We start from the raw sequence: 60,940 nt of genomic DNA on the forward strand, positions 1-60,940 counted from the left end.
CCCCCTAGCAGCAGATTTCTATCACAACCTGCTCTGGTCCCCAAAGCTTCCACCTTCTAAAGAAGGAAACAAATACTTTCCTCTTACAGCTGCACTTGCTTTGTTTCACCAAAACTGGTTTCTGCCAGCTGAAGCTGTAAAAGAATCATGACCTTCAGCAACCTCCCCACCATCACCACGAGTAAAAAGAGCTGATAAACAACCAAGAACTCTGAGTGACCCCGGTTCATCAGACCTCACTGGACCCAGCTGAGGGCTCTTTCCTGCCCAAGGAACAACAGGACTTGGTTTAACCAACCATGTACAGACTAATGGATGCACCTGACTTTGCAGAGCACAAGCTTTCAATCATGAATTAGCAAACATAGCATGACGGCCTCCCTTTCTAGTGCATAAAACCCCCTGACTTACCCTCGGAAAAGTAGTCCCTTGCTGGGTATCCCTCTGCCCAGGAAGTAACTCAGCTCAGTGCTTGCTCTGTTGATGCTTTACTCCTGGCTTTCCATGAATAACGCCAACGGGAGGAGGAAGTGAGCACACCAGCATCTGCTGTCTCTGCCTTCCTCTCCAGCCCTCACTCTCCTCCTCTCAAGAGCTTCTTTTTATGGGGTAGGACTTCCCTTAAGCCCTTGTTCCCAGGGGCACTAAGCCACAGGATCTGGCATTGGTGGCAGATAGGTGCATGAAGAAAAACTCAGTAATAAGGACACTGAATGAAAAGTAGTTTTAAGTTCCTGTTCCATTACCTATATCATGAATGAAAAACTGACCGTTTAGGGGCACCCGGGTGGCTCAGTCGGTTAAGTGTCCAAGTTCAGCTCAGGACATGATCTCACGGTTTGTGAGCCCTGAATCGGGCTCTGGGCTGACAGCTCAGAGCCTGGAGCCTGCTTCGGATTCTGTGTCTCCCTCTCTCTGCCCCTTCTCTGTTCGTGCTCTGTCTCTCTCCCAAAAATAAACATTAAAAAAATATATTAAATGACAGTTTAACTTGGTAGGCGACAGGACAGTCTAGATTTTACTTATTATATTATTTACCAATAATTTTTTAAACCACACTTATAGAGTGCTTGGTTTGTTCCAGATACTTTTTTTTTTTTTTAACGTTTTATTTATTTTTGAGACAGAGAGAGACAGAGCATGAACAGGGGAGGGGCAGAGAGAGAGGAAGACACAGAATCCGAAGCAGGCTCCAGGCTCCGAGCTGTCAGCACAGAGCCCGACGCGGGGCTCGAACTCACGGACCGTGAGATCATGACCGGAGCCGAAGTCGGATGCTTAACTGACTGAGCCACCCAGGCGCCCCTCGGGTACTTTTCTAAGACTTTGGTTCTCATTCTTGCATGTCCCTATGTGGTAGCTACTATCATAATTCTCATCCTCATTTTATAGTTGAGGGAACTGAAGCACCAGTCAGTGAAATAACCTTGCCCAAGTTTACAAGGTTGAGATGCCTTGAGATCCGAGTCTGGGTCCTGTGAAACTCACACACGACTGCCATAGTACCGCCACTGGGTGTCAGCACACCAGAGCGAAGGAGCAGCAGTCTTTTAGGGGAAGTAAGGAAACAGCATTGACTGAGGGCCTTCTCAGTCTAGAAAACACTTATGCAGACATTTCCTAATTTAATCTGAGAGATGAATAAACTTTTTAGAGAACAGAGTATGCAATATTTAGTTAATGGAGTGACTGATTTGCATCAGAGGCGCTTTTGTCCATATTTTTTCAATTGAAAAAATAACACTAGACTTGGAAGTTAAGAGGCTCAGTCCCCAGATTCTTTGTTAACAAAGGGCTCTTTCCAGCTATACGCACCTTATCACACAATGAAACCATTATTAGAAGCACTTCAGGGATGAATGTGCTCTGGATGCTCTCTCCTTCTGCAAAAATCAGCCAGAGACAAGCATTTGCTATAAAATGATCTGGTTTAATCGCTATCAACATCAGAACTGTACTGCATTAGAGTACAAAACCTGTATGTACAATTATACATACAAAAAACGTTCTTTGTGAGGAGCAATTTTCAGCAAATCTGACAAACAGCAAGAGTCATTCCTATTTTGGGTTTGAAAAGAGAACTGGAAGCTTCCAAGATGTTCCCCGCCTCCCTCTGGCTCCCATGACCCTGCGAACATCAATCCGCAGAGGCCCGAGGTAGGAAGGGCGGGGTTAACACTATCAGGCACGCATTCTCCTCTCTCAGGGAAGGGGTGCATTTTTAGGAAACATCCCCCATCATTTATTATACTGATGTTCCATCCATCTGCATCACTAGGTTCAGCGGTTACCATGACAATATGATGCCTATAGCAATCTAACTTGATAGCCAGATGCCAGAATGTGAAAAAATAGGACCAGCTAAGAAAGTGAGAGAAATATAATTAATCTGAAGCACATAAAAATGTGCACAAAACTAGGACCAAGAGGGAAACTGCTGAAATGTCACTGTGGAGGGAATTATGACAGGAAGCAATAATCAAGTTTCAGTATAAAAGCTCTGCTAACTAGAGGCACGAATTGGTCCATAACTAAGACTGAGGAACCAAAGTTAGTTGTGAATATTGTTCTGAGAGCCTCCCCCAAATAATTTCCTGTCTCAGAGCCCAGTGGGTTCTCATTGATTCCAGCCAAGGGGTTCTTAAGCTTGACTTTCCTGAAGATCTGAAGCCACCATCTTGAATCTCCCCCATGGCATTCTGCTCACCTCCGGTCTGCTATTCTACCCGACTACTCTCCATCATTCTGAAGCCAATGTTAAGACACTGGACTGAGCTCTGTCCTAGAAGACCCTGTCCTCTTGCCTTCTTCGTGACAGGGGAGGCAACAGGCCAGCACAACCCTCTTGGGGACCCCAATATGGCAGAGGGGCTGGAGATCAAGGAAGGAGACCAGCTTGGAACGGGTGTGGTTTTCATCACGGCTGGGTTGGATAGCGGCGCTGGGCTAGGCGATTCGGCCGGTTCAAGCTAGTAGCCATGGACAGCTGGAAAAGAATAAACGTCACATGAGATTATAGCCCCAAGCAGGACTCCATCCAGGGCTGGCTAGCAGGACTGAGCTAGAGGATCCTGAACACGCGAGCTGTATGTGGCTTCCTTTTGTGATAATCTAATTAGTTACTTTCACCCAATACCTCTTGGATGTGGCAGAAGAAATTCAATTTTATGAAGGGGGGAGGCCAACTCGGCACATTAGAGGATGGGTCTGCCCCAGGTCCCTGAAGAGCAGGAAGTTTAGCTTCTCTCAAAGGTTGCAATGATCCCCTCACCCCCCGGTTGGAGTAATGGTATTTCCATACCACTGGTACCAACACCAATGTGTCTCTCAAAGTCTCAAGACCTGTGAAAGGTCAAGAGTCGTATTACTAATAATGACACTGATTGACCATTTTCTGTGTGCGGTCCTTCACATGCATGCTCCCATTTAATCCCCACACCTACCCTGCAAGGTAGCTACTACCAACCCCACTTTATAGATGCAGAAACTGAGGCTTACAGAGGGCAAGTAAGGCATTGCTCAAGAACTCACACATGGTAAGTGGCAAACTAGGATTATAAACCTGGATCACCTTCATCCAAAATTTGTGCTCCTAACCCGTCTCCTTCGGAGCTTCCTTACCTGGGGGACCTGAGATGGGTTGTAGAGAGGAACACCTCCTTTCAAGGGGGGTGGGGGGAGCAGAACACCAGGGTTGTAGAAAAACTCAGAGGAAACACCCTGTGATAGAAATCAATAGAAAATCCTGTCAATCACCATTTCTGATTCCAGAAAATCAAGGGCTTCCCTGCACATCAACTTTGGTCAAGAGATGCAGATAGAAAGGGATTCTTGCTAGAACTCAGGTAATTCAAGCAAACAGCCATCACCCACATGGGCACAGCCAACCCTGGATGTAATGTCATATTCTCTGAGAGGCCTAAAATACTACAAGAGTGCTCTAACCCAACCACAGGAAATAAAAATGTTTTCCTGGCAATTAGCATGAAATTTGTACCGTGTGCAAGATTTATCAAGGATTTACAGCCCTCATTAAAAAAAAAAAAAAAAAAAGCAGGGGGTGGGGGAGCACCTGGGTGGCTCAGTCAGTTAACCATCCAACTTCAGCTCAGGTCATGATCTTGTGGTTCGTGGGTTTGAGCCCCGCATCGGGCTCTGTGCTGACAGCTCAGAGCCTGGATCCTGCTTTGGATTCTGTGTCTCCCTCTTTCTCTTCCCCTCCCTTGCTCATGTTCAGCCTCTCTCTCTCTCTCTCTCTCAAAAATAAACATTAAAAAAAAAAGAATTGTGTAGAGCCCTTGCCAAAGACACTAATGAGCTCTGGGGAAGGGAAAGAGGCAGTTCTCTAGATCTCACCTGAGGAAGTTGATATGGGAAGTTGATATTGTGTCCCCTTGAAACTTCGTGTGTTGAAATTCTAAGCCTCCCAGTACTTCAGAATGTATTTGGAAGCACTGTCTTTTTTTTTTTTTTTTTTTAGGTTTATTTGTTTACTTTGAGAGAGACAGAGTCCAAGTGCAGGAGGGGCAGAGAGAGAAAATCCCAAGCAGACTCCACGTGTCAACACAGAGCCCCCAACAAGGGGCTCAAACCCACAAAACTATGAGATCGTGACCTGAGCCGAAATCAAGAATCAGACGCTTAGCTGACTGAGCTACCCAGATGCCCCTGAGGTAGTGTCTTTAAAGAGGTGATTAAGGGAGTGCCTGGCTGGCTCAGATGGTAGATTATCTGACTCTTGATCTTGGGGTTGTGGGTTCAAGCCCCACCATGGGTGTAGAGATTATTTAAAAATAAAACCTTTAAAGGGGACCTGGGTGGCTCATTGGTTAAGCGTCTAACCTTCAGGTCATGATCTCATGGCTCGCGAGTTCGAGCCTTGCATCAGGCTCTGTGCTGACAGCTCAGAGCCTGGAGCCTGTTTCTGATTCTGTGTCTCCCTCTCTCTCTGCCCCTCCCCCACTCACACTCTGTCTCTCTCTCTCTCTCAAAAATAAATAAACATTAACTTTTTTTTTTTTAATAAATAAAACCTTTAAAGGGGCACCTGGGTGGCTCAGTCGGTTAAGTGTCTGCCTTCAGCTCAGGTCATGATCTCACAGTTCATGGGTTCGTGGGTTCGCGGAGCCTGCTAAGGATTCTGTGTGTCTGCCTCGCTCTCTGCCCCTCCCCCACTCATGCTCTGTGTCTGTCTCAAAAATAAAGAAACATTAAAAAAATTCTAATAAAACCTTTAAAAAATTAAAAATAAAATTAAAAAATAGGTGATTAAGGTAAGATGAGGTCATTAGGGTGGGCCCTGAGTCAGTATGACGGGTGTCCTTATAAGAAGGGAAAATCTGGACACCAACACACACAGAAGAGCCACCATGTGACACCACTGCCATCTAACAAGCTGACGAAAGAGGTCTCCGGAGAAACCACCTCTGCCCACACCTCCATCTCAGACTTGCAGCCTCCAGAACCGTGAGGAAGTAACTGTTTAAGCTGCTCAGTCCGGGACATTTGTTACGGTGGCCCTAGCAAACTGGTGCAGAAGCTCTCTCTGATTCCCCGAGTCAGACCCTCACACGATGGCGCCTCCAGCCCACCCCGAGTGTGCAGTCCTCACACAGGCATCTGGTGGGGCCCCAGGCTCCGGCCCCAAGACGGCTCACCTCAGGCCCAGACAAGCCTCCACTGCCTGTGCCCTCGGCCGCTCCCTCACCGGACGCGGGTCCTTGCACTCCGCCCTCGCCTAGAAGACAACGAGTGGGGGCTGTGTCCACTGCCCAGGGCTGAGGAGTCCCACTCCCAGAGGCACCCCCAATGGCCAAGGAGCGCAGAGAGCCCACAGACAGCCCAGAGGGCATGCGGTTGGCGGTACCTGTGGCCCCAGAGAAGGGGCCTCCTGGCAGAGACTGGGGCTCTGGGAGAGATGTCAGTGAGAGGCCGGGCCCGGCCTGAGGGGGAGAAGATTCTCCGGAGGTCTCCTGCTTAGTGGAGAAAGAAAGGCAGTGTTGGTGATGCCAGTGGTTAACAAATTCATGCCGGCGGCTGTATCCCCGCCATGCCCTCAACAGCGGCCTCAACCTGTGACCTGTGGCCGGGCACTCACCCCAAAACTCCACTTTCTTCCTGCCACTGCTCTGCTCAATGATCGGACAACCGCTGGCCCCCTAAAGTTAATATTCTTCGTCCTAATTTTTAAGACCCTTCATCATCTGCCTTTGCCAATTGCCAGATGAGACCTCCGGGCCTCAGAGGTTCTGAGGAAACTTCCTCCAAAGGGCGGAAGCGTCCCTGCCCTCACACCCTCATGCTCACCTCAGAGTCGGGACTGTCGGACGAGTCTTCTCCAGAAGGGGATGCGTCGCTTCTGGGCTTCGAGCGAAACCAGCTGAACCAGCCAAACCCTGAGCTCTGGAAGGGAAGGGGGGAGATTTAAGGCCTGTGGTGCGCTCCTCCGGCCGAATAGATTAGCCGACCCCAGTCTGATGGTGGGTTGTCAGAGGCCCGGCCAAAGCCCAGATTCCCAACCCTGCCCCCCAGTTGGGGGTGGGGGGAATGATGGCAACAGAACAAGACTGCCACCTTTGTGTTCTCTTTCGCATCTCCTAGCTTTTCCATCTGTGCTGGATTTGGGGAGGATTTTTTATCTGCCTCATCGGAGGATTCCTCCTCATCCTCCTTGACTGAAACGGTGGAACTCTCAGAAACGTTTCGTGATCTGGGAATCAGCGGCACCTAGAATTAAAGAAGATAAGAACTAATATTTTCATAGCACTTGACAGGCTACAAAGGCAAATCACCAGCCCCGCTCAGTACATCAGCAGGCAGGCCTTCCAGGATCACACCTGACTGATGAGGACACACAGGGCTGAGAAATGGTTTGCGGAAGGTCTTAGGACAAGGCCAGAGCCCAATCCCAGTCCCCGTGGTATCCCTAACTGGATGGGCTTTTGGCTGCCATGCTACCTCCCCACATCAGATTTCCACAACGATGCCGAGGCCTGGAGCAGAAGATATGGAATGCTACCGCTGGAGATGAAGAGAACAGGAAACCCCCTGTGGGGACCCACACACCCAAGAGGACAGAGACTAATACACTGGCCCTAACTCATCCTAGAGCTCATTCCTGGCAGACTTGCTCAAGATCAACCGTGAACAAATGCACCAGAGGGCAGCAAAATGTGTCCATGGGCCTTTCTATTTGTGTGCATGGTAAAATATACATAGCATGAAGTTTACCAATTTAAGTATTTTTAAGCATACAATTCAGTGACGTTAGTACATTCACAATGTTGGCTAACCACCACCAATATCCATTTCCAGAACATCGGATCAACCTCAACAGAAACTCCGTGCCCATTAAACACTCCTCACTCTCTCCTCCCCCAATCCGCTAATAGCCTCTACTCTTTTTGTCCATTAATTTGCTTGTTCTAAGTACCTCATATAAGTAGAACCATATAATGTTTGTCCCTTTGTGTTATGTTTCCATTTCGTATTCAAAAAAAGGCATAACTGGTACAACCTTTGGAAAATGCTTTGGCAAATCTAGAAAAAGCTTCTTTTTTTAATTCTGAACATAGAATTTACTGTGTAGTAAATACTGTTTCTAAGCACTTTACATACAGTGATTCATTTAATCCTTACAATTGTCCCACGAGGTGGGTACTATTGTTATCATCCCATTTATATAGGAGAAAACTAAGACACAGAAAGATTAAGCAACCTAAGGCCACAGAGCTAGCAATTGGCAAAGCAAGGATTCCAACCTAAGCAGCCTCTCCTTCTAGAAATTTCTCCTGACTGAATAATTCAAGAAATAGACCAGGCTTACATGTCCATCACTAGAATGTCCACCGCTGTGTTTTATATGTGAAGGGAAGGGAAGGGAAGGCAATATGCAGTGAGAGAGAGAGGAGGAAAGAAAGAAAAGGAAGAGACACACACTTGAAATGTTTAACAATGCGGGAGTGGTGAGCAAAACTTGGGGCTCCTTCCTGTGGCCTACAAAGCCCTGTTGGTCTGGCCTCTATTGCCCTGGCCTTACTTCTCAGCCCCTTGCTCCCCACTGTCTACACACAGTGAGTCCCTTGCTCCTTCCTTCACCCACCAAGTGAGTCCCATTTGACTTGCTACTCCCTCTGCCTTGAAGGATCATTCCCTAGACACCTCCCTGGCTCAGGTCGGCCCCCCATTCTGACCTGTGCTCCAGGCCTCCCCAGAGGTATGCTTACTGACACCCCATCTCAGATAAAATCCATTATGCATACAGCGTTCATCTGCAGTCACCTCCACTAAACTGAAAGTAGGATTTATCTGGTTCCCCGCGTCTCCCCAACCCTGTGATAGTGCTACAGATACGACAGGATCTCGGGATTTGTGAATGAAGGAACCAATGAATGATGGTGCTTTCATACAATGGACTTTATCATACCAATATTAGAAATCATTTATGGGTGCTTGAGTTGGTTAAGCATCCGACTCTTGATTTCGGCTCAGGTTATGATCTCATGAACCGTGAGTTCAAGCCCTGCCTCAGGCTCTCTGCTGACATTGTGGAGCCTGCTTGAGATTCTCTCTCCCTCTCTCTCAATCCCTCCCTCACTCATACTTTCCCTCTCTCTCAAAATAAATAAACAAATAAAACTTTAAAAATCATTTATGAATGACATGGAAAACCTCATTTTACAGTATTAAATAACAAATAGGAAATAAAACTTCATATACACATTTAAGAACACATGAGCGATATTTGGTTATTTATATGATACTTTCTCTTTACTTTTCAAGTTTTCTGTAACAATAATGTACTACTTTTTCAGTCAGAAAAAAAAAAGTAAAGCATAAAAGTTTTTAAGTCCTGTGGCCAAGTACCTACTTGAGACATTTTTAGGTATAACCACTACATATATGCTCAAATGTATACAATGTAAGCCTCCAACCAGGCAAAGCTGAAGAACATCTTAAGTTTGGGACCAGCAATGGCCATCGTTGGGGGAAGGGCACATTCGACAGCTAGACAGAATGGTCAATTAGACATGGCCACCTCCAAAACCTCCCAGCCTGAGGAGAAAAGACACAGCTGACAAAGGTCCCTCTTGGGGAAAAAAGCAAGGTAAACATTACAATAAAGAAATAAACATCAGGGCGCCTGGGTGGCTCAGTCGGTTGAGCGTCCGACTTCGGCTCAGGTCATGATCTCACAGTCTGTGAGTTCGAGCCCCGCGTCGGACTCTGTGCTGACAGCTCGGAGCCTGGAGCCTGCTTCGGATTCTGTGTCTCCCTCTCTCTCTGCCCCTAACCTGCCCCACTCGCATTCTGTCTCTGTCCCTCTCAAAAATAAATAAACATTAAAAAAAAAAATTTAAAGAAATAAGCATCAGAGTCTCCCATGACAGGGCAGGGCGTGGTGAGTGAGGTGTCAGAGGTGTCAGGACAGTGAGGGAGGTGTCAGAGATCTCAGAGGCCAAAACTAAACTCAGCCCTGCCACCCCTCCCCCCATGGACACCGGTTGGCAGGATTGAACAGAAACAAGAACACGGCCCTCCTTCCCACCACTAGGATTTGGTATAGCAAGAAACAAGTTGCATTGTGGAAGGGAGAGCTGGGGCCAGGCAGAAGAAGGAGTTTGCACATGGCTAAGAAATCTGGGCAAATGGAAAAAACCTGAAGCATTAGAAGCATTAGAGGAGGTAGCCGTCAGCATCTGCTGTGCTTTGTCCTCTCACCTGGGGTTTGGAAACAGCCTTTTGACCATCCGGATGCTGGAAACTTCCTTCAGATACTATACTCTCTGTTATGGCACAAAACACAAACACAGTGATGTGAACTTGTGCTTTTCCCATCTAATCTGAAGAAGGAACGTGGCTACTGTCGGCTTTTCTAACTGCAAAGCAGCTGGAGGTCCCAGCCTATCCAGTCCAAACCAATTGGATCGCGTAAATGTGAATCCACGGGCACAACCCTCTTCCAGCTGCCCCAGGACATGCTGGTCACCTGACCTCTACCCTGAACCAAGGCTGTTCCTTAGGAATCCTGGAAACCTGGGTCACGTGGAGCTAGCTCACAGGGTTCCTCCCTGACCTTCCCCTCCATTTGAGTCTCCTGTTTTGGACAGGACCTTATCTTAGAAGGTCTACGATGTAATCCCCCTGTCTGGCTGCCAGCATTCGCTTGGTGACTCAGCACTGCTCATCACACTTGGGTGCAAGTGGCATTTTCCTCCCTTCTCCACCCTGCAGCCTCTCTCCTAGGAACTCTGCATCCAAGAGGAGGGCAGGAGTGACCGCTGTGAGCCTCACTATGATTGTCCAGTAGAGAGGCAGGCTGCAATGGAAGGGCAAGCCCTCGGAGGCACGCAGAGTCCCAGCCCCAGGGCTACCACAGAGCAGGCCCTCAGTCAGGTGCACACCCACCATTCAGGGCTTGATCAGCTCTGACCCCACCTCTGACCCCGCCCACCTCCATCATCTGCTTCCTCCCCTTCAACACTCCTCACCCCAGCCTAGTCGGCAGGTCTTACCAGGAGGTGGATATATCTGCTGGGTTTCTTCCCAGGCTTCTCCTCCAGGAGGGCCTGTCACGGCCATACAGCCACCAGTCCCTGGCAGACAGACCTCAGGAACCGAGTAAAGAGGCACGGGGACCCCCATCTGCCCCACACCTCCTCCTGCTGGACAGGAACTGGGCTGGTGGGGAATGGGGTGTTGTGAGCTGGGCTGGCCTGGCCCCATCTGCTCCGGTGTTGGCCACAAGGCTCTGCGGTCCCCAAGGGCTTCTGAGTGGCTCTGACGTCCTAAAAGATCATGGTAGAAAGTGTTTCCTGAGGACATAGGGCAAAGAAGAAGGACTGAGACCTGCAATGTGACATTAGCGTGGACCCATCACACCAGGGTCATTCCTGCCATGTCCTCTTTGGAAAGCAGTCACAAGGACAGGCCGCTTGATGTGGCTGCCATTAATGTGATGACGAATACAACACAGCAGTGATTGTAACACCTGTCACTGCTTGTGACTTAGAGTTTACAAAATTATTTCCCTCACTGCCTTGTATGATCTCTGAGCCTTGAACCAGCACATCAGGAGGATAGAAATTACCTTCCTTGTTTCACTCCACACTTTTTTATTTGGGGTAAACGTTCTCCTTTAAGGATTTCCTAATGGACTTGGGTGTTTGAAGCTTAGAAATTTTCCATTAAAACCCAAATCAGAACCACAGAAATGAACCAGAGCATCGGCCCCGGAAGCGAGTGTGGTGGGATTCCTTCTGGCTCTCCCACTTTGCTAATGAGATGGGCTGTGGTGTGGATGACTGGCTGATGGTCACTGGGCCAGTGGGGCTGCTGACCCACATGCTCAACTGGGTGACAAGGGACAGGGCTGCTTGCCGGTGGAAGCAGCATTCAAGAAGCCCTGGCCTGGTTCCCCTCCAGGCCTCTGCCTGGAAGGTGCTGGAAAACAGCAGCAAAGCTGAGAAACAGAAAGCAGGGCCCGCTTTCCTTGCCTTCCCCCAGCTCATCCTCCGTGAGGAAGATGCCCGCGAGTGGGAAACGGCTGGAAATCAAGAGATGACACCCTGTCCTGACCCCACCACAGGGCGGAGGGGTGTGGTCACTTGGGGAAAGGGCCCAGAGCTAATTGGGGGTAATAATGCTGGCTGGAACCAGCACTCAGGGGCATCCTGAGGGGAAAGGAGGCATGTGCTGGCAACATTTTGAAACATTTGTCACATGTCTATAGCAATTGGTAGCTCAAAAATCAAAACTGATAGCTCAAAAAAATCTTCCTATGTTTCCAACACCTACATGAAACACAGACAATCCACCCTCTCTGGCCTCAAGAAACACATCAGCTGGGGAGAAGGTACGGAGGCAGGTGAAACAATGAGATCACGATACAACATGGTGAGTATTAAAACCTGAATGTGAGGCAGAAACTCTAAACATGTGGGAACTTAGAAGTGTCAGGATGGCTGTGGCCAGACAGAGCTGTGGGGACAAGGTCAGATTTGTACAGGCAAGGAAGTACCCCCCAGGAAGGGCCAGGCGAATATTTTCTAAGTTCTGTTATCTCTACGATCAGGCCCAGAGAGTCAGCCATTTGCACTCAGGTCATCAGCATGGGTACCTGTTGGTCCTCCGACTCCAGAAGCATCTGAGTGAGCAGGACAAAGATCCCCAGTGTCTCCTGTGACCTTCTGCTATTAAACACAAAGTAACATCTTTTTAAACTACACAAAGAAAAGCAAGAACAGGGAACAATGGTTTAAAATTAAGTCAAGGGGCTCCTGGGTAGCTCAGTCCGTTAAACGTCCAACTTTGGCTCAGGTTTGTGAGTTTGAGCCCTGCATTGGGCTCCGTGCTGACAGCACAGAGACTGGAGCCTGTTTCAAATACTGTGTCTCCCTCTCTCTCTCTCTGCCCCTCCCCTGCTCACTCTCTGTCTCTCAAAAATAAATAAACATTTAAAAAATTTTTTTAAATAAAAAAATAAAAATTAAGTCAAAAAGAAACTTCAGAGGGAGTGACGAGGTATGAGAATCTGGACTGGATGCTGAGGGCTGGTGGGGGAGGGGCAAGGGCAAGGCCTCAGCCCTGCATCTCTCCTGGGTGTGCTCAGAGCAGGCAGGGACCAGGAGACCAGCATCTCCCAGCGTCTCCCCAAAGAAGGGGCAACTGGAAGGGCCCCAGGGCCCCGTGCGTGCAGCCCATGGGAGTCAGGGCCGTGTGTGCCTTGAAAAATCCACCCTCTCCCGTCGTTATAGAGATTGGAAGAAAGAAAATGGAGGCAGGCCTGTTCGAATTACTGGTACAATTACTACCAGCAGCTTCTGCAGTTGTCAGAACAAAAAGGAAAGGTCCGGAAATCTTTTAAGCAATTGCCCTACATTACATGAAAGTGACACGAGTCCACTGTGATCCATTGTTCCTAACAGAGAGATGAAAGCTTTAATGCTCATAAATGTAGCTTCTAGGACCAAAGACAAAGGTGATTGGCAAGAGGGCCCCAGGGCCTCACAGGCAAACCCAGGAGACCATCTCTGCCCGAGGGACAGGCAACAGCTGGGGGGCTGAGCGCCACCCCCTCCCGGGTCAACCTGTGTCTCGCGGATGGGGGACTTCATGGCCCTCCGTGGGATCGGGGACTTGCCAAGGTCAGTGCTCTGTTCCAGGGGAACGGAGAGAGAAACAGAGGTCTCACCACCATCCCGGCTCCAACCCCGCTCACCGCCAGCTCCTTGAGCCGCCTCCGAAGCTGCACCAGCCAGTCTGGCTCCAGGTCCCGGTCTCTGCGTCTGTCTACAACCAAGGGATCTGACAGCTTCAGTTTCTCCGCTAGCTGTGCCCGGTTCCCAACCGGGTCAGGGGCGAAGGTAAGAGAGGGGAAAGCAGACATAGATGATGGGGAAAGAGGCAACAGGGGAATAGGAGAAAGACAGTCTTATCTCCCTTGCAAATTAGATTACCAAGAATAATTGATTAGCAAATCCAGCAGATACCTTCCTGAAACTGCAACATAAATACACAATTAACCCATCTTGGTGTTAGATATGCAATAAAATATAAGAAGAAACTGTTACCCAGCTTTGTGTCTCTGCAAAGTTGTCTCCTCTAGTACTGCTTCTCAAGTACTGCACTTGGGTGCTCCCAGGAATCACCTGGACTGTTGCTAAAATGCTAATTCCAATCCCAGAATTCCATGGGGCGGGGACAGCCCCTCCATTCTGAGTCCCTGAGCCCCCTGCATTTTTCAGGGGCAGGGGGCTCAGCACCACAGATTTTGCTGGCTGCTGAATCCAACAGTTGGACCTTGTCTAAAGCAAAGCAAAAATTGACAACAGGCTGTCTTTTTACTCTCCAGCTAATGGATTTTTCTTCAATTAATTGGCACTATTTGCCCGATCATTTTCTTCCCCTGGAACTAAACGTTGATATGTTATGTTGTCGTTTTTAAACGTACCCCACATGTGATAAAGTATTCCATGCATTTAAAAGCATTTTAATAAGGCTCATTTCCTGTTTTAATCACTAAAATATATACTCTAAGTCCAGCATTTATAATTAGAACGGCTGACCGGAACATGTGGTTTTACTGTCCCAGAAAAGCGGATGCAAGAATAAATTCCTGGCACAGCACACGCCTGCTTTCCAGCCCCCCCCCCCCCCCAATCCCAACAACCCCCGCCCACTGCCTGCTTCTTTGTGTGGTGTCAGGACTCTGCTTATCATGCCTGGGCATGCGTACGTGGTCAAAGACAGCCATGGGCTCCAATTTTCCAGCATGTTCAAAGGAGATGGGCTGTGGAGTCTAAGCTGCTTTAACAATAGCTTTCTCTGAACACTGAAGATAAAACACCTGCAGAGAACCCTTTGAGAAACTCACCTTGATGAGTTCCACTAATAGCACAGGGTGATCGCTCTCTCCTTGGCTAAGGAGGGCCGTGCCAATGGCTTCGCAGTAATGCAAGGCCAGGGACGCAAGGCCATAATCTGCCAGACGGGAAGCATAAAGGAGCTTATACACCTGTGGAGAGGAACGGGGCCAGTGACTAGTCCATCCGGGCAGGATAGAAGGAGAGACATGTAGATAAGTCAGCTGACTGCCAGCTTCAGCTAACTCTGCCATCCAAAATATCAAGGAGGGCCTCGTGCCATTTGGTTTACTCGGTCTGCGTAGGGGCACAGTTGCAAATCCAGCCTGCAGGTCACACATCGCTGAGAAAGGGATGGGAGTCACATCAGTTCAGTCTCTGGAGACCGAGTCACTACAGGAATGCACCAGACTAGTTACTTCTGATAAACAAGCCCACGTAATCTGGAAAGCCTGGCATTTGTGGAGCATAGGACCAGGCACCGGGGGAGACATAGGAAAGAAGAAGAAATGACTCTGATGCAGGCAGACAGCTATTTACAGAAGCATGAGGGGCACAGCAAGGTAGAGCCATGAGGGTTTGGAAATCAGGCAGGCCCAACTTCAAATCCCAGCTCTACACTGGGTATGCCACATTGCGCCTGTTACCACACCTCCCTGTGCCTCAGTTTCCTCACTACAGCATGGGGATAATACTGTTCACCCCTTGGTTGTTGTAAAGATTAAATGAGACAATCCATGTAAAGTTCTTAGAACAAATGGCAGGCAAGAGATAGGAGCCCACAGCATGTGACTCCTCTCTTCAGTTTCCCGTTTGGCAAAAGGGAGTCATGCCCAACTCGCGGGGTTAGAAATAATACTCAAAGCACAATAGCGCCCTGCTGGCACATAGAACACACTCGCTAAAGCTGACTTCCTTCCTGTCTGCCCAAAGGTGACCGAAAGGTGGGATGACCAAAGAAGAGAGAGAGAGAAGAGAGACCTGTTCCCAAAGGAGCTCATCTGCTCGGCTTTGCTGGGGAGGGAGAGTCTTCGGTAAAACTATGAAGGAAGCTACTATACACGAAGGCCGTCATTTTCGAGCATTTTTGTGCTTTTTGTGTTGTGGGCTGTGAGTGTGCGTGCGCGTGTTGTGTTGCCAGGCTCACTCTCCACACGGGCGCTGAAGGAGTCCTGATGAATTGGAGGTGTAACATCAGGTCATCAAGCAGAGAAGCTGAGAGAAGAGTAGAACCTGCAGGGCCCGCGCCCCCCCTCCCCCGCACAGCGGAAGCCCCGAGGGGAAGACAGAAGGGTGAGGGCAGGGACGGAGTGGGAAGGAACTTGCGCAGCCAGGAGACTCAAAGAGATGGAAGAAGCACGTCGGAAGGAGGGAGCAGGCTGGGCAAACCCCCCTGGGCTGGGCCTTCCCGCCCCCCCCCCCCCCCCCCCCCCCCCCCCCCCCCCCCCCCCGACAGGCCGCATGGCCAGAGGGGAGGAGGAGAAGGGAGAGCTGTTTGCGGAGAGCGGCACTTGCTGCGGAGCAGGTGCGACAGGTCGGGGGCCAATTTCCATTTGTTTGGGGGCAAGGCAGGAGCCTCCAGCAACAGGGGCTGCTGCATTGATTTGCTTTCGTATCTTGAAATGCAGACTTTTAGGGGACCTAGAAAGAAATCCTAACTCTTCCCACGCTCAGGCTAACGAGGAAAAGTGCTGTAGATGACTTCGCCCAGCTACCCTGTGCCAAATAGCAACTCTGGAAACCCAGCTGCTCGCGGCCATGTGACGCAGCTAAGGCGGTGCCCTCGGGTGGGTTCAGTTACCTGGAAAGAAGGGATGAAGGATTTGGGGCGGCCCAGCATCTGACAATACTCGAAGATTTCCGTCCTCTGGATAGCCTCAGTTGTTGCAAATTTCAAAAACTCTTGACTACAGCCAGGGAATAACAATAAAAGAAATTGAGGGGGGATTGGGAGGAACTTAAATCCTAGTAGACAAGCACCAGCTGCATCCGAACAAGGTAGATAGAGTTCCTGCCCTGGGCTGATCCCTGGGGTGACTCCAAGATGGGAAAGAGACTGGGGGCCTCCGGAGTGAATGTTTTGCCTCCTCTTTCTCCTCCTTGGGGCTGGGGAAGGAACAGAGCAGAGCCCTGCACCAGAAGTGCAGAAAGGGGGGTCCTCCACCTTCTTTGCTGGAGGGTCACCTAAGGCAAACTGACCTTCCTCCTCCTCAGAAGGGCACTAGGCGCTGCTCTTTAACATGCTGAGAGCTCACCTTAGTGCCCTGAAGGCCTAGAACGTGCATCTATGCAAGGCCACTCCTGGCCCCAACAAAACAGCATAAGAGGGTGCTCTCGAGAGCACCCAGAAAAGAAGGCATGGCCAAGAATGGGGACAACAGCTGAGCCAAAAATCAAAGGACAGTCCCTATGCTGGCTGTTCATTCAGCCAATGAGGCAATGAGGAAGTGGGCTGGCCAAATGTGATCCCAGGGGCTACCAGACCCCTCCACGGGCCCTGACGGCTTGGCGTGCTGTGTGAAATCTCGATCACCACAGGTTATCTCCAGAAATGTCCTTGTACCATATAAACATAGGAGGGAGACGAATTAACCCGTGCACATGTACTGTCACATTTGGCACAGGTGGTCTTCTCTGACAAGCCCACTATATGCTGTCAGAGACCACAACCCAGAGAGAGCTGGCCACGGCTGTACATTTCCACAGAGGTAGGCAGTTTTGCACAACAGCTGAAAGGACTTCACAGCCTCACAGCCTGAATTCCAAGTCCCACGTGACTGCACACTAGCTGTGCTATCTTAGATAAGTTATTTAACCTCTCTGTGCCTTGGTTTCCCTCCTCTATAAAGTTAAGATTAAACATATACTTTATTCATAGGATAAATTTGTACTGATTAAAGGAAATAGTGCAAATAAAATGACTGGGGGGGGGGGGGGGGGCGGGGAAGAGAGATCCAGAACATGGAGAACTGCTAAGAAGCAAACCGATCTTTTTTGTCCATTTACTCATTGTCTACAGTCTACAGGCTTATTAAGATCCTTCCGTGTGAAGGGGAGTCTGGGAGGCTCAGCTGGTTAAGCGTCCAACTCTTACTTCAGCTCAGGTCATGATCTCGCAGTTCCGTGAGTTCGAGCCTTGCGTCGGGCTCTGCGTTGATGGTGCGGAGCCTGCTTGAGACGCTCCCTTTCTCTCTGCCCCTCCCCCACTCGCACTCTCTCTCAAAATAAATAAATAAACTTAAAAAAAAAAGATCCTTCTGTGTGAAAACGCTAACGTTATGGCCAACAAAGAATAAGTAACAGGCTGGACTTTGAGTAGTTTGTGCACCGTCAGTGTAGGGGTGTAAGGAGTAAACATAAACTTCTTGCAATTTCCAATTCTGCCCAGGGCTGACTCTGAGACAAGCCCAGGGCTGCCTAATACAGAACCTCAAGCCACCCCGATCGATCGCACTGACAGTTCTTAAGAGATAATGTCTGGTCATGGAGCCAGGGCGCCACCAAGTGGTCAGAAGGGGGCAATACACCTCAAAGACCCACACGCAGTTTTGGGGAGCAGGGCTGGGGCCTGAGGCCCCTGGAGGTGTGATGCGGCTCCCACCGGGCACACCTCCCTGCCCAGATCTGTGCAGAACAGCCCCAGAGGAGGGGAGCAGCAGTAGGTGAAATGCATACAAGAAAATGGAAAGTAGAGCCATGAGACCCAACAAGGCCTCCCTCAAACAATTCCCTGGAAACCGTCCTTCCCGTTCCCTTTCCCCGAGGAGACCCTACCTGTGGCTACTGCCAAGCAAGGCCAGATGATCTGTCTTCACGGTGTAGTGGCCGAAGGGCACGTGAGCCACGAGGTAGCAGAAGTGGGCTGCTTCCACCAGCCCCTTCCCAGCTGCAGGAGGAGGAGAGCAAGGCCCAGTCACGGAACATGACTGTGTGGGGACCCACCATCCGGGCGGGTGGGAGAGAGATGGCAGAGGGGGCTCGGGGTCCGAGGGGAGAATCCTGGGGGGAGGGAAGGCCAGAGTCTCTGGCCCCAAACCCCACTGTCCCCTCCCACCAGCATTTTTGGCTTCGGACATTACATTTCAATTCTTTTCAGCCAGAATACATCACTGATTCGTGTTTTCATAGTATATTCGTGATTAGGAATTTTCTAAGCATTTTAAGTCCTTCCTGAGGGTGAAAAGAGAGCAGATGCCTACACCTGAGCAAAGAAGTAGCTGTTTTTAAATTAGACTCCTTGGGGGCACTAATGCTTCCTCTGCTAAAATCAAACAACAGAAAACTTTTCGCAGGGCTCATAAAAACTACCAATAATGACCAGCCTGTTCCCATTTTCAGAATGTTCTCCCATACATTTTCCATTACCTCAAAATTGAATTAATTCAAGTAGGTGACGTACCCAGCACAGGGCCAGGTGCCCAGGAAGGACTAAACAAAACCCGCCTCCCTTTCTAACCATCGGCCGCTGACCCACCTGCCGTCTGACTTGGTGCTACCTTGCACATCGCTCTTTTCCGTTTAACAGAGCAATATTTCACAAAGTTAACAAAGAGTATCATGATTTCTAGGCATTCAGCCCCTTGACCAAATTTGAGAACCTCCGGCCTGGAACATTCTGTAACCCCTAAGTGTTTATAAGGCACACGTTCACTGAGAGATAATAAAGGTAAAGCCTACGCAATTACTCAGGGTAGTTCAGGCAAAAATAGAAGTTCCTCTCTGGCTGAGCTGGGTCGCCGTGCGGCTAACCGTAACAAGAGGCGAGGTTCCCTGTGTGTTAGCTCCATCCTGGGGGGAATCTGACCAGGGATAGAAAACCAGCTGCTGAGGGGAGCCTCCGCAGCAGCCCAGCCCGAGTCTCAGGGGTCTGGACTGCATCGCAGCAGAAAATCTGGGAAACGGAGAGACAAGAATGACACTCCTTTCTCTGGAGTTTCCGACCCCCAAACACTGAGGCCCCTGGGTCAGAGGAAAGCCTGAGGCACAGACGCAGGCCCTGCACAGAACCTAAAAGCCTGAGGATAGACGTGTAAAGTGGCCTGGACACAGCCTAGAGGAGAGGAGGGGGCAGGGCTGGCTTCTGCTTACCCAGAGTGTCCCCCATGGTGACAATTGTGCGCTGATGGAGCTCCAGGTCCCCACTCTGATTTGACAGAATCACGGCCAAGTGAGGCCTCCAGTCTCCCCACTGCTTGTCCCCACAGCACTGGAAGGCAGCAGACAAAATGGAAGATTTACTGGCTGAAGGATCACGGGCCACAACGTGGATGAAGAACGTTGTTGTCTGTCTCCTGGTTTCGAGGAGTTCGGGGAAGGCCGGCTTCCGCCACCTGCATTGCTGCCAGTCACTGATTTCCAGATCTCCTTTTAAAAAGCAAGACTTGGGGCTCCTGGGTGGCTCAGTCGGTTAAGCATCTGACTCCTGACTTCAGCTCAGGTCATGATCTCACGGTTCATGCGTTCAAGCCCTGCTTGGGTTCTGCACTCACAGTGCAGAGCCTGCTTGGGATTCTCTCTCCCTCTCTCTCTCTCTGCCCCTCCTCTGCTCTCCCTCTCTCAAAATAAATAAATAAGTAAACTTAAAACAAACAAACAAACAAAAAGACAAGACTGCTGGAAGGATGGGCAGGCAGACAGACACGGACGCATACATGCATTCGTAGGAACCTCAGGCTATAGGTAAATAAAATGACATTTTTGATCACTTACTGATTTTCAAATTTCTTCGTGGTACCCCTGACCCCAACAGCTAGGGACAAATCCAGAAAAAGAAAACAAAACAAACCCTGATGTTTCAGTGGGAGAAGGAAGACCAAACATCCTTGGTTCATATGCAGGATCCACATCAGCCTGTTAGAAGTCAGGGCAACCCTAGGCCCCTTAATACCTTACCAAATGGCTTGTGTTTTCTGGTTTTACAAAGGCCTTTCACACACATGACCTCAGTTAATTTTCACAGCCCTATTAAGTCGAATTCCTACGGCTGGAGAAAAGCAGGCCAAGTGGCCCAGCCCCGCACCCAGTCCCCGTTCATCTTGCTCCCAGCTGAGGGCTCTGCCCGCTCCCTCTGGTGACAATGCAAGGGCAGCAGAGCTCCACCAGGGGGCAGCAGGGTGCACACAGAACCCTGGAAGTGGGGAAATGCCCCACACAAATGGTGGGGCTTGGGCTTCCCTTCTCCGGAATGAAGGGGAATTTTAGGACAGGAAATATCTATAAAGAAGCAATAGAACATCACAGAAACAACCCAGGCCCTGGATTCAACTGGCATCCCGCCTTTTTACTAGTTGTGTGACTTTGAGCACATTTCTCAAAACCTTTTTTCCTCATCTCTTAAGTGGAGATCATAATATGAGTTATATTCTACATAACAGTTATTGTTGATAATGAAATAAGATAGCTAGGTAAAGCACATAGCATAGTGCTTTGCACTTAGTTTGCCCTTTATAAATTATACATAGGTGCATATACACAGATGTACACACACACACACACACACACACACACACACACACACACACACGGAAGCCCAGCAAAAGGAAGGAGGTGATTTGTAGACCAGTCCATCTTCCAGTTTGTTATTGGAATGGGTAGAGCAAGAGATCGATAGTGATAGCTAAGATTTGGAAGTCAAAACAATCCCTAATTATTTGGTCTTTGTAATTATCCCCAGGAACAAAAGATGCTTTATCCAACTCCATTTTATAGTTACTCTTTGTTTATCTGGGCAATGCAGTGTAAATGAGGGTGATGATGATGATAAATCACAAGAAGAGCAGTTCTTACTGCACTCTGACCGTGAACCATACCCGCTGCTAAGCGTTTCTCCTAGAACGGTCACACGCATTGGGTACTATTATTATCCCCTCATAAGCCAGGCCCTTTCTCGCTCTAACGAAAGGAACGCGCAAAAGAAAAATCCTTGCTGAAAAGAACAAACATTTAGAAGTCATTCTTCTATCTCTTCCCTAGGTGATTTGAAAAAAATCACTGTAAAGCAGACGTATGGAGAGAAAGAGTGTGCAAGAGAGAGCATACACCTGACTAACTTCAACGGGTCAAGCATGGTCGTTGATCTGCTCAGATATTCTCTCTCCTTTACTCTTCACAGTAACTCTCTTGGTTAGGCATCAAAATGCCCACAAAGAGGAAAACCTGAGGCTCTGAGATTAGGTAACAAAGCCAAGCTCACAGAGCAGCAAGGAGCAGGCTCTGGTTAAACTTGTGATAGAAGCCTACATCTGGGTTTTCCGGCCGCCGTGTCTTTTCCACTCATTCCAAGTAACTAACAGCCAGCCTTTTCCTGGGTGCCAGATGCTAGGTCACTCTCAAACACTGAGATCAAATACCGCCTTGGCACATCACTTCCTGCTCCTCAGTTTTCTCACCTAAACACAGGGAACATTTAGTTAACTCTACCACTGCAGTGAGACCCAGTGGACCATATGTTGATTACATAATTTCCTGCATTTAGTGCTTTGTGACATGATGCACCGTCATGGCGGTGCATGGCATTCCGCTGAACTGTGAGCACTCCATGTTCCAGTATAGCCAGTGGGTTTGATGATGGGGCATGAAAGTCATCATCTCTCTTTTCCTTTCTAGGAATCGTCCCCAAGCAATAAGAAGAACAGAAAAGCAAAAATGTGAAGTCCATTTTCATTAAAACTGGGTGACAGCAAAAACCCAAACTTCAAAATATAAGAAAAGGCTGCCAAAGGTAGTGGAAATTGAACAGAGTGCAGGAGGGAGCAGAGAGAGAATTCCAGAAGGAGAGGATCCCACAGCCATCTCTGCCGACTTAGGAGAAGGAAAGGCTACACAGATACCCACAGAAAACCCCAGGTCGTGTGGGAAATGCCAGATAGCTTGCAATGTGGCCCTGGCCCCTCCCCAGCACAAACCTACCAGAAACTACTGGCCCAGGGAAGACTCAACTCCTGTCAAGGAACAAGCACAAAATCTGTACAAATACACTGTAAAGATAGAAGAAAGGAAGTAATATGAAAAACTAATGGAAGGTAGAAAGAACATTCACTGGAAAAATGTTACCACAAAACAAAGAGATATCACCAAACATTTCATCATGAATTTAAGTAAAATCATGAAACAATTTCTTCTATGAAGCAAGGGCATTATCACTAATGCTAAGTGATAAAAGCTCAGGAAGAAGACAACAACAGGAAGAGGCCAATGTGACCTGCAGAGCTCAGGGAAGAAGTGAGAGAAAAATCCGAGAAATCAAGATAAAACTGGCACAAAAATTAAGAGACAGTGTCTCTTTCATCAATATGGAAACACAGGAAGGGACACATAGGATGGCAATGAGAAGAGCAAAAAAAAAAAAAAAAAAAAAGAAGAAGAAGTGGAAGAAGAAAAAGAAGAAAAGGAAGGAAGGATGGAAAGAAAGAAAGAAATTTTAATTAAAGAGAATATAATCTGTACATGTATACGTAAATAGTTCATATCTATATGAAATGTGCACATATGGAATTCCTGAAAAAAAATAATAATAATGGAACAAAACAAATATCGAAGGATATAACGCAAGAAAACTTCCTTGAACGGTAAAATATGAATGCACGTATTAAAACAGTATGCTGTGTCCCAAGGAAAAAAAAAAAAAACTGCCCTGACAGCACCAATACATCCTGGTAAAGTTACTAGATTTCAAAGGTAAAGAAGGATACTTTGGGGAAAAAAGATACTTTCATAGGGAACTGTCAAGCTGGCCTCAGACTTGAGCCATCTCCAACTCTAGACAGCATGTAAGACCAAATATGTCCAACTTTGCAGGATGGATGTGCAGGGGGGGGAAAGAACGGTGGCCTTACTGCAGGAAGCCTGGGGACAGTCTGGCTCTCTCGCTATTCACGCACACTGAGCAGGCAGCTATGGTATTGTGAAAATGACAAGGTTTTTGGAATCAGACAGACGGAGCCAATCCTGGCTCCACTGCTCCTCGCTCAGTGATCTATGGTCATAAGACACCTTTGCACCTTAGTTCCCACCTCTGTAAAACGGGGGTAGGAATTCCTTCCTCTGTGTATTAAATGAAATCATATGAATGAATTGGGCCAGGTGCAATTACCACTTATTTTTAATCTTTAAAGTCATCACCTCGTTCCTGAGCTGTCCCCACCCCACCCCCCAAAACCCTTAGGACACTGGGGTATTGAAGGAGGTCTGTCACAAAGAATACCGTGGCTGCCTGTGGGATCCTCCCCGACATGAACTGGAAGAGGGTCTGCAGTGGGTCATTGGATGCCAGCGTGCTGGTAAAGCTGCAGAGAGAGACTACCGTTAGTGGGGACCAAGCCGAGAGAGGCTTTGACCCATTGCCAGCGGGGCAAACCCCCCGTAGTTCTCTATTTGACTTCAGCAGCTTCTTTCGGAACATGAACTTCTCTTTGCTTTTCTGCCGTGCCTCTGCTTGGCTCCCACTTTGGGGGGATCGGCAGGATCTTCATTCCACCACAGATGGGGCTCTCTGTTGGGGGTGTTTTCTGCACTTTGGCACTGATGCCCCAACTCTCCAGTAACCATTTCTATAGGTCTTCTTTGTCACGGAAATGCTGCACATCTCAGAGATCCCTAGAGAGCCCCAGCAGTTAACCCAAACATCTTCTCTGCGGGCCCCTCCTACCCAGTCACCCTCAACTTCTAGTCCCCTGAAGCAGTTCCCCTCGTGCCACGCCCACAGCCTCCAGGGCTGGTTTTCTGGCTCGTGAATAGCCTGAGTCTTTTACTCACATGCACTAAATAGCCATTTTCATTAACCAAAGAGGCGTAGAACAGGGACCAGAAATGATCTTCCTGATGACAAACCGTGGGATATGCTTAACAAGGATATAATAAGCTCTAGAGCTGATTTGAGATTTAAGCATACTCAGTAAGAGATATTTTTCACAATTCACCGGGCCCCATCAAAAATCAATGGCCCAAGGCAAAAATCTGTCGCAGAGATGTATGCTACAATGTGGGATTGTGGGATGTTCATTTCCAAAGCCCAGAGGAAAATCGTCCCTCAGAACAGGCTTTATAGGACGGGGGAAGAACGTGGTCTTTTATTTAATAGCACCCTTGCCTCGGGAGCTCAGAGCGCTTATCATAATAAAACTCCAGGGTTCCTCACCATCCTGAACATAATGAAGTGCACAGAGGTGTTACCAGTCCCTGGGAAGACTGAGGGTTAGAGTAGAAGAGAGACTCCACGGAGGCCGTGGTGGAGAAGGGTAGTGTGGCAGCCTTGAAGGGAGGTACCATCTTCTCAGCCATCTGCCCAACAGCCAATTTATGGCCAATTTAAACTTAAGTCAAGCTGAGAGGTTCACAGCTTCACAGCTTCGACTAACACAGGAAGAGAACATTTTGAGGGAACATCCTTCTCACGGTCTGATCCAAGCCTGCCCCTTATGGGAGGGCCCCCCGGCCCTCCCCACCCCTAACACATGTCTATCCCTGCCAACCCACAGATCTGGCTGCAGCTGGAGGGGCTTACTCAGGAACCCTTCTCCAGCACCCCTACCCCCCCCCCCCCATTTAATTCCCCTTATTCCAAACTCCTGGCTATGTGGTCAGCCTCCATTCCTGTCTCATCCTGGTTTGGGCATTCTTCCCGGTCTCGGTGTGCTGGCATGATCTCTGACTAAACACATTCCTTCAGTCTCGTCATGTCCCCTGCCCTAGATGAAGACTTCTGCTTGTAATCCCCTGTCCTATAAAGCCTGTTCCTAGCACAGCTCCTGCTCCCCCATATCCCGACCTTCCTCTCAGCGCCCACATCCCCCACTGCAAGACTCAGTGGTAGACAGCTACTAACTCTCAGACCCAAAGCTCTGTCAGTTAACCCTAAGTGGTCACCTATTCCCTCACTGATGGAACTATCTAGAACAGCCCCTCCCAAAGAGAACTACCGGATTGCAGAAACCCATGCAATTTTTGGAAACTCAGACCCTGAGAAATATTACTAAACTGAATATTTAACATAGCAGGTAGAAAGAATGTGTCCATGTCTAGGTTGTAAGAATCTGGAGAAGCAATATGCTAGGTCCAGGTCAGAAGAGAAAAACTGGAAGGATGCTTGGTGCATGGGGCTTCCCAGCACATCCTGCATTTGCCTCCCAACACTCCCTCCCTTGGCGGGCCTCTCTCTGCTCTCTGCTCCTTAGGTCTTCTTTGCCAGTGGCCTGCTCACCCACTCATAACCCAGCTGTAGGTCCTTGGGTCCATCTTGCTGGCGAGGAACAAAGCATGGCCCCACAAGTGGTTCTTCATGGCCCACTCCAAGGCTTCCTGAAAACAAAAGCACGTCACAGTCAGCATGGCCCTATTCACCTTCCCACAAACAACAAATGTCGATGGTTGGGTACTGCTGCCCTTGAGCTGTACAAGCTGGGCTCCCAGCTCGGAGCGTCATCTGTGAGAGGGACAAAGGAAGAACGGGTGCCTATTTCTCTCTAAGATGTCCCTTCTCCAGCCTTCACTTTATCAAATACATTCTGCTATTTCATCATCTGCCCCTCAAACGTAGCTTCCAGTCAGCCTTATCTCTTTAGCAGAAGTCACATGATACTTTTACGAACCTAAGCACCGAACACGAGAGAAGCACCGCGCCCCAAGGACTGAGTCTCAAAGTACAGGTAGCAAGATGACATTCATGGGGGCGTGTTACAGGAACGGTTTCTTTTTTAACAACTGTGGCAGAGACTGTTAGCTCCCCACCAAAAGCCATTGTCCCCTTCCTGGGCAAAGAACTGCACCCCATTTTCCCGCCTCCCATGCACCTAGAAGTGACTGAGTTCCAGGCTCTAGAATGGCAACAGAAATGGCCATATTGCATCCAGATCTGGTGCATAGAAGTCCTGTGCCCGGTCCCCCATGCCCTTTTCCCCATCTGGCTGGCTGGAATGAAGATGGCTTCTCATTCCATATAGACTATATGCTCAGGTGGTACAGCCTCCTACATGCCTTGAACTACTCCGGGAAGAAGGGCTGACCCACCGTTCTGCTCACCTGCCCAGGATGCCCACATGAATAGAAAGTAGCTGCCACCATGTTTGAGCCAGTTTGCATAGCAGTCGACCTGCCCCACCTAATATTATAACTAATTGCTTGTTAACTATCTAGTGCTTGTTATCTATCAACTTCATATGCCAAATTAATGACACCATTAACTTGGTGAGATGGGTTAGAGGCTGTAAGTTTTAACACACACACACTCACACTCACCTTTTCATTCAATTTTCAGAATTATATATTTGAGGTTTTGACCTGGTATTAATAATTTCTTTAGTGCCCTCAAATAATGCGATTTTTTGGACAGGAAGTCACTAATGAGGTAACTCCACTTCCAAGCACAAATTTCCTTGATCATTCTGACATCTCCCATGCTATCTTATTTGAAAAGGGAGAGAACAAATTTAAACAACCACAATTAGGAAATTCAACTTCACATCCACTACAAGCAAAAATGACATTGAGTTACTCTTTACATAGGTTAAACTAATTCACAACAGTATTTTTTTTATAAATACAGCTTTTCTATTTTTTCAATTTATTTTTGAGAGAGAGAAAGTGTGAGTGAGCAAGGGGCAGAGGGAAAGAGAGAGAATCCCACAGGGGCAGAGAGAGGGAGAGAGAAGGCGAGACAGAGAATCCCCAAAGAGGGCTCGAGCTCACCCAATATGGGACTCGAACTCACAAACCGTGAGACCATGACCTGAGCTGAAGTCGGATACTCAACCTACTGAGCCACCAGGTGCCCCCACAACAGTATTTTTTTAAGGGAATTACTAATAATTGGTTGGGAATCACCACTTTGCTCAAAAATTTGCATCTCCAAAAATATAATTTAGGAATAAGTGAACTGAGAACTTACATTGAGGATATTAATCTGACACAGTGCCAGAAATGAGACCCCAGTCAATATTAATAAAGGTTTTAAAGACATTTTGGTCTCCAGTTCCTCATGAACCACTCTGAGCCCCCAGAGTACTCCTTCTATCCCCTGCTCACCTCTGGGGCTATAGGTATGGCAGGTGGTGCAGTGGATGGTCAGAAGCCCAAGTTCAGACATCAGGCTGCCTAGATCTGAACCCTGGTTTTGTTACTTACTAACTCTCCTCATTTGTCAGTACATAAAACAAGAATAGAACCTAACCCACAGGGCTTCTATGAAGATAAATGAGACAATGCATGTAAGATGTTAAGTAAGTGCCTGGTACATAGAAAGCATTTTTTAAATATTTGCTTTTGGGGCGCCTGGGTGGCTCAGTCAGTTAAGTGTCCGACTTCAGCTCAGGTCACAATCTTGCGGTTTGTGGGTTTGAGCCCCGCGTCCGGCTCTGTGCTGACAGCTCAGAGCCTGGAGCCTGCTTCGGATTCTGTGTCTCCCTCTCTTTCTGCCCCTCCCCCATTCACACTCTGTCTCTCTCTCTCAAAAATGAATAAACATTAACAAATAATAATGATAAATAAATAAATAAATATTTGCTTTTGTTATTGTTATTGCTATGGTCATTACTTAATCTTTCTTAAGGAAAGAGATTTTTATTGATTTATTTCTGTATCCCCCACTGGATTCAATGCCTTAGAAGTTGTGGCTGTTTGACAAATGTTTCCCGAATAAATAAATTGTGAAACTCCAGGTCCCTACTCTATAGTGAACAGGAGGATGGTTATCATATGATCCCACTAATTTTCACTGAATATCATGTCTACCACTCATTTAAAATATAATATCACATGAATGCAAGGTGTTATATGTATAAGTGATGAATTACTGGGTTCTACTCCTGAAGTCAATATTACACTGAATGCTAACTGACTAGAATTTAAATAAAATTTTGGAAAAAAATAAAATAAAATATAACATCATATACAGATAAACAGAGATTAAAGATTCAAATGTAAAGGTGAAGTCACAAAAGTATTTGAACCTTATTTTCATAAATTAGTTTTAAAGTAGGAAAGCCTTTCTAAATATCACCCCACAAAAGTAATTTCGTACAGAAAGTCCTTAAAAAGTAAAGAGCTCTTACAAATCAATAAATAGAGATCAAACACCCAACAGAACAACATAGAAGATCCATGACAAAATAATTCACAGATTAGGGGCACCTGGGTGGCTCAGTCAGTTAAGCAGTTAAGCGGTTAAGCATCCGACTTCAGCTCAGGTCATGATCTCACAGTTCATGGGTTTGGGCCCCCCATCGGGGTCTGTGCTGACAGCTCAGAACCTGGAGCTTGCTTCAGATTCTGTGTCTCCCCTCTCTCTCTGCCCCTCTCCCACTCATGCGCACATGCACACTCTCCCTCTCTCTCTCTCCAAAATAAATATTTTTAAAAATTTTAATTCACAGATTAAAAGATATTCAACTTCATTTATAACAAGAGAAAAGAACAACTCCACTAAATTTTATATATGTATATATATATATATATATACATATATATATATGTATATATATATATATTTTTTTTTTTTTTTTTTTAACCTTTCAGATTGGCACATATGAAAAGCTTGGAAACACCAAATTGGTAAGAGTAGGGAAACAGGAACTCTCATATATTGTTCATTGAGTAATTGGTACAACCTCTAAAAAAGGGAATTTGTTGATATTTCTCAAAATTTCCAGCCATGTACCCTTTGACTCAACACTTCCATTTCCAGAAGCTATTCTAGAAATCATATGTATATTCTCCTACACAGCAAACGACATTGGTCCTTATCACAGTGCTATTTGTAGTAGCAAAAGACTGTTAATAATCTGTCAATCTATCAGGGTTTTATTAAATAAATTATGATTTATCTTTAGAAATCTATGCAGCCATAAAAATAAGGAGGAAGACATTTATATATTATAAAGAACAGGGTTCAGAAAAATGTGACCTGAAGGCCAAATTCAGCCCACTGCCCATTTTGGTACAGCCCACAAACTAAGAATAACTTTTCACATTTTTAAATGATTGGTAAAAAATTAAAGAAATAATAACACTGGGGCACTTGGATGGCTCAGTCAGTTAAGCATCAGATTCTTGATTTCAGATCAGGTCATGATCTCACGGTTGGTAAGTTGAGCCCCCCCCCCCCCCCCCCCCCCCCCCCCCCCCCCCCCCCGTTAGCACAGAGCCTGCTTACGATTCTCTCCCTCTCCCTCTCTCTCTGCCCCTCCCCCATGTGCCCTCTCTCTCTCTCTGAAGATAAACTTAAAAAAAAGGATAACACCTCATTACACATGAAAATTATGTATAACTCAAATGTCTATGTATATAAATAAAGCACAGCCACACCCATTCATTTACATATTGTCTGTGGCTGCTTTTATCAGACAATAGCAGATATGAGTAGTGGCAACAGAGACCCCATGGCCTGCAAAACCCAATGTACTTACTGTCTGTCCTTTTACAGAAAACAACCGCAACCATGTTATAGAGTGTTTTCTAGGATATTTTGTTAAATGGAAAAAGGAAGGTGAAGAAATGGTATATGGGAGCGCCTGGCTGGTTCAGTCACTAGAGTGTTTGACTCTTGATCTCAGGATTGTTAAGTTTGAGCCCCATGCTGGGAGTAGAGATTACTTAAAATAAAATCTTTATTTTTTTATTTTTTAAACTAAAATATTAAAAAAAGAAATAATATATGGTAAGCTATAAGGAACAAAAGGAGAACATAATCTTACATGCAGAAAACATCTCTGGATCTTTTAGAGACAGCCTGTTTTAGAGACAGGCTGAGAGGGTGGGGGCATCATCTCTTCTCTTACATGCCTTTTATCTTTTGAGTTTTGAATCATAGTGATTCAAATTGATTTCAATTATATATTCCAGTATTTAAACTCTCTTTAAGACTTCTGTAAAATGTGAGTTCAACTTCAAAATTAAACAAGGCATAAAAAAATAGGTAAGTATATGAGGTGATTAATGTTATTAACTCCATGGGGAAAATCCTTTTACAATGTATTTGTACATCAAATCATCGCATTGTGCACTTTAAATATCTTGCAATTTTGTCACATATACCTCAATTAAATTTTTTTGAATAAATAACATAAGAATAAAAATCATCTAATTTACATATCAAAAAAACAAGGCATCTCTTCATCTGTTGAATTAAAGTATTCAATATTGGTAGGCATACCTGAGATATAGCTGGTGAGGATAACATTTATAAACAGACTTTCTGGAAACTAATTTAGTGTATATGTGAAGAAGCTTTTAAAAGTGCGTACCCTTTAACTTATAGTTCCATTCTAGGAATCTATCCTAAAAAAAACAAGAAGATAATCCAAAGATTTATATAACAAGATGTTCAAATTGTGTAATTTATAATGGGTGACAAAATTATAAATAGCCTATATATTCAAAAACAGTGTATTAGATCAATAAAATATTTAAAATTCATATCATAGAATATTGTCCATTTGTTAAAATGGTACGTTTTAATACCATGGGAATATTACACCATATAATCTTAACTGAAAAAATAGAAATAATTGCATATGTAATTTAATTCTATCTTTAATATATGTGCATAGAAAAATGCTAGAATTAAGTATATCAAGATGTTAACAGATTTTTTTTTAATGTTTATTTACTTTTGAGAGAGAGCAAGGGAGGGGCAGGGAGAGAGGGGGACAGAGGATCCAAAGCAGGCTCTGTGCTGAGAGCAGACAGCCAGATGTGGGGCTTGAACTCATGACCTGTGAGATCATGACCTGAGCCGAAGTCGACCACTTAACCAACTGAGCCACCCAGGTGCCCCCAGATGTTAGCTTTTAATGGTAAGCCTATATAATTTTTTTCTTTACACCTTTCTGAGCTTCTTAGGTGCTATAAAATGAGTATAAATTACTCCTATAATTGGAGGAGGGGTGAGCGATGGGGGCGTAGTTACTTTTTAAAAACAAGCATGGAAGGGCCACACCTGCCTTCTTCCTGCCGTAGTAGAGCAGTTTAGTGAATTTCTCTACGATCTGTGCAGGCGTCTCCACGCTGGGGGGAATCTCCCCGGTGAGCAGGTTCGGGGTCCCTGAGCTCAGCACCGGCCAGTCCTCGTCGGTCAGGTTGATGAGGTTGGCCACTGGCGGCTGCCTCTTGTACTTCTCCAGCTTCTTACAGTCTTGCATCAGCAGCTCCGCAATGTCAGATCCCACCATGGACTGCGAGGCAAAGAGGGTCATCCTGAGGGAGAATCCTATTGTCCTCGGGCCGGCAGCCCCTGCTGAAGAAGGAGGGCACCAGAGCACCTGCCGTCTTCATGAGGAGGTCAACTTCCAAACACAAGACAGGGCTTTCTCGGACTATTGTATTTCACACTTCAGCTTCACTCTCTCATGGTGATTTTCTGCCTGTCAGGAGCCACCAAGATTACCAGAAATAGGCCCACTCTTACAGTTGTGTTATGTGGTTGGTACAGTAACCCCAGGCCAGGGAGAAGGGCAGAGAAAAGACCATCTTTAGCAAACTGCGTTGACATCTGAGCAATTTTTTCCCACTTAGGGCCATTTGTTGCTTCTTTAACATTATCTTTTATAATCATGTCATAAACCGAATCCTCTCTATCCCTGAAAGACTTAAATTTCAATCCAGCCTGCACCTGCTCACCCATCGGAGTGATAATACTTTACCCCATTCTGTCGACAAAGGAGAACCAACAACTGCCACAGTAGAGCTGAGTCTCTGCTCCTCTGTGTCTCAGATTTTTGGCTCTGAGCTGCTTTCTGCTGGCAAAATGTCATGATGTCCACCTTGTGTACATCTTCCCTATGGAGAGATTTCAGGGAGCAAAGGGTGAGGGGCAGACTCTTTCGCCTCACAGCACCGCAGGCTCCTTGTACAGAGGGAGGGTGCTAGCAGAGGGTGGGGGGACTGAGATAGAAGCCTGACAACCCAGGGCTGGGGTACTGAGTCCATAGTTTCCTTGATGAACAGAAAGGGACTTCAGAAATTCTCTCACACACCCTCCCCATTTTACAGATGAGGAAATTGAGGCCCACAGTGTACCTGCCCAGGGTAGCAGGCAAGGGCACAGACTTACAGATGAGGAAACTGAGACCCACAGGGTACCCTGCCCAGGGTAGCAGGCAAGGGCACAGACTTTGGAGTCAGACCACCTTGCGTTTAAATCTAGCCTGCCACGTCTCACCTTATAAAACTACCTCCATATAAAAGGAATTAACAACATATATTAAGTGCTCAATAAATGGGCAATATTATTTGCTCCAGGTCATTCAAATAAAATCAATCCAATTGGGACCAGCACCCCAGTGTCCACACAGCCAGCTCAACGTTCTATCCCCCATCTGTATACCTGTGTGTAAGAAATAGATTTGACACTCACTTTTACTTGAAGGAACTGTCAAAATACTATGGGCTTTCCTTGGAGGGGGAAGCTTCAGGATAAGTTTATAGAATAGCGATGATGATACATAAAGGGCTTCCATATGCATTATCTCACTTGCGTCTCAAAGCCACCACTTAAAGTAGGCACAACCAGTGTTACATCATTTCCGAAAGAGAAAACTAAGGCTCAAAGAAGACTAGCTGATCTGTCTGCCCTGAGACCTCTAGTTAGTAGGATGCGTGGGCCAAGGACCCAGCTCCTCTTGACTCCAGCCAGGACTCTCTCCACCAGAGTGCCCTAAATATTTATCAGAAACTTGACTAAGAATTTAAAAGCAGTTCTAGCTCAGTCCTGCAGAGGGCAGACTTGCACACTGTCCAATAACTCAACACAGACTATGCTAGTCCTCTCTAGAAAAAGGCAAGAATTTTTTTTTCCACTGTGATCCACTTGTCTATGATTTCCCAGGCTGTGCTCCACTTTTCTGCCAGTACCTGTTAAGTGCGGAGAATGTTAAAACCTCCTACCACGTAGCTCCTGCAAAACAGAACTGTTTTCAGATTTTTAATCTTAATTTTTCTTTCTGCCCTTCAGCTAGCAAATTGTTTGTCAAAATGGCCCAGGCCACATTTGTCTCAATCTTGTTGCACAGAGTATTCTACTCCAAGGGGGATAGACATTTTCTTTTAAGGAAGCCAAGAACAAATCCCCAAAGTGCTGATCTGGGCAGGCAGATTTTGTAAGTTCAAAAGCCCTACTTGGCAGCTCGTAAGATAATTTACCTGATCAGGGGTCCTGAGAAAGTCCTCATCTCTTCTTGTTCTTCAGAGTCACTAAGAATAATCTGGAACAAAAAAAATCATATTTGGTGTCCCAGACTATATCCACCCAAAGCCCCTGTCAGTCAAGTCCAATATCAGAACCCATGGCTGTGGCCCTGGGCTGTGGCTCAGTGCCTTGTGGAGAACACAGGAGGACAAAAGTGAGTTCTCCAGTTGTCGAAAATGAGCTAATAGCATCTCAGGAAAAACAAATCTAGCATCACTCCTTTGAGAGAAGATCCCTACCTTTCTTTCACAAAACATACCCCAAACCACGGAATGCCTGATTCAGTTCCCCACAAGGGCATCCCATTGCTGGAGATGTCCAGACTCAGGTCAAGGAAAGCAGAAGGCAGAATGCCAGCTTTCCGGGACACAGAATCTCATTTACCTCCATGCTGTGCAGTTCAACAAGGGCCGTCTGTCCATCACTGGGAGAGCTGGGACCCACACGCACCAGCTGACCTCCTGGCCCAAAGCTCACAGGCACATGAAAGATGTAGAACTTCATGGGTGCCTTGGGACCAGCTGCTGAGACATCCTCTGACCGACAGACACGTGGACACTGTTAGCATTACTGCTGCTGCTTTTCTTTACTTTAGAAGTACACCACTGACATATTTCTCTCCAAATTCCACCTGGGCCAGGATAAGACTCAGGGCAGGTGACATAATTAGAAGAAGCCCAGGCAGGGGCATCTGGGTGGCTCAGTCGGTTGAGCGTCCGACTTCAGCTCAGGTCATGATCTCATAGGTCATGAGTTCAAGCCCTGCATAAAGCTGTCTGCTGTCAGCACAGAGCCTGCTTTGGATCCTCTGTCTCCCTCTCTCTCTCTCTCTCTGCCCCTCCCTACTCACACTCTCTTTTTCAAAAATGAATAAACATTTACTTAAAAGAAGAAGAAGAAGAAGAAGAAGAAGAAGAAGAAGAAGAAGAAGAAGAAGAAGAAGCAGCCCATGCTACAAGTCAGATTTAAGCCTCTCAGAATATGTCAGAATATAATGTGAGAATCTGCTAGTTTGGTCCAAATGGCAAAACACCAGGCCCAGACTCCCAGCGATGGCGAGAGGCTGGGGACTCTGGCTCTCATAGTCGAATACTCATGACAGGTATCCTACATCCAGACAAAGCAACTATGCTTTGTGGCCTGCCCTTGCTTTACCAAACTGACTCTTGCCTTCGCTCTCTTCACCTGTTATACAAAAGTACATCTGGGTGCCTCCCCTCCCAGCCTGATCCTGACGCCTACAACCCGGGTTCCCTTCCAAGAATCAGCTATGATGCAATCTCCAGTACAAGAGAAAAGGTGAGAAATGGAGCCTCAGTGGCCTCTCTGCCCAGGAGAAACTCCTGGCAGTAAACGGGGCAGCCGCAGTCCACTCTTGGAAGTGCAGGGGAAGGGTGACTTTCCAAGAGGTTGTCACCCAGCCCTCTTCTCACAAGACTCAACCAGTTGCTTAGATCATGGCAGTACCCACCAGCCTGAATTGGACTCCAAGCTGCCGACGCCACAGGATCGTAGGGCTCAGAGTCAGCTCCCATGTACTGACTGAGCTCGTAGGCGCTAGAGCTGAGACCAGACTCATGCTGCCGGAGAAGGCTGGACTCATTGGCCAGCGATGGCTGGAAGTTAAAGATAATAAAAACACACAGGAAGGATCAGAAGCACTTTCAGAGAAATGGTCCTCTCGAGTGTTCCTTCAAAGCAACAAAGTTGAAACTTTCAAATAAATACACCGCATGTGGATGTGTTGAAAGAAAAAAAAAGTGATCATTTAATTGACAGGTGTTGGCTAAAAAAAAATGAATTAAGGCCTAGTGGGAAGAGTGTAGGCCCTGAGGCCACGGGACCTGAATTCAAATCTCAGTTTTGTCGGGACGCCTGGCTGGTTCAGTTGGTAGAGCATAAGACTCCTGATCTTGGGGTTGTGAGTTCAAGCCACACTCTGCACAGCGTCCAGATTACTTAAAAATAAAAAAATAGGGGCGCTTGGGTGGCTCGGTTGGTTAAGCGTCCGACTTCGGCTCAGGTCAAGATCTCGCGGTCCGTGAGTTCGAGCCCCGTGTCGGGCTCTGTGTTGACTGCTCAGAGCCTGGAGCCTGTTTCAGATTCTGTGTCTCCCTCTCTCTCTGACCCTCCCCCGTTCATGCTCTGTCTCTCTGTCTCAAAAATAAATAAACGTTAAAAAAAAATTCTTTAAAAAAAATAAATAAAAATTAAAAAAAATTAAAAAATAAATCTTCAAATCCCAGTTTTATCGATACCTAGCTGCTGTGACCTTGGACAAATGATTTAGGCTCTCTGATGATACCATGGGCATATATCACATAGTCTGTACCCTGCACTGTTAAGCCTTAGGTATACAGGAGAAAATGTTCTCAAAAATCATACATATCTAATCGTGGAAACAAAATTGGTATAAGACTGTCAAAAATCAATAGCTTGTCTCTGCAGTATCTTTGCAACTTTTCCAAAAATCTAAAATTATTCTAAAATTAAAAGTTTATTTTTAAAATATATAAGAACGCCATTGTGTGACCCAGCTGGTATACGCAGTAAGATTTCAGAAGCGAGCACTGGAAGAGTCAAGAGAGGTTCCAAGCTCTGCTTTTCAGACCGGAATTCAGAGAGTCTAGCAACTCCCCACTTGCTGGGTAAACCAAATTGCCAGTCCACTGGGGTACCGGTGACAGCCTCTCCTCTTTGCCAGCACCTCAGAGTGACCTGGGTGACATTTCCTGATCCAGCCACACACACACACACACACACACACACACACACGCACGCACGCATGCCAAAGGGCCAGATCAGGGCCCCAGGAAGGCAAGGAAAGGAGGAGGTATGAGTGGAGGCTCCATAGAAAGGGGACGATGTCACCGCTCAGACCTCTGGCCACTGGCCACCCCCACTCCCAAGTGCCCTGCCCTGCCCCTATTTCATTGTCTGGTATGATGCACTGTCACAGTCCACCAGCCCCCGTGTCCCTTCAGATTACCTCATTCTTCTGGGTTCCCGTTAGCAGACTCTCCGGAAACAGGTCCCCAGCCCTCTCCGGCCTAGTGTTAGAAGCAGGACTGTCTTTATAAGAGTTCCGACTCTTGGATCTACAGAAAATCACAGGAGCAGGTGAGGGGGGTCCTGGGCAAGCCAGCCAGAGTGAGCTGCAGACTTCTGCTGCAGAGCGTGGGCAGTGTCAGGTGGCCTGTGTGCCATAGGGAAGAGCATTGTCCTCCCTCGGCCACCCCAATCTATCAATACCAGAGAAACGGGAGCTCCTGGGTTCCACAGTGCAGTTACTGGAAGTAACCCAAACGCTGTGGAGAAGGGCTGGTCTCTGCAGCCTGACACCCTGCAATGACTCAAATCAGAGCAGCTGGGTTGGTGAGTCGGTCAGACACGGTCAAGGCACCAGGCCGAAGGACACCAGAACAGGTGTTTGTGTAAAATGCTCTTCTCTGCTCACTCCTTCCCAGGGGCTATCCCATTCTCCGCGCACAGGAGTGGGCAGAGGAGAAACAGCCCAGCCTCGGGCAGGACCCGATTTTGCAAACTTCGGCCAAGCCACATCTGTTCTGAGGCCAATAAGGAATCCAGGCTCTCGTGTAGGGTGGACCTCAAGTAACCTCACAGGACTCAGCTGACCCCAAGTTTGAGAGCTGCCTCTCAGAATTAAGACTCCACTGACAGCTGGCCTGGGCCACCCTGGGCTACTCCCACAACCCCGTGGCCAGAGTAGAAGCAGACGGGGGTTCTGGAGACAGAGACGAGCACCCGATTCCATAGACTTGCCTAACAGAGTGTGAGTTTGGCTGGATCGTGTTGAGCTGGCCTCTCCTTTCACACTTACAGACTATTCTGGTTTTCGTGATGATGCTCACTGAGGTACTTTTGATCTCGGTGATCTTCCTGCCACATATAAGGACTCTCTCGCCTTGGCACTGCACCCTCAGAGAAAACAAGATCAAGACAGGTCATTTCCCATTCCTAAAAGTTTAGGAAGACAGCAGCGAGCTGTGGGGCTGAGTCACCGGAGCACCAGAGATATAAAAACATGTTTGCCAAATTGAATAAAATTGAGACGTGAGCGCTAACAATGGGAGTCAACAGAACGCTCCTCAGTCCTTCCTGAATCAACCACCTTGGCTCCATACAATTGTATAATCATGGGGATCATGTGTGTGCGCTCTCAGTTTTGAAACAGATTTCTCTTTGCAGGCAGGTCAGAAGCTGCCATCGACACATACCTAAAGCCTCAGTATTGGCAGAGTATAAATTCCTGTGGGTGCATATCTGCCACCCTCAAGGTAAATGACGGTCAGACTCATCACAGCCCAGCCACACGCTTGACAACTTCATTGTTAAGAACTGACTTCACGGTTACTTGGTCAGAGACTGTAATCTTGGCTGTAACGTGGAGTGGAGGAAAAAATGTGGACGAAGTACGAACTAGCCATGACACTGGTAACATAATGATAGTTTCAGGGCTATCACTGACACATACAAAGGAAAATGACTTCTTTCTGTCTCTTCCCCTCAAGACATCTGGCAGTAGTGTCTTTGCTGTGGCCTCATCTGGCCAAGGGAGAAGTGGGTGAGGACAGGGGTTCTACCTCAGCCAAGTAGGATGGCCAAGACGAGGCTCTGAGCACGCCCTGTCTACCAGATCAGCTGCACCACCCCAAAGGCTCTTCGGAGATTATTCCATACCTCTTTCTTCCTGTAGCTGCTGCGGGGGTCTGTGGTAGTAATAATCTCCATAAGCATATTCTTCCCTCAGGGTTGGAGAATGATAGCTCTGATACGGATCCTCAATGCCTGGCCTAAAATATCACAAAGGTCAGTCATTCAAGGATGGTAAAAAGAGAAACCAATGGAGGACTTGACAAACTAAATAACTTCAGAGGACAAATCTGTGACCTCAGTCTAGAACCCGCTTTAAAATTGCAGTTAATTCTAGATCCTATAAACAGAAGATCCAGAATCAGCAGGAGGAGGGCCTTTATTTCAGAACAAGGCTGGGATTTTTAGAGCAAAATCAAGTGTCTCGTTCTCTTTGATTTCCCCTACTCCTCAAATACATACATCCAACAATACATGATGTTATTTTAGAAAACCCTGCCCTGAAATTATCTTAGAATACCCCTTCCTGGGGCACCTGGGTGGCTCAGTCAGTTAAGCCTCTGACTCTTGATTTTTGCTTGGGTCACAACCTCACGGTTCCTGAGTTCGAGCCCCATGTCAGGCTCTGTGCTGTCAGTGCGGAGCCTGCTTGGGATTCTCTCTCTCTCCCTCTTTCTCTCCACCCCTCCCCCATGTGTTCTCTCTCTCTCTCTCTCTGTCCCTCTATATATCTGTCTCTGTCTCTTTCTCTCTCTCTCAAAATAAATAAATATGCTATAAAAAAAAAAAAGAATATCCTTTCCTGAGATGACTGTGTAGGTACCCAACAGGCCATTGTAAGTCCCATGCATATTACAGATGGAAATGAGATGAAGAAGTCACATTGGACTCTCTTAAATCTGACTGCTTTCATTGCCTCTGTCCTCGACATACCTTCTTTGAGAAGTCAACAATACAAAACAGATTGAGGAAAGAATGTCACATTGTTAGTCTTTTTATTAACTAATAATTCTTTAATATTTCATGGAGCAAAGGCTTACAGTAATCGTCATAATTTCAACCCGAAATCTGTAGGCAGGTAAATATCACTCCACCTGGAAAAGCTGAAGTAAAACATACATGACTTCCAATATCCCATAAAATATTAAATCCTATGTTATCAATCAGGATTCACGAACAGGAATTCCAGATTCTCCTAGCATTACCTCACGGAGACCTCTTCATTCTGAACCTGGAGACTACAAGCTTGTACCTGCTTTCTTTCAGGTCAATTTCATTTTTTTTAAATGTTCCCATTTACTCATCCCATGCATATTTTTTCTGTATGCCAGTCACATGCTGAGTACTGTTCTAGGCACTGAGTCTCTTCTTGGTGCTGGTGGTGTCAGCGTGAACAACACTGAGAAGTTTTTATAAGGAGCTCTAAGACAAATTTTCCATAATCTACCAATATTGCCTTTTGCCGTCCCCGAGTCAAAGGGTCTCATCTGCTATCTTGGATGATCATTCTTTCTACTTTCTGCCCTGGCCCTAACACCCAGTCACGCTGTGATTGCCTCTTTAAGAAGCCCCACCAGAGAACAAAAAGGAGGGAAATACTATTTTCAGTTACCTAAATCCAATTTGGGAGGGGAAAGTGTTTGGCTAAGTCAATGTAATAGGGTGGAGAAGGAAAAAGAAGAAAAAGAGGAAGAGTAAAAGGAAAAGGAAGAAGGAAGAGAACGATCTACTGAGAAGCACGTAGGAGAGCTGGGTGAACTCCAAGCGTGAGAGCCATACCTTGAATACAACTGACGGGGATAACCACCTTCATAATAGTCAACTCCCAACACAGGCTGACGCCTTTCCCCAGGCCTGGATGCATAATGGGGCTGCTGGTTGTCCGTCCTGGGGTCCTGCTGCGGCTGGGGGCTCCTGTGCGTGTCTTGCCATTGATGGTACCTCTCTCCATTGTACCAAGAGCGAGGAACGGGCCGATGGTTTCCATCTCTCTGAAGCCCTCGGTCTGGATCCTTTGATGGTGCTGTGGGCCTCCCCCATGGCTGAGGTGGCCACTGAGGAGCCCAAAATTCCATCCTTGACCCTCAGAATTTCCCTCGTGTTTTTATTCAGTTATGTAATTATTTTCTGTTCCTGCAGACAAAAAAACAAAAAACAAAAAACATCATTTTAGGCTTATATCTAAACATGATGATTGATTAGGTTTTCTGAATAAAGCATCTACAGTCCTCAAAATCTTTTATCTGAAACAAAACACCTGGGCAGTGATATAGAGATATCTGGGGGAAAATCTCAAGCAGACACATGAAATAAATAACAGGCTGGACAATTATACTGATGATGCTTTAAAAATTAAAAAGAATATTTGGAGCAACAAGAGGTGTAGGAGGCAGGAGAGACAGAGAACAGTCATAGATTAAGCTCCAAAACATCATCAAAGTATCCCAACTAAATACATGTTTGTTCATTTATCCCCACCAGCAATTATTCATTCAACAATTACCGTGGAGGTCCCCTGCTATCAGAGAAGTAAGTGCGCATAGAGACAGGCCAGAGTTTAAATCCTAACTCTGCCACCTATTAGCTAGTTCATTTTTTTCAAGCTTCAGTTTCCTTGAGAAATGGAATGGGGATCATAACGACTCATTTGCAGGGTTACTGTCAGAGTCAGTGACAACTTATGAAAAGTACCCAACACACTGCCTCGTATATAGTAATTGTTCAATGAAACAAGTAGCTAGTGTTTGATATCAGAGATAACATTAGGGCAGTATGAATGGATGCAGACATTTCCTAAACAAAAAGAAGCTTAAATGGATCTCAAGAGACATCTTTTCTGAATCCTTAAATTAACCTCTTAGAAGAACTGGGCCCTATGATGTGGCCCTGCCTGCCCTTCCTCTAGGGGAGACAAGTTTGGGATTGCTTTCATGGCAAGCCAGAAAGCCATGTCTCACTAATCTTCCTGGCTGGAGACTTTTAAATCTGGAGGTCTCCTAGCATCAAACTAATTTTCCCAACTTATCCTTCAAAATGAGAAATAGCTCTGAAGACATACTGCCTTCCAAGTTCCTCCACCCCGTGTCACGGAGAAGAAACTGCATCCAGCTGCCTCCAAAGAGAAAGCATGTGTCAGCCCTTACTGGTGACTTGGGGATTCTCTTATGGCAGGAGGATATATTACCTCAATCAGACCTCATTTTTTCTCTCCTGGGAACTGTTTTAGGTTGAAAGACTTGGATCAAATATGGTTAATTTGCTCCCACTCCTGAAACTCCCAGCCTAATATAAAAAAAAAAATCATATCGGAACAAAAGGTCAAAGGGTATATGTTGAAATCAAGATATCACTCTGCTTGAATGCCATGGAGCCAGGGTCCACAGCTCTGAGCCAAGAGCTGTAAGCAGAACATACCAGAAGGGCAAGGCACAGAAGTGCCTTCCACCTCAGATCTATCACAGCTCAGAAAAACTCCCACCTTCCTTCCTAAAGTGTCAGCCCCCTCCCTTGAAAACAGTCAGGTGCGATGAAAGCTTTTTCCAAAAAATCCCAGCAAAATCCAAGTGCCCCAACACAGTGAAAGGGCACCTGGGTCCTCCCTGAAGGTCTATAGAACTCAATACTATTTGGACACAAGTAAACTCAACAAGAAGAAAACCTCTTTTGCCTGTCTTGTCCCCAGATATTTTCACTAGACAGCCCTTCTCCAACCACGAAGGCACAAAACCCAATCTCTTCACTGAAATCACATCATTCTATTATTGAGATATCAACTCCCATAGGTTAGACCTCAGGTTATAATTATGGACACCAAATGAGGGGCGCCTGGGTGGCTCAGTCAGTTGGGCATCTGACATGACTCAGGTCATGATCTCACAGTTCGTGGGCTCGAACCCCGCGTCAGGCTCTGTGCTGACAGCTCAGAGCCTGGAGCCTGCTTCGGATTCTGTGTCTCCCTCCCTCTCTTTCTGCCCCTCCCCTGCTCACGCTCTCTCTTTCTCAAAAATAAAATAAACATTAAAAAAAAAAAAACAAAGGACTCCAAATGAAAGGCACCCAAGATTCTCAAAGTGAAGGCATCACATCTCCAGTGACAAGCCACACTTCCACATTCACATAAGTGACCCTCCTGGCCCCAGCAAGGGTGATATTGACTTTCCCATTCTGACAGTACAGCTGAGCCAAGAGAAAGAAAGCAAGGGAGCGAGCATCCCCACACACCTGCTCAGACGGCTTCCCACCTTCCGTCAGCGTGGCTTCCTTCAGCTCTCTCCAGGCCCACAAGTGTCTCTCTCCTCTTGGAGAATGTCAAAGTCCAGGCGCCACATCTACCAAGACTTACCTGGCCTTCAGACCTACAGCCAGTCAGTTATCTGTTGCAACCGCCTGGCTTCCATGGAGCTGATTCACTAGGGCAAAGTACAGCCCGGATACCCCAGCCTGGGACAGGCCTGACTTGGCGTATTTGCTCGGAACCCTGTCGGAGGCTGGTGCTTCTGTTTGCCTGGTCATGGGCTGAGCCAGATTGACTTACATCCAAATCCCAGAGCAAACAAGGAACCGAGAAAGCAGGGAGAGGAAATCCAGAAAGCCTGAGGCCGCCTGGCCTGTGAGAAGAGCACCACCTTTGGGGCATTGACTCATGGCGCTGCAACTGTCGGCCCTAATGCTCAACCTCTCGGAGTCTCAGTTTCTTCCTCTCTAAAAGGGAAATAACCATACTTAGCTTGTGGGAGTCACTATGAGGATTAAATGTTAGTAAAGTGGCACCTGATAGAGAAATATATATGCTTTATAAATAAGTATGATCTTTTCCTTTCAAAACACAGGAGCTGGGGCACCTGGGTGGCTCAGTCAGTTGAGTGTCGAGTCTTGATTTTGACTCAGGCCACGATCCCAGGGTTGTGGGGTGGAGCCCCACGTTGGGCTCTGTGCTGAGCGTGGAACCCGTTTACGATTCTCTCTCTCTTCCTCTCCCACTCGTGGTCTCTCACTCTCTCTCCAAAATTAAAAAACAAAAATTTTTTTAATGAAAAAAATAAGCTAATTCCACTGGTTGAAGCAGGCAGACACTCACTGGTGGGTAGTAAACAGCTGGTTTGTCTGGTTTGGGTTTTTCTCATTCATGTTTCTCCCTGTCGGGTTCTGATTGTGTAATCACTTGTGTTGTCCGACGGAAGGAAAATGTATCGAACTGAAGGCACCGGTCAGTTTTCTATTACAAAAAGAAAACAATTTTTTGTCTTTAAAAAATGCATTTCTTCAGGCAGACACGGAGAAGCTCATGTCCACTTGTGAATTACTATTTTAAAATTCAGCAAATCATCATGTTATACACCTTAAGGTTACGTAGTGTTATATTTCAATTACGTCTCAATAAAGCTGGGGAAAAATTTTTAAAAATTCAGAATTTGTTCTAAAAGCCTCAAATCACTTATTCTTTCTTTCAACAAATACTTACTGGGGCCCTGTTATGTACCAGGACTTGAGACACTTAACTATGAAAGACACAGGCCTTGACTTCAAAAAGCAAGAGCAGGTTACCCTCTCCTGTTGTTAGTCTAGGGAAGACCACCCGGGTGGATCTCATGGTCAGATAAGGCGATGTCCCTAAACTATACGATTTTGTCTCAGACCCTCAGCCGACTCCTAGGGCCTGCCAACGAACTGGGTGTAGAATTCTCTGACCCTGGTAATGGTTTCTTACTCCCACTGGTGAGCTGTTGGCTGTACTGCCATTTTTAACCCTCCTAAAAAGAAATACTAGCAAAGGACATACACATTAACAGCAGGAAGCGGAAGAGGTTTGATTATGACACAGACCCAGGTATCAAATTATGTGTTCCAGCACATCACAATAGCATTCATGAAAATCTGATGTAACTCTTTTGGCTTATGACACGATGGTAGTCCTACCCTTAACACCAGCTGCATTACTGGAATGCCAACTCTGGAAGGGACCTTGAGGTTATTTTAGTGACTTCACTTTACTGATAGTAAAACTAAGATCCTGAGAAGTGAACTGATTTACCCAAGATCACAAAGCTAACTGGACGCCCGGTCAGGATTACAATGGTGTGTTGGGAGTTCCCTTGCACCAGGCTTCCAAGAGCTGATTCTTAAATATTCAGGAATTGTGTGAGCCAGTAGTTAAACCGTTGGTAATCTGGAATCCACCCTGGTGGGAAATTTTACACAGAAACCCCCAAATGCTACAAAGCAAGGTGGTTGCTGTTGATTTCAGAGAGCCAGTTTAACAGCATACGGAGAACAGCCCCCAAGTCCTCCTTCCTGATTCAGTGTTCTTCCAACTACAGAATTATCATTCTGTTACTAGCTTTCACTGCACATCTCTGGTTTAAACATCTAGCCCAGTTATTCCAAATGCTCCTTTTGTGACATCCCAAAGCATCTCTAATTATCTCAAGAGTTATTATGAAACTCTTCAAACACTCACCAACCAAAATTAATTTTAATTAGCTTTAATTATTTTATCTCGACATATGGCATATAACAGCTATATGGGTCATAGAATGAAATAGATCATAGAATGAAATAGATCTCACCACTCCAAAGGTTTGGGATTTATCAATCCCTGCTTTTACCAGCCCCACATATCTACAGTTACTAAGTCTCTCAACCTGGCTGCTCAATTCCTCCTGGTTTCTAACCAGATTTGTCCAGCTTGACAGTACATTCACATCTCATCCCCACCAGGAGGTGGGCTAAAATTAGTCCTGACACCCCAAGTACTTGGCAATGCCCTTGCATCATCCCGTAGTCTTCCTCATGCTGGAACAGCTACAGATTTCACATTATCCCTTCCCTGCGTGTCCTGTCCTCATGTCTGATTCCTGCTCTTCATTCCTACTATCCACTGGAATTGGAGCCCGGGCTGCTTGCTAATTTATGTGAATTTCCTTTCCCAGTCTCTGTTCCCCATTCCAAATGCCAGACCACTGATGAAAATCTTGCTTTTCACAGGAATAACTACCCTGGTTTGACATCTAACAAAAGTATCATCACTGCTAATAATGCTGTTAATCTCTACCCACCAGATTAGTGCTGGCGGATGTGAACACCCACCTAGATCCAGGTCAGATTTGCCACGAAGCTGTGTGCACTATGATTTAATTACTGCTTACTCTTGCACGGGACAACTCAGTGGCTGAGACATGCCTCAGGCTTGACCCAATTTCTTTACTCAAAGTGAAAATTTAGAAAACAAACTGAGAGGCCCTATGTCAACAGATTAACAGTAACTGTTTGTCTGGATAATGGAATTGTGGATGATGTTCTTTTTCTCTTCTAACTTTTCTACAATAAACATGTTATTTTTAAAGAAAAAAATCAACTAACGTTATTTTTAATCAGTGCTATGCCCAAATGTGTCATTGTCATGTCAGCAATAATTATGCACCCCTATGCAACAGTTATGCTAAAATGGGGCAGTGTCCAAGTTTGGTTAACTGTGCTCAGTCTTCTCTTCTGGAAAGAAAATTCCAGAAGTCATTCATTCACTACACAAATGTTTATTAAACATCCACTATATGTCCAGCATTGTCATATTCATAGGAGATAAAGATAAATAACATATAATCCCTGCCCTATAGAAGCTTTCAGTCCAGTGGAGCAGTAGACATCCAAACATGGAGAAGAGGAGAGAAATACAATATATATACATATATATGTATTTATATTTATAAAATAGAATCGACATGAAATGATACTCTGTTGAATATATGAAATGAAGAAAGAGAAGTAAAGGACGATTCCAAGTTTCTAGGCCATAGAGAGGGGACCACACTGTCTTTTTTGGGGGGATAATAATCTTGGGAGAAGAGCCAGCTTGGTAAGGAGATGATGACTTCAGTGTCGGACTTGCTAACTGAGGGGCCCGTGGTCAGAGGTAATCAGTGGTCAAGAACTAGTAGACACTAAGAGTCTAGAGCTCAAGAGAGAGGTCTGAGGAGGGAGACATGGTGATTGAAGCCATAGGCATGGGTAGTATTGCCTTAAAAATGCTTAGAATTAGAAGACAGTTCCTAGAAAGGAGCTCTGAGGAACACCAACCCCCCACAGCTGGATACAGAGGAGCCCATGAAGAAGAATAAGGAGGGTCAGAACGGTAGGCAGACAGCCAGGGGTAGATGGTGTCTCAGGAGCCAGGGGAGGTGATGGCTTCAAAAGTAGGAGAGTGGTCGACAATGCCAAACTTCAGGGAAATGTGGAAAAAGGCAACAGGCGGAAGTGTTCTTGGCGTCAGTGGATTTAACCAGGAGATTTGATGATCATAACACGGCCAACTTCGGTAGAACTCTGGTCAAGGGAGTGAGGTATTCGACACAGAAGTCACTCATACAGAGAGTGGAGAGTAAGAAAAAGGAGACTGAAAGTCAAATCAGTGTATGTAGAAGACTGGATGCGAAGAAAAGGGGCAAAAGCTGGGGCTGCTGTGGGCACTCAGCTCTGAAGAGCTGTTGTAGTGTGGACAAGACCAAAGAGAGTTATATGCTGATTCCCATAGAGACAGAGAAAGGAAACACGCTTTCTAAAGGAATAAATCCCCAAAGAGGCTGCTCATATGGGATCCAGAGTATAGGAACACAAAGTGAACTCGCTAAGAGGAAGGACACCTCTTCTTTGAGAAAGGGATGGGGGTGGAGATGGGCACACATGGGGAGAGGCTTGTGCATAAAGGCACCAGATATGGAGAATTCTCTGTGGAATGGACTGCCAAGTTCCATTGGCTGGAGATCAGGGAGGATTTGGTAACAGACTCAAGAAACATTAGGAGGGTTTGCATCAGCCAGTGTGGAAAGTGGGAGTGGGCTTTAACAGGAACATGGGCTCAGAGGAACAAGCACATTGGAAATGCAGCTGTCATTAGACCTGAAGCTCCACGGGCACACTGACCAGCTGTGCTCCATTCCACGTGACAATCCACGTGCCTAGCATGGTGCCTGACACATGACACGAGCTCAGTCAAGAGTTTCTTTGTATATGAGTGGACACCTTAAGCCGACGGCAGCAGTAGTCTAACCGTCAGATTCCACCCAGTAGTTTCCACCTCCTGAATAGAGGACGAAACTCTGAGACAGGCTTTCTAGAGAAAGGAAAAGAGAACGTTGAGGCAGTGAGTTAAGGGGACTGACCAGAGAGTGGTTAAAGGGATGGCATGTGGGACACAAAGGAGACAGAAACCGATGCAAATCATCTGCACACCTTGTTAAAATGAGGTCCCCGCAGATGCTTAAGAGACGTGCTCCAAGGGGGAGGTGGACAAAAAAAAAAAAAAAAGAACATTAAATCACAATAATAAAAACAAACAAAAAACCCTCTTCGTAACAGCGGGAATAACTGGATAATGTCCACACCTGCATCCCCAACAACATCTGAGACGCCGAGGCTCTCCTCGCAGGCATCTCCTGGCTGTGACTCTAAGAATGAGTCCAGGGGCGAAGGTTGGACACAGAGCAGCCCCCTGACTGCGGCAAAGCTACCACCTGGAGCCAGCCTTGGAGATGTGGGCCTCGTGGCCGCAGCCGGTCATTGGCTGCCAAGGCTTTGACCCCTTCCTTCAGCACAGCACGTGCCAGTCAGCAGTTCCAGTTACCAGGAAGACCGCGTGCCAGGAAAGCGTGGTCCGAGGGCCAGAGACAATTAGCCTGGCACGGGCACCGTGAGCCACCTGCCAACCCCGGGACTGTTGCTGTTGCTCTTACCACAAGTGAAGTGAAGGTTTGGGCACAAAGCAGATTTCCTACAGGAGCGAGGAACACTGTGTACAAGAGCTCCTTTAAATGCCACCTGCCCGGCTGCCTGCAAACTGGCCCTCCCTACATCCACCTCCACTGCCAAGAGCCAAGAAGTACATCACTCAAGAGAAAGAATTACCCCATTCTTCCCTATGAGCCTGGGCTGGCGGAGGTGGTCCACCTTCCCCTCTCTCCAACCCTCCACCCCGTTTTGTTGACGCCCCCAATCCCAGGGGGCAGATGGATCTGTGACTTCTGACCTCACACCAAGTGCCAACAGGCTGAGGTGACTCACACAGCCACTAACGAGAAGAAAGGGCTGTAATATGCTCAGTGTGTTCTCCGAGCCAGCAAGGCTAATAGGACCCGAATTCCCCAGAGGAGCAGGACAACTTAGTCCGGTGACCCCAGAATAACTAGCCTGCCTGGGAAGTGAATCTCAGCTCCAGCTCCCTTACCTCCTGGCTGCGTGAACTCGGCAAATTAGTCTGTCTCCTTTTCATCATCTGTGAGACGGGGATAATAACAGAAGCTATCTCACAGAGGTATTATAAGGGTTTGATGAGATTAAAACCTACAAAATGTTTGGTGTATAGTAAATGCTCAATAAATGTTATTTTCCTGGAAATGCTGTAAAGTGCCTAGGAACTGTTATGCACAAATCATTAGTAAGGGATTAATTGAGTATCTATTACCACTGGGAAATCTACAGGTTCTTAATCCAGTGCCCCCCCCCCTTTGAGCCAGGAGATCAGGGGAAAATAGAGAAATGATGTCAAATACTGCATAGGACAAAAGGAATGAGTTAAAGCAAGATCATCAGAATTAGAAACTTCAACAATGCACAGCCCAGTGCTTCTCACACCGTAGCACAGTACGTGCAGCCCCAGCGACGGTGCAGGATGCCATAGGATAAAGCACCAATTTTAAGTTATAAGCAATTTTAAAATATATCTTAGAGGCACCTGGGTGGCTCAGTCAGTTGCATCCAACTTCAGCTCAGATCATGATTTCACAGTTCGTGGGTTCGAGCCCCGCGTCTGGCTCTGTGCTGACAGCTCGGAGCCTGGAGGCTGCTTCGGATTCTGTGTCTCCCTCTCTCTCTCTGTACCTCCCTCGCTCACGCTGTCTCTCTCTCTCAAAAATAAATAAACATTAAAAAAATGTTTTAATAAAATAAAGTGTATTTTAAGTTTGAGCAAATACAAATATTGTATTATTGAATATCAAGGAATAAAACTCACATTTGTATTAATTTTTACTATGAAGCATGAGACTCCAAAGAAATTTCACACTTGCAGTAGGACGAATAGACACATGCACGCATGCTCACACATTTCCATGCACATGCCCTGCACCCCCAGATCGCTCCCTGCCATTTACTGGAAACGTTTGAGAGACACATTCTGCACAAGAACAGACATCCAGACACATACTGATGAGCTGGAAAGAATCTCTAAAAAGCATCCATCCCTGCAGGTGAAGCAGTATCCACGCCAGGGAGACTCAGGCCAAGTCCTCACTCACAGCGCAGACCCTTGGCCCCCCCAAGCTCCGTGTCTGGATTCAGATTCTCTACCACATAAGACTCCATAGGGTGCCCAGGAGTTCTGCGACTCTCTCGGTTTACCTGGGGCAGGAAGAGTTGGCTCTCCAATGAAGGTAGGTCCTCGGGCTCCTTATGGAAACCCACCTCAATATTTTAGAGTCAGGATGCCCTTCCTGATGTAGAACACACATGTGTGATTCAAGCTCTCCTTTGAACTCTTTGAACTGGGGAAAGCGGTCATGCCGCTCAGCCCCCTTCTCCTCTCCAGGTTACACAGCCCCAGTCCCACTGATGTTTCCTGATTAAATTTCCTTCCCTCAATCATTTTGAGTAGCAAAGGCCCAGCGGAAAGAAAATAGGAATTGAAATTTGGATTTAGGTTTAATTATGCCAGTTCCCAGCCATGTGTCTCAGGGGGGGAAAAAATCACTGATTATCTATGAGACCCAGTTTCCTCATCTTTAAAATGAAGTCCAGAAAGTACATCACAGGGCTGTAACGTGCATGAAATGAAATGAACTATGGACAGACACCAAAGTGATTGTTAAAGGGGGAAGTGGGTTTTCAAAAAATCTTTGCCGTTCCCTTTTCCAGGTTCCTTACATTTGTTAAAAGCGTGACATGCCATGCTTGTGACTATGGTGCAGTCAAGAGCTCAGGCTTTGTGGTCAGAGTTGGGTTTGAGTCCCAAAACCTCCATGAATCGCTGGAAGACGTCCAGCCAATTACTTAACCTCTCAGGCTAAGCATCCTCGTTTGTTAAATGATTGCATAATAATAGATATCTTCACAAGGTTGTGGCAGGATAAATGAGATAATGTACAGCCCATTGTATGTCATAGGTGTTCAATTAATATTTGATGAATAAATACATGCATGATCTAGGAAAAGCACTTAGCGCAGCACCTACATGTATGAAGCGTTCAACAAATGCTTGTTGTTAATGTCATTGTTTCAGAGAGAACAGCAGTAGAGTTAGTCTCTATGCTCTTCAGGGTATATGTTCTTACTGAGTCTTCATTACTGCAGTTCATATTTAGTTTTTTATCTTAACTGTTCTTTATTATTGGGTTAGAATCGAATCTGAGACTATTGGTTTCTATTTGTATTCCTCCCTCTCTCTCTCACCGTAATTATCCATTACATTCACAACGTGTTTTCCCCAGAGATGCCCATCTTTGGTTCATTGTTTTCATTACCCAGTGGCATCAGTAGAGAGTGTGTTGGTTTGAGGACAATAAAAGCAAAACCAGAAAGTGTAGGAGATTTCACCAAACTCACATAGTGTGAGTACGTCATCAAGTGGAGGAAAATCAACCACAGGACTTCTAGTCAAAGTTTTGCTCGGGGAAGCATACTGGTTAGAGGGCGCCTGGGTGGCTCAGTTGGTCAAGAATCCAACTCTCGATTTCGGCTCAGGTTATGATCTCATGGTTTGTGGGTTCGAGGCCCACATCTGCACTGAGAGCGCAGAGCCTCTGCTTGGGATTCTGTCTCTCCCTCCCTCTCTTCCCCTCCCCTGCTCATTCTTGCTCATGCTCTCTCTCTAAATAAACAAATAAACATTTTTTAAATGAAAAGCATTCTGGTTAGGAATAGCCTTGTGACATATTTAACACAAAAATGCAATTATTCAGAAATCTATTCTATGGAAATACAATGATTACAATCTTCAAAGCTATCTATCCGTGTAAATAGGTTCATTCAACCTGTTATAGATATAGTCATAAAAATAAGAACTCAAAGATTAATTCCTGTATTTTCTCCTCGTCCCATTTGTTAGTCAGCAAAGGTGCATAACACTTTGCTGGTTCTCCTCCTCTGCCCACTGTTCCGTGGACAGAAATAGCCTCTGCCTGTGCAGAGCGTGAGTGCACACACGTATTTTGGTGGCGCTCATGTCCCTGTTCTCTCAGTTTGGAATAAGTGACTGCAGATATAGCAAAGATCCCCAGGAGTGCTGTTCTAATGCTCAATTTAGCACATCAGGGCAATTTCCAGAGGAGCCACTTATGATGCCAAAAAACAAAGTTCAAACTTCAGTTTCTCGAGGACACTGAAGGGCATGTCAAGATGATGGAGAAGTTTCTTTTCTAAGCATAAATGTCTGCAGGTATCACAAGGGAGATGGCCAAAGTTCATTATTTTCTGGGAGGATCCCATAAATGAGCATTAGAGAGTCTTGGCATGCTGAGTAAATACTTACTGCCTTTCCCGACATTGTTTCTGTGATGTAGTTTCCGTACAAGCTTCTTGAGAATATTTCCTTTCTCGCTAAAGATGCAAGCACCATGACATTGACAGTATGACACCATGACCTCATGCTGGTCCCCATGTCATTTGTTGAATGAATGATGTCATTAAATGAAACTGACTGGAGTATATAGCCTTACCCCTAGAGTGAAAATAATTATTTCCATCATTCAACAAATAATATGTGAGACAAATATGAGTTCATTATTTATTGTAATAAAAATGCTTTCTCCTATATCAGCTGACTCTACATAGTTTCTCTAATAAAACAGAAGGACTAGGCCAAAGGAACCCAAAAGAGTCCCTGCTCCTATTTAATAACCAGGAAATGGGTGAGAAACTGAGTACATTAGCCTGGAAGTAGGGGAAGGAGAGCAAGAGAGAATGTGTTCCCCACAGAAGGAGGGATATTAAAATGGCTCCGAGACAAAGGAGGGCCTGTGTCTTCAGCATATCATCAGTGGGTTTTATGTGTAGTGTGGTTGGAGCCTAGAATACAAAAATAAGTTGCTGAGGACTATGCCTGTGTCTTCCCAAAATTCGTATGTTGAAATCTAATCCCCAGTGAGAAGGTATTAGGAAGTAGACCCTTGGAGGTGATTAGGCCACAGGATAAAGCTCTCTTGAATGGGATTAGGATTCTTCTAGAAGAAGCCCCAGAGAGCTCCCTGGCCCCTTCTGCCATGTGAAGACACAGTGCACACAAAGACTCAGAGGAACCAGGTCGCCTATGAACCAGGAAACAGACCCTCACCGGACACCGAATCTGCCAGCACCTTGATCTTAGTTTTCCCAGCCTCCAAAACTGTGAGGAATAATTTCCCATTGTTCATAACCCACCCATATGTTTATAATCCACCATCTAATAGTGGAGCAGACTAAGACAGCAGTGATACGAGCTGAGACTGAAGAGACTCTCTTAGCTGCCTCAGCCAGCCACATGGAGCAAAGTGCAGCCCCAGCTCTCCCCAATACCTAGACTGTCTGCACACAATATGGCGAACATGGGCTGTAGCTGCCGAGCATCCTATCCTCTGGCTTCTGGTAATAAATCATCAGTTTTTCTGTGATGAACTTCCCTGCCTCTATCAGTTTATATAGCATGTATGGGACTGACCATATCCCTCTCTCTAACAATGAACAAAATTCATACCTAGATAGTAAGAGTCTCGCAGCTCCCTGGCTACAGTGATTAATTCAGCAATTAGCACATGCCCAGGGAAACATCCAAGAAGCATCCTCCCCAAACTTACACTTGGACTATTGAGAAAGAAATGTGTTTCCCATTGAGTTGACTGAGATAATAGAATATCAGCTTAAAGCCACAGACAGCCATCTGTCCACCATTCATTCATTCAATAATAGTTTACTGAAGAAAAATTATGTGCCTCATGCTGCTGTAGGCATTAGGGATACAGGAATAAGACACAATTCTATTTCTTAGATTTCTACCATCAACTGAAAAGGCAAATATAGTAAATTAATCACTTTAATAAAATATGATAATTGTTACAAAAGTTATTATATGATCCGGGAAAGACAGCCAACTCAGGCAAGGCTTCCTGAGATAGAAACATTCACTGAACCTTATTGGATAATTAGCACTTAACAGGGTGAATTGGGGCATGGGGGTGGTTCCAGAAGAGGAATCAGTAGGTTCAAGGACATGGAGGGGATGTTCAGCTGGGCAGGCTCTGGTGACCCACCATATTCAAACGGACTAGAGGGTAATGCCTATTCAGGAAAATGGGAGAAAGGAGTCCGTATGGCCAAGCTGGGAATGAGTCATGAAGGTCTGGGATTTTTTGCTGAATACTATGAGGAGCATTTTTAAAAAATCACACAAGTCACAATGTAAAGAATGGTTTGGGGAGCGCCAGACTGAAGGCAGGGTGAGCCTTAAGAGGCAGTTGCCAACATCCTTCTTTTTAAAGTCCATGCAAGCCAAACTAAAGCGCTGGTGGAAAGGCATGTGTGAGCAGGGGTGGGTGTCAGATTTGAGAGAGAATGAGGAAGCAGAATAAATGAATTTTAGAGGTTAGTTGAATTTACACAGCTCTGGCTTGGTGATGTCCCTGATGAAGACTGAAATGTATTTAACTGGAAGAAGCAGGTTTTGTGTGGAAAGGAAAGTTGAGGTGGCCATGGCAAATGGAGCTGCCTGCTGGACAATGTCCTCAAGGTGTCTCAGGCAGTGAATGAGTCAGGAGCTCCTGAGAGAAGTCTGCAGGAACTCACATTTGTGGTGGGTGAGATTTGTTTGTTTGTATCTTGCTTCTTTCCTAAAGATTTGTATGTGCTTTGATTTAGGTGTTATCAGCACCCAAGTCATAATTAAAATCATGGATATGGATGAGACTGTTGAGGAAGAGCACAGATTTCAAATAATAATGATAATAATAATAATAATAACTTAAGGTAAAATCAGAGAAAAAGAAGTCCGTGTGGACTGAGAAGATATAAGTTAGAACAGCATCAAGAAAATCAAGGAAGGATAGCATGTCAAGAAAGAGGAAGAGGTAAAGAGAAAAAATGCAGTAAGAGATCAAGTTCTATAAGAACTTGAAAGCATTCCCTGGATCCCATAGGGTGGGCAGAATGGTCTGAAAAGGGTAGACGGTGAGGAGAAACCCTGAGGGGTTGTTCACTGGGCTGATTGGTTGGATGGTTGGTATAAAATGGGAGACACTATAGTGGAAAGCCAATTAGACAAGAGACAGAAGAGATGGGGTAATAAAGGGAATGACTGATGGATGTGGTCCCCCAGGAGGCCAATGGGTATGGAGTTCATAGCCCAAGAGAAGGGATTACTCAGGGGTCAGGAAGTATACTTACGCCATTGAGGAGAGAGAGGGCAGTGAGGGACATAAGAATGACCATGTGGCTAATTTTGTGAGTGAGGCTAGGCAAAGCTGATGGGGGCGGGGGGAGGGGGGAAAGTATGCATACTAATTATATCAAAGAAATTGATTTTTTAAAAAAAGAAATTCATGTGATCCATCATTCTATTAAAACATGTTAATGGAACTCCCACAATTTCCAAGGCCAAAACTGACTGAGCTGATGGTGATAGATTTCAGGAAGCTAAGGATGTACTGCATAGTCACCAATGGTGGATATTTTCTATTTTTTTCTTTCTTCTTTTTTTTTAATGGTATTTTTTCTATTTTATTTGAAACCACAGCCTGGCTTATTTTTCACTCAGTTTAATTTCTTTCAAGCTGTAGCCTGTGAATCACACCTATTTCAAGCAGTTTTCGTTTTCCTTCGTGTCAGGCTTTTGTGTCTTTTCCCCCTCAAAGATCAGCAGCAGTTGAAAAGGTAACTGGTCCCGATCAATAACCATTTGAAAATAGAAACTCAGATATTTAAGATGAATCTGTATGGAATTGCTACCTTTAGGACTTCTTTCTTGGAAGCAACCTTTCCTCCTACCAATATCACATTGTAAGTGGGCCCATCCAGGAGGCTCCTTCAAGTTTCTATTACCTAACAATCACAATCTGATAAAGCCTGGTTGGTGATAAGTGAGGCCTGTTTCATAAATAAAGGCCCTCCCAGCCCTGTTCCCAAATTAGATGTGGAGCAAATTTAAGGCCGTGTGAAAATCTGTTCAGCAAGGGAAAACTCACCCTAGGTGAGGAATCAGTTACTGAAGAGTTTATCCTTTCCAGCCCACTCATTTTATAGTACACAAACTGAAGCCCAGAGGGCCATATGGTTAATTGGGATCGAGGCCAGGACCCGATTCCAGGTCTCCTGACTCCCCACCCACTATTCTTTTGTCCTCTCCTAACATCTGTTTCTCCTGCTGGGCAGCAAACTCCGCAGGGCCAGGAACCTCTTTCACATAGTTCACTTAGCTGTCCCCAGCAGAGAGGTGACAAGCAAAACTGTGTTAGTCAGTTAGCCACACTCAGGGTGGATCGCTGTTGGTCATCTGTGAGATATGCAGAGGTCATGCAGAGATAAACGTCGGAGTAAAAGGTCTCAACAGAACAGAAAGAAAAAAAAAAATCACCAACCCATAAACACATGGTTTATGAACTCTGCAAATACCAGAGACTCTGGACACGCCTTCCAGGGTGGAAGCCTTGGGAACAGCAACTGTAGAGCCACTTCTTGCTAAGGGGTCCATGCCAGGGTTTCATTTGTCATTGGGTTGGCAGACACCCCACCCCAAGTCATCTATAGAGCTTGAGAACAGAAGTTTCCACATTGCGTCCAAGTCAGCCCTAACCAACCTGAATCCTCCTTAAAATATTTAACAGGCTCCCTTCTCTGCCCCAAACACTGTAACTGCTGAGGGCTCCTTCCATCTCCCCACAATCAAACCTGCCTAAAATTTTTATGCAAGTTGAAATCCCAGGTTCTCTTTGCACATTAGCAATGCATGCCATCCCACAGGGGACAGCCCCTGCGGCAGTATGCAGGCACTTTAAGGAGTTTGAAAGCAGCATTAGCCACAGTTGAAGTTTGTTTTGTAAGACAAGACCCTGTGAGGTTCTTCATTTTGCTGAAAACCATGTGCCAGCTTGATGCCTTTCTACTCTGGTTGAGACCAAATGCTTCTCAAATGAATCTGCTAGAAGAGTCTCTCGTGGGAATTGTATTCCCCCTTAGCATTCTTCAGTTTGAGTTTGGTTTGGTTAATGGTGAAAATAAGTACTTACATCTCTTGCCCCTAAACCAGGAGCGGCTGCTGTTGCTGCTTCTGCCATATCCCATCAAGACAGCCTGCTGTTACTCACAGCTGGCAGACAGTGTGAACTGATGCCACGTCAGCCGCCCAGAACCTTTCTGCTTCAGCAGCAGTTTCACAACGGAATGATTTTCTATGTAGATCCTGAGGCTGGAAACATGATCTGACCACCATATTGAGAAGGTCTTCGTAAAAGACGCCACTACCTGAAATCAGAGAAAGAAAGTGCACGTCCTCCTTCGTGCATCTAAATATTAGGTTGACTTTCTAAACACTCATGAAAGCGAGTTCATCACTGACAAAAAAAAAAAAAAAAAAAATCAGGATTAGAAACTGAAAAAGTAAAATTTGGAGACTTTGAATCAGTATTATAGAGTTTAGTTCATTTAAACATCATGAGCTTGGAGTGAAGTGAATTTCATTTCAAAAAAATGAAAAAGTGAATGCTCATCAATAGGCAAATGGTTGAATATATTATGAAACACTTATGTCATGGTCTATTAGGATATCTAGTAACAAATAAGTTAGAGATACAGCAGTTGACTTGGAGGGGTTTCTATAGCATTTTAACCAAGCAAAAAACGTATATATTATCCCATTTCGGGTTGTTATGACATCTTTGAGATGATATTATCCAATATGCTATCACTGAATCTCCCTTCCTGGGACCTTATACACACACACACACACACACACACACACACATATATATATATATATATATATATATATATATATATATATATATAGGTAATTATATGAGTATTTGTGTATGTGCATAGATAAAAGTATATAAAAGACACATACCGGGCAGTTAAAACATTTCCTTTGCTTGAGGGAGAGAATTTGCATGGGCAATGGATGAGGGCGCAAGTAACTTTTTGCAAGCCTTCACAATAAGCAGCATTTGTTACATCCCATTCCTATAAAATTATCTGTATGCGAATGGTGTGTGTGCTTAAAGAGAAACACATGTTAAGTTTACGAAGTGTTCATTAGATGTCTCCAGGTGCTGGAATGCCATCTGACTTTGATTTTTATTCTCCATCATTTTATGTATGCTTCAACTTTTTTCAAGGAAACATTTTTATTTACGTAACCAAAAGAAACAATAAAGCTGTTTCTATTATGTAAAAATTATTGACAAGTGGTGACTTGCCTGGACTGTTATGCTTCTGAACCCCTGTGCTGAATCTTAAACAGATTTTATTTTTTCCTCTGTGTGTTCCCAAAACACTTCAGAATTCTAAAGATGTTCTCGGGCTTATGTGGAACAGACAAGCCATGCCAAAGAGAAATGTAAAACACTTTTCGAGCCCAGACCTCACACAGCCCTCCTGTCCTTGAGGTTGGCGTCAGAGGCGGGTCACTTCTTCACCCTTCTGTGATGTGCAGAGGAAAGACCCCACAGCAGTGTTGCTAAGAGGGCAGTAATCCATCGTGTCTCAGATGGCGCCTGAGGGTGACCACAGATCACTTGGGGAAATGCCAATCGGGGAAAAGAGAGAAGTTGGAAGCCACCAACCAATCCCTACACTCCAGCAACAGAGCCTAAAATTGGGAAATTAGCTCTCATTGATCAGTGACCAAGTAACCAACACAATCTACATAATTAAAACACAGGAAAGGTCACTGTGTATTCCCTGACTGCATTTTCTGAATTGAAATGAAGTGAGATAGATGAATACACTTGGACGTTAACTTATCTTAATTATGCAAACAACAAGATGGAAGTTTTTTTGAACTGGGGCAATCATAAAAAATTCACGACGTCCCATCACCATAAGGGCTCTGTATCAAGCAGATATGTGTATTAATCAGAAGGCATATATTGTATGTGTTTATTCATTACCCTGGAAGTGGGGAAGGTCCTGATTTTAAACTTAAATGAGGAAAAGGACTGATTAGGTAAAATTTCTGAATTATAGAACTGTCTTAAAAACAACTTTTTAAAAAGAAGTGTTGTTCTTTTAGTTGAAAAACTACAAAAATAATCCAAAGTAAAGTCCAAAATTTTTTAATTCTAAAAGGATTTTTAATTCAACCCATCATTTTAGATAGAAACAGAGATTTGGAGAGGTTAAAAAAACTTGCCCAAAGACATACAGGTAGAATTTAGGGCTTTGGCTCTCAGAGACCATCCCACAACATTGTGCTGTAAGTATTAAGAATAGATCCTGCCTGGGTGGCTCAGTTGGTTAAGCGTCTGACTTTGGCTCAGGTTCATGAGTTCAAGCCCCATGTCTGGAGCCTGCTTCAGATTCTGTGTCTCCCATTCTCACTCTACCCCTCCCCTGCTCACACTCTGTCTCTCTCTCTCTCTCTCTCTCTCTCTCTTTCCAAAATAAATAAACATTAAAAAAAGATTTTAAAAAAGGATAGATCCTGCCTAATTGACTTGTAATAACTAGAGAAGACACTCCTAATTATGCTCTTGCTTTGTATGCAAAGATCACCTCCTTAGATTTATGCAAAGAATAGTTAAATATGAACTGCATTTGCTATCTTGCCTGATGATTAGTTTGCTCTCTTTCATCTTGATAGTAATCACTCAACTAGACAAAATGAAGGATACATATAAACGTCCACAAAAAGCAGAATGTAAATAAATGCCAAATGTGGAATGCCAGTAATAAATGTTATAACAGATCAGGAGAGGAAGAGGCAAATATGGTAATTCTGAAAAATTACCATGGTAAAAGTGATGGAAGAAAATATTCAAAATACAAGCCTTCTTACTTGAGAATACTTATACTATTCAGGCTGTTATTGACAATATTGGGCCTTAACTGACATGGGACTCACGACCCTGATCTGAAGACAATCTTGTAGTCTCATTTTCCCTTACTTAAAAAAGACACGTTCGGAAAATGTGCGAAAAGCATACATCCATATATTCATAAACCTGCATTTTGCCTAGCTCAGACATCTTGGAGAAATTGGGGAAGTTCTAGACTTACCTGTATGTAACTAAACAACTAATAGAAAGTGGAAAATGCAAAGATTGTTAGGCTCCCAAATACAGACCTTCTGGCTCTCATAGGCACATTCATTCAAATATCATCAGCAGATTGGAGGTATTGGCTCAGTTTGCTGAGCCAAAATTCATGGCCAAAAACAAGTACAAATGTTTCTCCTTGAAAGAATTACAAGCTCCACCCCTTCAACTAAATTACTTACAAACAGCAGACCAAAATTCTCATGTTGACCCACCAGAAGACTGAGTCAAGTGATGGAAAAGCATCTTGAATTCCCCAAGAGACACACAGGGCAAAAAGACTGAGCAGAGGTGGTATATCACAGTGGTTATGTGTGTGGGCTCTGGGACCACACCACCAGGCTGGGGTCCTGGCTTGGCCATTCTCTGGATCCATTGATGTCAGATAAATCACTGAATCTCCCTTCCCTCGACCTCAGTTTCTATACCTGTAAAACAGAGTTAACAGTAACTACCTCCAGGATTGTCGTGAAGAGTACAGTAGGACTTTGAAGAACATGGATGGGGGTTGTAGCAACCACTCCCCAGCCCCCCATGTAGTCGAAAATCCCTGTGTAACTTTGGACTCCCCCAAAATACTTAACTACTAATAGCCTACCATTGACCAGAAACCTTACTGATAGCATAGTCAATTAACATGTATTTTGTATGGTATACGTATTGTATACTGTACTCTTACAATAAAGTAAGCTAGAAAAAGAAACTCATAAGGAAAATACATCTATAGTACTGTATTTATCTAAAAATCCACATACAAGTGAACTCATGCAGTTCAAACTCATGTTCAAGAGTCAACTGTAATTGAATCATTACAGGTAAAGCACTTAGAAGAGTGCTTCAGGCCATGGTTTATACCTGTACCCTAATAATATTTATTATTATTATTATTATTATTATTATTATTCCATGCCCTCTCCCTGTGTGCCACTCTCCTTGTATCTCTACATGTTCACCAACCAAGAAGATCCTCTCCTCTTTACAAATAAGCAAACCAAAGCTCAGAGAGAGTGAGTAATGCACTTTAAACCTCACAGCTAGCAAGAGTCAAATCAGACACTTGTATGACTCAGTTGGTTGAGTGTCTGACTTCAGCTCAGGTCATGATCTCATATAGTTCACGAGTTCGAGTCCCACATTGGGCTCACTGATCTCAGCACAGAGCCAGCTTTGGATCCTTTGTCTCATCTCTCTCTGCCTGTCCCCCACTCATGCTCTCTCTTGCTCTCTCACAAAACATAAAACATTAAAAAAAAAAAATACGCAACACAGACCTATCCCTTTGTTCATTCATTCATGCATTCATTCACTCATTCATTCACTGTCAGCTTACTGTGCGCCAGGCACTGTACCTGGTGTTGGGGATTCAGATGTGAACTAGGCAGACCAGAAGGGAACTGCCTTCATAAAGCCTGCGTGCTTGTGGGGGAGACAGATAAGCAAACAAAAATAAATCCATCATTTATTTTTATTTTTTTTTTTAATATTTTTTTTTCAACGTTTATTTTATTTTTGGGACAGAGAGAGACAGA

At 45.5% G+C, this 60,940-nt stretch overlaps 1 protein-coding gene across 1 annotated transcript; it reads right to left on the bottom strand.

Annotated features, from left to right (window-relative positions):
* Window positions 1–1,960: 1,960 nt before the first annotated feature.
* LOC122212119 (protein transport protein Sec16B-like) lies at window positions 1,961–43,292 on the bottom strand. Its single transcript, XM_042925798.1, has 26 exons — window positions 43,229–43,292; window positions 39,931–40,284; window positions 38,239–38,351; window positions 37,383–37,469; window positions 36,527–36,669; window positions 35,009–35,153; window positions 33,922–34,073; window positions 33,492–33,553; window positions 31,994–32,129; window positions 31,295–31,525; window positions 25,561–25,658; window positions 23,566–23,647; window positions 19,452–19,569; window positions 18,138–18,249; window positions 16,165–16,270; window positions 14,375–14,515; window positions 13,220–13,330; window positions 12,119–12,191; window positions 10,515–10,787; window positions 9,721–9,785; window positions 6,574–6,726; window positions 6,307–6,402; window positions 5,867–5,972; window positions 5,658–5,737; window positions 3,622–3,720; window positions 1,961–2,986 (listed from the first exon to the last, which is right to left on the bottom strand). Exons 2-26 carry the CDS (start codon window positions 40,224–40,226, stop codon window positions 2,918–2,920), a joined length of 3,147 nt encoding a protein of 1,048 aa, XP_042781732.1. The 5' UTR covers window positions 40,227–40,284; window positions 43,229–43,292; the 3' UTR covers window positions 1,961–2,917.
* Between the last annotated feature and the right edge of the window lie 17,648 nt (window positions 43,293–60,940).

The sequence above is a fragment of the Panthera leo genome, chromosome F3 (genome assembly GCF_018350215.1).
Source record: "Panthera leo isolate Ple1 chromosome F3, P.leo_Ple1_pat1.1, whole genome shotgun sequence".
NCBI classification, from domain to species: domain Eukaryota; kingdom Metazoa; phylum Chordata; class Mammalia; order Carnivora; family Felidae; genus Panthera; species Panthera leo.

Bases quoted from the DNA above. Each gene is read 5' to 3' on its own strand.
- LOC122212119 (XM_042925798.1), bottom strand. From the start codon at position 40,226: ATGGAATTTTGGGCTCCTCAGTGGCCACCTCAGCCATGGGGGAGGCCC. The intron at 16,271-18,137 runs GTAGGGTCTCCT...CCCTGGCTGTAG, and splicing joins TTGCTTGGCAGTAGCCACAG to TCAAGAGTTTTTGAAATTTG. The intron at 14,516-16,164 runs GTAACTGAACCC...TCCTCTCCACAG, and splicing joins CCTTCATCCCTTCTTTCCAG to GTGTATAAGCTCCTTTATGC.